This window comes from Pelodiscus sinensis, chromosome 33 (assembly GCF_049634645.1).
Source record: "Pelodiscus sinensis isolate JC-2024 chromosome 33, ASM4963464v1, whole genome shotgun sequence".
Classification (NCBI taxonomy): domain Eukaryota; kingdom Metazoa; phylum Chordata; order Testudines; family Trionychidae; genus Pelodiscus; species Pelodiscus sinensis.
This window is the reverse complement of record NC_134743.1, coordinates 5,844,011-5,914,518: the sequence shown is the minus strand read 5'-3', so window position 1 is coordinate 5,914,518 and position 70,508 is coordinate 5,844,011. Positions and strand designations below refer to the sequence as shown.

General features: G+C 53.8%; 1 protein-coding gene across 1 annotated transcript; it reads right to left on the bottom strand.

Moving 5' to 3' along the window:
- Positions 1-19,038: 19,038 nt before the first annotated feature.
- On the bottom strand, positions 19,039-37,914 carry LOC142823345 (maestro heat-like repeat-containing protein family member 7). Its single transcript, XM_075914281.1, has 8 exons — positions 37,698-37,914; positions 30,024-30,127; positions 29,586-29,708; positions 28,984-29,051; positions 28,756-28,861; positions 28,387-28,482; positions 28,117-28,221; positions 19,039-19,065 (listed from the first exon to the last, which is right to left on the bottom strand). The coding sequence occupies exons 1-8, from the start codon at positions 37,912-37,914 to the stop codon at positions 19,039-19,041; spliced, it is 846 nt and encodes a 281-aa protein (XP_075770396.1).
- Positions 37,915-70,508: the final 32,594 nt, after the last annotated feature.

Here is a 70,508-nt window from a genome sequence, read left to right as displayed (position 1 = left end):
TAATATCCAGTGCCCGTAAAGGCCTACACACCAGCCAAGCTAATCAATTGATCCTAAATAGTTTGAAGGATCTGTCCAGCTCTGTAGACCTAACCTGATGTTTGGACCAGAAGCTAATTGGATTGGAAGTAAAATAAAGAAATTAGAAGGCCAGTATTGAAGAATAAGGTAAGCTTTAGCCACTACCATTTAGTTCTTATGGTGGTGAGTCCCCAATCTCCCCTGTGCCTACCCATGGGAGTAGGGAAAGAGAGAATCCATGAGGACCCAAAGGCCCACCTGGACAGGGCATAGTACAACCATTTGTTTTTGGTCCCTCTGAGGATTCCTCACTCAGATCAGATCAGAATGGTAACCTCCCTGCTTGTACCAAAGCAAGGGCATATAGATAGAATAGAAGGCATTGCTTATTCTGAAGGTGTGGGAGCCTCCCTATACCCAGGGATTGTTGCACCCACTTTGATAAGGAAATTTTATGTACCTGCCCATTTAACATCATGACGAATCTGCCTAGGCTTGATGTGGTTGTCATAGAAAAACAAATGAACATCGAGCTGGTCCAAATGAACGGTACCTACTGGTGTTTGACTACCCAGACAGATCACTCCATCCTGCCCCTCTGTATATCCGTCTGTGTGCATAACGGTCCCTCATCAAGCGGCCTAACCGTCAATAGAATGTGGAGATATCGCACTTTGGTAGTGGAGATAACTACACATGAGATGCTGAGTGGCATGGCGGAAGTAAGTACCAAGAGGAGGGTTTACTGGCCCTGCAGGCAAAGATCAAGAAGTTGGTGGCCAATGCCCAAAGATATATTGGGGCTAGCCGTCTGAGGTACACACAGATAGGGAAACACCGTGGACCATGCCAACCACCTATCTCTGCAGCACTCAACCAGGCAGTAGAGGTCAAACCTATAATCATGGGCAGTGCCAGTAAGGCGACGAAATATCTTGGGGATGGATTTGAATAGTGTTTGCCAAATTATGTAGAGAGTTTAAATATTAACATTTATAATAATGATAGTGCTGTACCAGCACTTCCAGAGTAAATTAAAATCCCTTAAATTGTTGTATTTAACCTAGTAGATTAAGAAGAACCCCAAAGTCAAGAGGAAAGAACTATAGGAGTAAACTGAGGCAGTCCATGGTATCTTGCTAAGGACTGACAAACTCAAATAATTAAGTCAGCCCGAGAAGCGTATGCTACAGCAGTAACTGCGACCCTGGTTCCCCTGGCAACCACATGCCAAAAAGGCCTCACTTTATAAGGCCGGTATCAAGCAACCGCGTGGGATTGGTTTTATGGTTTGCTTTATTCCTAGGAAATAACCTTGGTTCCAAAAGAGCTAGCTGGCTTTTGGCTCAGAGAATAAAGACTCTTATGTCCATCAGCGCTGTGAAGTGCCAAGAACTGACTGTTAGCCAATGCTTCCCATTGCAAAATGATCCTACCCCGACTGCTGATAAGCCTCTCTCTTCTGGTCCTGCTTTCCCACCTGTTGGACACCAGAAGAATCGAAATATTACAGGGTGATGTGCTAGTAACCTCTCCCCTGCATGATGCTGAACCACGACTGTTTCAAAGAAAAAGAGGAAAACTCTTGTTGTGCTATGTTGGTACACATTCCTGTTTAGTTTTGTTTTGTTGTGATTATATTATGCTTAATGCCCTGTTTTATACCTTGTATAATTGCCTCTATATGTCGCACTGTATTGACTACTGTCAACCGTGAAATGCTTGTACATTACCAAAGATTAGCCAAAGAAGAAACTGATGAGGTATAAGAAAGAGAAAGCCTCTTGAGGGGGGAATTGATGTGTAAAAGGGAAGTCAAATCCCCCGGAGCCATTGATTCCCCTATGAGGGGCACGTACAATATACATACATTGCTAATGCTTAGATATATTTGCTATTTGTATAGGAGTAAGACATGACAAAGGTCAAGGCCTGTCACAGGTAATAACTTATAATAAGGAGACGAGGGGAAGTGAAACCAGTCTTCTGTTAAGTGGAGATATGGATAGATTCCACATCCTTTAAACTTGTGACCGGCTCAAGCAGGAAAGGAAAAAGGGAAGTATGGCTTGCCCATTGTTCAGCAAGTAGGCACTGTATTTAACCTCATTTGGAAAATTAACCTGACCTATAGGAATGCTAAATGTCAAAGATGAAGTAACCTATCATGTTAAGGCACCTAAACCAGGAAAGATGTGAACCCTATAAAAACCCCTGCCTATGAGATGTTGGGGGTCGGCTCTGATCTGAACATTGAGTTCCTTAGCCGTACCTTGGTTGCAACCAATAAACTTGAGTTGGACCCAGCCTGAAAGTGTGACTCTCTTCTTGGGGTAAATCAGACTAGCCTCCAAGGGGACGAAACCTTGCAATTTATGCAACACTAGCACCTTGATCTGCATACCTACAATCAACATTAACATACTTTTCTTCTTCCTCTTAAAAGACAAACAGAATTCCTTCAACTTATTCAATTATTACAGTACAATTCATCTTTCTCCTACAGTATAATTCTTTCTACTTTCACAATCCCTCCTTTTGGTCAAGCCTCGCCTATGACCAACAATTACTGGGTTCCTTGCATTAACCGTTCTTTGTCTTTTTGTTCATTAGTGATATTTAAAAGCATCAGATTAGCACTCTGGTGAGGGGACATGTCTGTGACATGTCTTGCACAGTTTTGGATACAACAGGAGATTAACTGAAAACATACAAAAATTATTAAGATTCCAAATAGGATAGTCAGGGCTTCCTGAAACAACCAGTTTCCTATGCCAGAGAAATTGGACAAGTTACTTAGCCATTTTCACAGGGAACTTGGCTCTTCGTTGGAAAGGTATGCAATCTTTTTTAAGTAGCTAGCGCGATCTATTATATCATTGGTGTTGTCTGGTATATATACACAACATTCTTTGCCAATGAGAGCACAGGTCCCTCCTTTTGCTGCCAGCACTATATCCAATGCCTGACGGTTTTAGAGGGCCACTTGTCTGATCGCTCCTGTTTCTTTGGCCAGGGCCCTTAAACTTTTTCCAGTTTCATTTTCCATGATTTTAACTACTGTTTGTAACCTCAGAAGCCTTTTTGCATGATGTATTACTCCCCCAAGTGGGTCAAAGGAACCACCAATAGCCTCTTCCCAAGTTAAAGGGCTTATGTGATTCACATACCATTGGGCATCCGACAAGTCCCTTCTTTTTCGCCTAAAATTACGGAGGCGTTCTCATGGGAAGGACTCTAACACTCGGAATTGTGGGAAGAGTTGGGCGGGATAACAGATACCTGACCAGTTAACTGGTAATGTGGTATAGGCCTTTGTTCCACAGACCCAATGATGCCCTATCAAAGCCGGGAAGGGTCGGTTGCACCCCTTTGCCATATAGGTGTCTACAAAGGAGGAGTAATATCCCCCGAAGGGCACACGGTGATTCTCCTTACGGGGAGTGGTGTTATTTGCATGGCATTAAAGATTGTACTGATGTTACAATATGCTGGAGACAACTGCTCCTCCCCAGATTCAGCCCCGTCCCATTACACACCAAACACCAGTGACCTTTTTTCTCCTCCACACTTATCCGTTTAGATACATTTATTCCCACAATTATTCCCACTGCTTCCCAAGTGTCATTACTGTTCCATGTCTTGTTAAACGGGTGAGGCCTGGGGAATTAAGTGGGATTGCCAAGACAGGAACCAGCTTGTGAGTGGGATGGAATGTGGCTGCAGACCCAGCAATTAGAGATATTAAGGGTCTGAGCGATCCATACTTGCTGGTGGATAAAAGAATTGTCATTGTCATTGTGGATTCCCCAGATCTTAAGACACCAGTGGCCGAGGAACAGGCCCCACCAGAGGCACATGTTGGAGGCAAGACCCTTTTGGTTCTGACAACCTCCACTGAGGGACCCGCAGTTACGGTTTTATGTCCACCAGGCAGCAGGCGCTAGGCTCACTACTGCTTCTTCTTGGGCCTTGCTTTTGGTCCTCATCTGCTTCAGGCAATCCTTACGCGAACGTAGGTTGTAAGGTATTGCAGGCTGTTCCTCTACGTCTTCTTCTGGAGTCAAAATTGACTCTGCATGGTCCTGAGGTGATGATTGGTCCGCTGGGGATGGTGCCTTCTTACACTGCGAAGCCTGTATCCATGCTGCGATGCCGGATAACTTAACAGCCGTCTGGGCAGTGAGCAGCACCTGATGCAGGCCCTTCCACCGGGGTTCCATGGCGTGTTTTCGTTGGTGGTGTCGTACGTAGACCCAATCACCTGTCTCGAGAGTGTGGCAGGCATCCGAGGTGGGTTCCGTCAGCCAGGCGGCTCGAACCTGTGAATGGAAGTGACTTACAGCTTGCATTAGTCCCTTGCAGTACTGAAGGAGTGTACTGTGAGTCAAGTTCAAGTCTGAGACTGGAGTAATGGTAGCCATTGTTCACATAAACAATTTCAAAAGGACTTAATTTATGTCTTTGGGATGGTAGGGACAGTGCAGCAGGTGTGTGACATGTAACACACGATCCAGTGCTGAACAAGTTGTTCAGTAAAACGTGTACCCCGGTCACTGGACAGAGTGGCAGGAGTTTCTTTGGCAGGCATAATATGATTTAACAAACATTTGGCAACAGACAGCAAATCAGCTTTGCGACAAGGAAAGACTTCAATCCAACCCGAAAATAAGCATACCATAACCAAAATAAATTCATATAGTTGACACACAGGCATTTGTACAAAATCAAGCTGCCAATGCAAGAACAGTGCTTGGGGCAGGCCCCAGAACCCTTGAGCTACCTTTACAGGTTTGCCAACATTGTAGCTTTGGCAAGTGGTACAGGCGGCACAGTGGTGAGCTGCAAAAGAGCTGAAATGGGGGGCCCACCATTCTGCCTTAGTTACAGCAGAGATCATACCCTTCTTTCCGACATGCGAAATGCCGTGTAGCAGGGCGGCCAGAGCTGGGTAGAGCGAAAAGGGGGCCACAAAGGCACCAATAAGGGGGCGCCAAAGGGAATCAGGGTGTAGAGAGCAACCCCGGGCGACCCAGGAGTCTTTTTCTGTTTCTGAGGCAGAGTCTTGGAGCAGGGTGACTTTAGAAAGGGACTGCGGTGGTACAGAAACAGAAAGGGAACCGAGAAACGCACCTGGGGAAGGTTCTATGGCACAATTACCCTTAGCAACATCAGTATCTGCTGTGGAGTGACCAGGGCACTTAACAATAGCTAATGCAGATGGGAGTGCATACAGGAGAGCAGCAATGTAGGGGCCATTCTTGATAGGGGTACCAGCAGAGGTAAGGAAACCCCGAGCTTGCCAGAGGGTGCCAAAGTCATGTACAACCCCAAAAGCATATCGAGAATCAGTATAAATGGTGGCGGAGCGTCCCTCAGTCAGAAAGCAAGCGCGGGTTAGGGCAACTAGTTCAGCGACTTGTGCTGAGGTCACAGAAGGTAAAGGCGCAGCTCCTAGGGTTTCAGAGAGTGATACCACAGCGTATCCTGCGAGGAGACGACCTTGGCTATCTCTAAAGCAGGAACCTTCAGTGAATAACACAAGGTCGGAGTTAGAGAGAGGGACATCAGAAAGGTCGGGGCATGAGACGGTGACAGCAGAGACACTTGCAAGGCAGTCGAGGGGTTCACCGTCATTAGCCAGAGGAAGGAGAGTGGCAGGGTTCAACTGAGAACAGCACTTTATGGTGATATGCGAAGCCGAAAGCAGTAAAAGTGAGGCGGGCGGAGGAAAGGTGAGCTGTATTACATTGTAGCAGGAGAGTATCTATAGAGTGAGGGACCATGAGAGAAACAGGAGAGCGGAGGACAAGGGACTCAGACATTTCAATTAGGCGTGCCGCGGCAGCCACAGCACGCAGACAGGGGGGTAGACCTTGGGCAACAGGATCCAAGGTGGCAGAGAAATAAGCTACTGGACGATTTTTGCCACCATGCTCCTGAGTAAGAACCCCAAGTGCACAACCAGATTGCTCGTGGCAGAAAAGGGTAAAGGCTTACAGTAGTCAGGTAACCCTAAGGTGGGGGGGGGGGGGGGGGCAGTGAGAAGCACTAAAGAGTCAGTTTCTGAGGCAGATAATGAAGGGGAACAGAGGAGTAGATCATTTACACATTGGACCAATGTGGACCCAGAGGGGAAGACCAGGTTAACAAGGTCTTTGGCTAATGCTTGGGAAAAGTAAGACGGGCTTTCTGTGTACCCCTTGGGAAGCATACTGCTGCTCCTTGTAAGAAAAGGCAAAAAGATACTGGAACTTAGGGTGAACCGGGACAGAAAAGAAAGCAGAACACAAATCAACAACAGTAAAATGAGTTGCATCTGGCAGGATAGAAGCCAGATTGGTTGCTGGGTTAGGGATTACAGGAAAGGTGGGTACAACAATGCAGTTAATAGCTTGAAGATCCTGAACAAACCGCCATGATTTACCATCAGCTTTTCGAACTGGGAGGATAGGGGTGTTACAGGGGCTGGAACAGGGGACAATAATGCCTTGTTCCCACAGGGTGGATATGACCGGAGCTGAAACCTCTAAATCCCAAAAACCCGGTGCCACAACCCCTTCTCCGACCTTATCCCCATTCTTGGTACCCTCCCCGTTCCCAGTACTGTCTGCCCTGCCCTGAATAATGCTGTATTTGCAGAGCTATCAACTTTTGTGAGGACTGCTTCTCTTTCCTTTTAGAGTGCAGTGGCAATGCTCTGCCACTGCTTGCAATTTGTCCATGGTCTTGGCCTCCCATCCAACACTTATTTGCTTTAACATACTGCTAATAGCAGATAAGAGGCTATTAACAAACGCATGCGCCAGGGCGCCCTGTCCATTTTTACCTGGTTGCTGTACCCCAAAAAACCCCCAAAAAAACCCAAACAAACAAAAAAAACCATCAGTCAGTCTGTGTGATAGTTGCCCGGGTTTTTTTTTTTTCTTTGTTGCTGTTTACGGGGTTATAAGTAGCTTACACAGTTGCAGGAGGTCTGCTTCAGAGGGTTCATAGGCATTGCACACTAGCAAAATTTCTCTGCAAATTTGGTAGGGTTTTCCTGGGGCTTTGGAAAACCTTTTAAAATCGAGTGGAGCTCCGTGTGGGCCAAGGGTTTATAGCTTCAAGTAGGACCGGTCTGAGTCTTCTTGGAGGACGGGGTAAAGGGAAGCGCTTGATCTGGTGGTGGGAGAGGAGGTTTCCAATAAAGCTTTTTCTTATAATTAGAATTTTTAAGGGAGGCGAGCTTCGATTCAGTTCATTTAAGATTTGCCTCGTCCCACCACTGCATGAAGCTATCTACCTCTCCTCTAGCCAATTTAGTTTTGGGAAGGCCAAGTTTGTCTTTTAAGACGTCCACTTGGTCTTTGTTCCAAGATCCTAACAGTGGCCACTGAGTTTTGGGATCCCCCCAGAGTCAATCTAGATCATTTTTCCAGAAATTTACAGGAGTCCGGACCCTTTCTAAAATATATAAACTGAGCCAGGGTCCCTTTAGGGAACTATCCCTGCTTAGACGTCTAGTTACCCATAGAGGAGGACTTCATACACCAATCACACAAGGAGGAAATTCGGGTTCGTCAGAGCGGTGCCCAGTGCAACACACAAAAGAAGCCCACAGGCTACTGCCTCAATCGCCCTTGCGTTCACTCCAAGGATTTTATCCAAGGTGCGGTGCGGCTGCGATTGTGCAGATTCCAGTCACACAGACCGTGGGGACAGGAGCCCCTTGGTCGGCCAGTCCCTGGACAGGGATGGCTCCCAGACTCACTCACACCACAGGGAAGACGGATAGACACAGAGACAAGACAGTCCTCAGTCCGGACAAAATAATTACCTGACCAGAGTCCTGATGTTAGATCCCGGGATCCCTACCAGAACAGAGCAGGAACCAACAGGTTCGATGGCGTAGACTTCGCTGTGGTTGTGCACCTTTCCGTTCTGGTGGAGGACCGCTCGGGCCAAATGCCCAGGTGCCGGCTACCACGGTCATCCTGCAAAACAGTCAGGGATCACACAGCCTCAGCGAAGACGGTTGCCATCTCAGTGGGACCTCCAAATTGTCAAAGTCAGACAGGACTCACAGATTTGGCAGACTGCTCTGTTTATTTCAGCAAAGCTTTGCTAAAATGCATGGAGAAAATGTGAGTACCATACAAGGTTCAAACCCCTGGATTTTATACAGTCAAAAGGCCAAGTTAACAAGATCAAAGGGTGTGGCAAAACTTCACATTATTAGTGTGGTTAAGTATCTTCATTTCAATATTAAGCACACAGCAATCTCCTGGCTATATCTCCCTGATTATCTGGAATTGTTTCCTGTCTAACACTTAATGTTCCTTTTCCTGTTAAACTCAGGCCCAAATTGGCTAGCACCTTGATCTGCATACCTACAATCAACATTAACATACTTTTCTTCTTTCTCTTAAAAAGACAAACAGAATTCCTTCAACTTATTCAGTTATTACAGCACAATTCATCTTTTTCTTACAGTATAATTCTTTCTACTTTCACAACTTTGACCACCAGGGTCTGAAGCCCCACAGACAGGGGCCACGGATGGGGAGGGGGAGAGGCAAAGGGGGCAGTTGTCTCGGGAGCTGATGATTTAAAAGGGTCCAGGCCTCTGGGTCACTGTATCGACTATTATGGCAGCCGCCACTGCCAGAGACCCGGGCAAATGAAATCAGTCCTAGAGCTCTGTCTGGTGCAAGGTGGGTGGCGCTAAGGCCTGAATGGCCCTCGCCTTGCCCCTCCTACCTTTAGCTTTGCCCCTTTGAGGGGGTCTAGAGCCTTGCCCCTTTGAGGGGGTCTTGAGCCGACCCCCTCCCATACATTACCCAGGGCCCGACAACGTCTGTCACCAGCCCCGTTGACATGAATGTGCCCCAAATCCCTCAGACCCAGTACAGTCCCCCCCTCCTCCCCCCCCCGGATCCTTAATTCTTCTCTTGTCATCTGATTGCTTCAAGCATTGTTACAGGCTGGGGACCGACTGGCTAAGCAGCAGTTCAGCAGAAAAGGACCTGGGGATTCCAGTGGATGAGAAGCCGGAGATGAGTCAACAGGGTGGCCTTGTAGCCAAGAAGGCTAATGGCATATTAGGGGGCATTAGGAGGAGCATTGCCTGCAGATCCAAAGAAGTGATTATTCCCCTTTATTCGGCTCTGGTGAGGCCACATCTGGAGTATTGTGTCCAGTTCTGGGCCCCCAACTACAGGAAGGATGGGGACGCATTGGAGGGGGTCCAGGGGAGCTTGACCAAAATGATTCGGGGTCTGGAGCACATGACCTATGAGGAGAAACTGGGGGATTTGGGTTTGTTTAGCCTGCAGAAGCAAAGAGTGAGGGGGGATTTGATAGCAGCCTTCAACTTCCTGAAGGGAGGTTCCAAAGAGGATGGAGAGAGGCTGTTCTCAGTAGTGAGGGATGGCAGAACACGGAACAGTGGTCTCAGGTTACAGCGGGGGAGGTGTAGGTTGGACATTAGGAAAAACTATTTCCCTAGGAGGGTGGGGAAGCACTGGGCTGGGTTCCCTAGGGAGGTGGTGGAATCTCCATCCCTAGAGGTTTTTAAGTCTCGGTTTGACAAAGCCCTGGCTGGGATGATTGAGTTGGGGTTGGTCCTGCCTTGGGCAGGGGGCTGGACTTGATGACTCCTGAGGTCTTTTCCAACTCTAGGATTCTATGATTCATCCGTGCGATGTCACTGGAGTCGCAGGGAGGTACACTGTGGGCGAAAGCCCCGATCTTGCTTCTGGTTTTGTACAGGCGGCTGTGAAAGTAACTTTACAGTTTCTCACAGGTACTGTCCTGTTGCAGCCCAGGTCTTTGCAGTTCTTGCTGGAGCTGCGCACCAGGGCACTTTCACCTCTGTGTTCAGGATTCAGAGTTATCTCTTTTCCCAAAGATCTTCCCTGGAGCTGTTCAGAGAGAGCTTGCTCCCTCTCGCCACAGTCTCTCTTAAGGCAACCATGTTCTTCAGAGCCTCTGGCCTGACGTGGAACTGGACGGGGGACACCACAGAAGAGGCCAAATTCGCCGGGGGAAACACTCCAAGGAAATGGATGCTAAAGAGGGTCCATTCGCCAAGACTCATGTGCAGGGCCTCTTTGATTTCAGTGTTGTCACTATAGACCAGCGCGCGCCCGTTGAGATTATGGTCCCTGAGCCTCTGTTTGTACAGCGGGACGTTTTCCTCCTTCAAGCCGATTGTGTCCATCTGGAAGAGAAGTGGGAGCACCCGTTAGTGCCGTGCATCTACTGAACAGGTCGCCAAACACGTTTTTAGGAAGGGTCCGCTATAGCTCCCGAGAGGAACCTGTCTGGGCTTGCTCAGATTCTAGCAAACAAGGCGGGCCGGCCGGCTGTGGGGCCAGGTATGGTACCCTGCACACCCCACTGCCGTGTGCTTGGATTCTGCTAGGGGCACCGCTGAGCAAGCTGGCACGGCAGGGGAAATAGCATGCTCTCTGCAGGCAAAAGCTAGCAATGCAGGGACCACTGGAGGGGTGTGTTGAAATGAAGAGGGACGGTTTCCTGACCCTGCTTGTAGGCTGGAGGGAAGCATGCAGTCAGCCTGACGGGGGTGGAGTTGGGCCTCTCGACCTAAGGCTATATCTACACTGCGGGCCTTTGCAGGCAGAGAGTATGCTAATGAAGCACTCGTTAGCAACTTCTTGTGCTTCATTAGGGGTGTGTCTGGACTACATGCCTCCGTCGACAGAGGCATGTAGATTAGACAGATCGGCAGAGGGAAATGAAGCCACGATTAAAATAATCGCGGCTTCATTTAAATTTAAATGGCTGCCCTGCTCTGCCGATCAGCTGTTTGTCGGCAGATCGGGGCAGTCTGGATGTTCCCCTGACGACAGAAAACCCTTTTGTCGACCGCCCCGGTAAACCTCATCCCACGATTATTTTAATCGCGGCTTCATTTCCCTCTGCCGATCTGTCTAATCTACATGCCTCCGTCGACGGAGGCATGTAGTCTAGACACACCCTAGCATGCTCTCTGCAGACAAAAGCTAGCAGTGTAGACATAGCCTCAGGGTTCTTGTGTGTTATTCTGGATAAGGGGTATTACACTGCAGGCCTCCAGCAAGAGTATTTATGTTTTTGCCTCTCTTCTCTCTGGAGTGCATAACAGACAGCTACGGGTCTCCCAGTCTTAAAACCGACCAAAGTCATTTCAGAGCGTAAAGGATGAACCCGGGGAGAGCCAGCCAATGGCTTCGGGGTTGGAGGAAAGAGCTGCAAGGAACCGAGTTGTTCCAAGAAGAAATGTTTTGTGCAAACCAAGAGTCAGGAGCAGCAGAAAGTGGGGGAACTAGCAGAGCCCGGACTGTGGCCTTGCCCCCTACATCACCCTTTCCCCCTCATCCTCACTCTGCCCATTCCCTCTCATGTGCCCCCCCTACTCCTGAGGCCTCAAACCCACACTGTGCCTTCCCCGAAAGCCCCCATCCCACACCGCCTGTTCCCCTCAACATCCTACCCCCACTAGTTCTCGCTCCTCTCCCTCCAGTTATGCACCAGTTATGTGGGACAGTTTTCTCCCAGCTCTGGGGCCCGTAGTCAGGGCTGTCCCTAGGCCCATGGGAAATATGTAGCTGCATAGGGCACCGGAAAATTTGGGCACCAAATTTTTGAGTTCCCCAATGCAGCAGCCATGTGTTCTTGTATGTCTGAGGATATGCCTCTGCCGGTTCGTCTCTGGGGACGCTCTGTCCTGTCTGCTGCAGGGCTTTTCCCTTCGCCCTCCCCCACGTGCTCCTCTCAGCTGGCAGTGTAATCCACACACCTAGTGTGTGTGGTTCACTGTCCCTTCGTGTGGCAATTGGACCTCTTACAGCCAGAGATAAGAACAAGGGAGCTCTACATCCTAAGCTGGGAGCCAGCTGCCTTCATGGCTCCAGCTGTCGAGGCCTCTAGGGGTGTGTCTAAACTACATGGCTCCATCGATGGAGCCATGTAGATGAGGCTGATCGGCAGAGGGAAATGAAGCCGCGATTTAAATAATCGCGGCTTCATTTAAATTTAAATGGCTGCCGCGCTCTGCCGACCAGCTGATGATCAGCTGTTTGTCGGCAGATCGGGGCAGTGTGGACGCTCCCGTCGACATGAAAGCCCTTTGTCGACCTCCCCCTGATGCCTCGTGGGATGAGGTTTACCGGGGAGGTCGACAAAGGGCTTTCACGTCGACGGGGAAGCGTCCAGACTGCCCCGATCTGCCGACAAACAGCTGATCATCAGCTGGTCGGCAGAGCGCGGCAGCCATTTAAATTTAAATGAAGCCACGATTATTTAAATCGCAGCTTCATTTCCCTCGGCCAATCAGCCTCATCTACATGGCTCCGTCGACGGAGCCATGTAGTTTAGACACACTCCTAGAGGGCCTAGGTTCAAATCTGCTACGGGGTTCAAATCAGCAGCAGCAGCAAGCTAGCAAGCAGAGAGGATCTGCAACTCTGCTCTAGTTCCTGAGCCCTGCTTGGGGTAGGGAGGTAGTAGGAACGACCAGACCTCCAGCAGAAGCTGCATGAGGGGAAAAGGCCCAGGCATTCCTGCAGAAGGGCCCTCAATTATTCAGGGCCCCACGATTTGCAAAGATGGCTCTGCCTGTAGCCATCATCTGTGGGCAGCTGCTGTCACATGAATGACATGCTTCTTGCGATGAAGAGGCATGGACATTCTATCGACAGCTGGCCCTGCTCGAAGGAAGGAAACCCAAGGGTGACCCACCTCTTGGCAGACATCCTCCACCGTCATACCCAGCAGAGTGCAGGTGCTGAGCTTGTCGAATTTCTTTGTCCGTTTCAGTCTGTGGCTGCCACGTTGCAGCTCCATCTGTCTTTTCAGGGATGGGTCCAAATTGACCGTGAAGGGGAGGTAGAAGAGGGCCTCCTCCACCCGAAACCTGCCGCACAGGAAAGTGTGGAACAGCTCGGGATCCTGGTCCAGTTCCAGCAGCTTTTCCATCTGGCCTTTCAGCATGTCCAGCTCTTCCATGTACTTCTCGTAGACCTCCCACAGAGACATGTCGGGGCGGAGCGGGCTTCCATGGCAGCTGCCCATTCGACTCCTCTGCTCCTCATCCTCGATGCACTGCAAGAGCCAGCTCAGACGGCACGGCCACTGGTTGGCAAGGAGCACCCATTCCACCACCTTCTTCGGACACACTTCATCCTTGGGGATGTTACTCGCCAGCAGCCTGATGGTGATGGTGACGGTGTTCACGATGCGCCGCATCTGCACCACGTTGTCTGTCATGAATTCCTTCAAGGCGTCATCCAGGAGGTAGTCGAAAGCATCTTGAATGAGGTCTTTGGCTCGGATACCTTTCCCGCAGCTGCCGGTTCCCAGCGCTGGGGTTCCAACCATGAGAGGTATCTGGCTGTCCTCTGCAACTGGATTCTGGGCATCGTGGTTGGCCGAATGGTAGCGAGAGATGTTGAGGAAGTCAGAGCTGGCTTCCATCTTGCCATCCTGCCGGAAGCCGACCTCTGCCTCTAGCTGCTCCTTGCGCGCGATGATATTCCTGATCAGCCTCCGCTTGGTGTCGCAGTCCATCCGAGGGACAGAGAAGGGCAGGGTGACGATGCGGTTTAAGAACTCGTAGCCGTTGTTGGCCATACCTCTCATATACTTGGAGCTTTCCACGCAGTCGACAATGATGCTGGAGTCAACAACCAGGATGGAGATGAAAGGGGCGTCATCGTCTGAGAGGAGGATGTTCATGGCATCAAGGACGCCCACCACCTTGTCAGGGCTGCATGTATCCAAGTGGGTGATCTCCAGCACCACCCGCAGCTTCCGCCGCTGGAAGATCTCCATGTACTGCAGGAACCCAGTGATTGTCCTGACTTCGCTTTTCACGCAGCTCATGAAGCCCAGCTGTGCGCTGAGAGCCGTCTGGTTCATCTGTCTCTCCAGCTGGCTCTTCTGGGTGACGATAATGTTTCGTACCACTGTGATAGTGAGCCGTATGGCAGCTGCTGCAGAGACGCTGACAGCCGTCACCCCAATGCCTTCCACGACAGCTATGGCGTCTCCCGAGGCATCCCCGATGGGGATCCCAAACACTAGGAGGAGACCACCCACCCCAATAGCTACCATGATCAAAAGGATCACAGCCACCCACAGCGGGAGGAAGAGGAACTTCTTGCTAACCCATTCCTGATCCCCTGGTCTTTCGATGATGCTACATTTCCTGTTTATGGTCCTGTAAATGCTCATGGGTAGGAGACCAAAGTGGCTTTCGATGCCGTCGCACAGTGTGGTAATGAGGCCTGCCCAGAGCTGGTCGCAGCCCGCGTACTCCCAGGCGCTGAAATGGATGAAGACGTGTTTCACGTTCCTTCTCCACTTCTGCTGCTCCGTCAGGACCGGCCGGTAGAAGATCATGAGTAACAGGAGCTTGAGTAGATCCCGGCCAGTGTTGTCACGCTGCATCTTCTGCGTCCGCTGAAATTCCTCCTGGTCTTTCTTCTTCGATTCGTTTTCCATGTTCTCTGAGATAAAAGAGGAAGATATGTTAGGTACCTGGCAGTGCCTTAAATCTCTCCTCCTGAAGGGTCTTCCAGCTTCACAATCCCTCCCTTCTGGGAAGCAATCAAGAATGGATAGCTCTTGGCAAAGCCATCCTTAGGATTGATGGGATCCTACGCCGTACTATTAAACTGGTGCCCATCTGCCCAACAGCAGCCCAGATGGATGTTGAATTTTTAGCGATGTGATTTTATAATCCTCATCCACACACTAATAAACAAACACATTTTAAACTAAGGTCCTGTCGACTCTCACAGTAAATTCAGCAAACATTTAGCAGAGGTTGGCAAATGCCTGTTAAATGGCTTCATTACCATGTCGTTGATGTTCTGCCAGTAGCTCGAGCAGACTTTGTCACTTGTAAATTAACTAGATCTTCTAGAACTTCTGCTGCTGGAGGAAGCAGAGCCACAGACCATGGATAGGAAGAGGCAGGTGGGTGGAGTGGACATGAAAACCCAGTGCTGCTCCAAATTTTCAGGTCCCCTATGCGATTGCATAATCGGCAAATGAGTACGGGTGGCTCTGGCTCTTTGGAGATAGTTGTCATCCACTAATCCCCATCCCCACAAGGTTCCTTCCCCGTCTTACGTTCCCCGGGGCAGTACTCACCCTTGATTTTGTGTAAGAGCAGGTTTTTGCAATGTCCCCATGGTGCATAAAACCCAGCAGTCACTGGCGTGGGCACAGTGTACAGGGCCTTCGCTAAAGCGAGGCAGTAGATATCCTCCTTGGTCTGGAACCCTGCAACGGGGATGAGGTAAAACACGAAGATTAGCCTCACCGAGCGCATCCGCAGTGGATGCTCAACAGTGTCTCTTCTAATATTTTTCGGTTCAAGGTACTAGGTACAAGGGGAGGGAGCAAACAAATGTCCGAAACCAGACAAGTTTATTTTAGGCTATAAATATTGGGGTGCCTGGCCTTACCCCCTTTGCATGGCCGAAGGGACAACAGAGACTTACTGACTGAATTGCTCCTCATCCTGGAGCACTTGAGTTGGTGCACGCGTAACCGCAAATCCAGGGCACTAGATCTGTGACTACACGGCTATAAACCTGGCCAAGTGCCTCTGTCACCAGACGGTGTCTGTGGTCGGTCTTTGTGCATAACAGCGAGATCTGCAGCAGGAGCAGGCTGCATTACCTGCACTGACCACTGATAACACCAGAGCTCCAAGAACAGAAGCACTGAGCCACGCTGCTGAGGCAACCACATCACAGCTCTTAACACTAGGAGCCCGTAAGTACTCCTGTAGACCCTGCTTTCGCTGGCATTAAGCCAAACAGCGTCCACAGAGCCCCCTGGCACTCCTGCGCCCTGCTGTGCAATGCAGAGGGAGAGATGGAGAAGAGAAAGGCCCACGTGTTCCTTTGCCCTGGCCCAGGCTAGCCTATGCCACTTCCCATGGTTCTGTGGGCCAGACTTGCAGGGCGGGGAAAAGAGATGTAGAGGTCATGGTGGGTAATCAGCAGAACATGAGCTCCCATTGTGGCGTTGGGGCTTAAAAAGCTATTGTAATTCTGGGATGTATAAACAGGAAACGCTTGAGCAGGAGTAAAGAGGCTGTCTCGCTTCTGTGATGGATGGGAGGCTCACTGTTCTTTTCTGAACATCCCAGTATTCAGTGACTAAAGGGTTAAACCTAGCTAGCTAGAAAGTGTTGGCAGGGAGCCAGGAGCACCAGTGAGAAGAAAGAGTTCAGATCTGCATTAAAAGGGAATCTGTCTGCTGTTTTTCTTTGTGAGTTTAATCCTGGAGCTGCGGAAGGGGATGAGGGGGGGGGGGGGATGAATTGAACTGGGCAGGGACATCATGCCTAAAAAAAATAATACCTGGGCCTAGAATTGGACTGGACCTTGGAAGTGTGGATACTTGAGTAGATAGAGAATGTTTATTTAGATGCGATCAGGTTATTTTTTTGTTTTGTTGTTTGGTTAAACTCCTCTGTGCTAAATCCATATCCCCTCCTCTCCCCACTATAACTTTAAACTGAATCCCAGGGATGCAATTGTCTGTGTTTTAATCTGTTCTTTTCTCAGTTGCGCTATAACTCCTAGCAGCCAAGTCAGCTTTACAAATGAATACCTTTTTGTTTTCTTAATATAATCACCTATTTTAAGGCTATGATCTGATTTTGTATCCCGGAAAGTAATAGGAGGTCTGTGTATACCTGCCTAAGACTAAGAGGACAGCTATCAGAAATTACAGTTTGTTTTCATTTTTCTTTTTTTCTTTCCAAGTGCTAAATAAAAGGGAATAATGACATCTCTGGATCTGCTGGCAATGCTCCTCCTAATGCAACCTAATATGCCATTAGCCTTCTTGGCTACAAGGGCACACTGTTGACTCATATCCAGCTTCTCATCCACTGTAACCCCCAGGTCCTTTTCTGCAGAACTACTACTTAGCTGGTTGGTCCCAGGCCTGTAACAATGCTTGGGATTCTTCTGTCCCAAGTGCAGGACTCCGCACTTGTCCTTGTTGAACCTCATCAGATTTCTTTTGGCTCTTGTGTAAAAGAGTTTGGGGTACCCTTCTGGAATACGTTCCCAAGTGACTTCTTCCTGCGTTCAAGAAGAAAAAGTTTTTTTCCACTTGGGTAGAGGCAGCAACCCTCCTAAGCTCAGGGAATCTGTGACCTTGGGGAGTTTTGAAGCAGAAGCCCATAGAGACACGGTATTTTAAGGTCTCTTTTGGGCCCACACCTTCTGCACTCCAAGTGCCAGAGTGGGGAACCGACTTAGCCTCTTTATTCGGCACTTGAACTTCTGCTGCTGGAGTTCTGTGCCCAGCTCTGGTGACCAGAATTCCAGATGGATGTTGATAAATTGGAGAGGGGTCATGTCAAGGCTGTTTCCCACTCTGGCACTCCAAGTGCAGAAGGTGGGGGCCCACAAGAGACTTTAAAATACCCTGCCACTGGAGGCTTGTGTTGGTGTTGCTGCCACCATCCAAATGCACAAACCCCTTTGAGAACCAGACAGGCGCATTTCAGAATTCCCTCCTGTGGGGTACCTTCCTTGTCCTTGACACTCCCTCCAGAGAGAGCTTGAAAACCTGTAATTTCTCCTAGAAGTATGGCTTGCTGTCTTAGGCACGTGCATACAGAACCTTCCGCCCTCTAGGATGCAGGAATCAGATCATGGTTTTAAAAAAGTGACGTCTATTAACAAAACAAATACACTTGGTGAAACATTACTTAGAATCATAGAACCATAGAGCTGGAAGAGACCTCAGGAGTCATCAAGTCCAGCCCCTGCCCAAGGCAGGACCTATCCCAACTAAATCAATCCATCCAGGGCTTTGTCAAGCCAAGACTTAAAAACCTCTAGGGATGCAGATTTCACCCCCTCCCTAGGGAACCCATCTCAGTGTTTCCCCACCCTCCTAGTGAAATAGTTTTTCCTAATATCCAACCTAGACCTTCCCCATTGTAACTTGAGACCATTTCTCCTTGTTCTGCCATCCGTCACTACTGTGAACAGCCTCTCTCCATCCTCTTTGGAACCTCCCTTCAGGAAGTTGAAGGCTGCTATCAAATCCCCCCTCGCTCTTCTCTTCTGCAGACTAAACAAACCCAAATCCCTCAGTCTCTCCTCATAGGTCATGCGCTCCAGCCCCCTAATCATTTTGGTCGCCCTCCGCTGGACCCTCTCCAATGCGTCCACATCCTTTCTATAGTGGGGGCCCCAGAACTGGACACAATACGCCAGATGTGGCCTCACCAGAGTCGAATGTAGGGGAATAATCACGTATCTGGATCTGCTGGCAATGCTCCTCCTAATGCACCCTAATATGCCATTAGGTTTCTTGGCTACAAGGGCACACTGTTGACTCATATCCAGCTTCTCATCCACTGTAACCCCCAGGTCCTTTTCTGCTGAACTGCTGCTTAGCCAGTCGGTCCCCAGCCTGTAACAATGCTCGGGATTCTTCCGTTCCAAGTGCAGGACTCTACACTTGTCCTTGTTGAACCTCATCGATTTCTTTTGGCCCAATCCTCTAATCTGTCTAGGTCACTCTGGACCCCATCCCTGCCCTCCAGCATATCTACTGCCCTCCAGCGTATCTACTTGGTTGCTAGGTGTTACAAAGAAACTGAAAAAAGAAAGATTAAAACACAGAAAATCGCTTCCCTGGGATTCAGTTTGAAGAGTTCCAGGATAAAGGGGGATAGTTACATGTGCTTAGCAAAAAGAAGTCCAACAAACTAAAAAAATAAAGAAAATAACCTAGTAGCGTCTGACTAAAAATTCCCTGTTCTACTCACATCTCTCTTGTTCCAAGATTTAGTCTTTCCCTAGCCAAGAAAGTCGCTGGATTCTGCTTGCCCAGGTTCCTGGCTTAATTCACATCTTCCAGGCATGATCACACAACAGGCACATCACTGCTTCCAATTCAAAACCCCAAATTCTGCTTCCATTTTCTTTCCTGGCCTCCTGTCAACTCGCTTCCTGCTTCTCTAGCATTCCTGGAGACTTTCTAGGACCTTTTGTCTATGGTTTTAACCTTTCCAGGGAAGAGAGTTAGGGTTAAGTCCCAAGACTTTCAGGCAACCGTCTGCTTTTGACACGACCTGTCTGTTTCTCTTCAGCTAACTCTTGCTTACTTTGGTTCAGGCCTCAGGCCTTACACCAGGCCCATGCTTCAGGCCCATCATTTCTAGTACAGGATGTAGCCGGGTAACAAAGCCCTGACTGTGGTATCAGGAAACCTGGGTTCTATTCCTGCCTCTCCCACAGGGTGCTCTTTGGAGAGGTTATTCCCTGTCTGTAAAATAAGACTAATGATACTAACCTTCCCTTTTTAGACCTACACACAGCAACTAGGGATTTTTATTAACTACTCAAATATCGGTGAGCCTGGCTTGCTAGATGAACCATCCGGTTCCTCTTGGAATCATGTTAAATGCTTGATCCCCATGACCAAAGTCTCAGATACCGGGAGAAGTGACACGGGGGAATAAAAGCTGCTGTCTGAGGTAAACTACCTGGCAGGAATCCCCTGGAATGGGAGCCATCGCTACCAGGAGCCCAGGAATAACAAGACTCCAAAAGTCCAGCTGCCAGGCAGTTTGACCATCTCCTTCAGGCCAGTGGCCCAGAATTCCAGGACATCTTTGGGCCTGGGTTTAAAAAGAGGCAGTACCGTGTGCTCAGCCCCTTTTTATCCATCCCCTTTCCCTCCATTGGCACGCAACCCTCAAATGGCCAAAGGTTTCCCTTTCCCTCCCTCCTTGGTTAAACAAGCTGGTTAAACAGCTCGAGGTGATGGAGTGATAAGCACCCACTGACAGAGTCGCTCGGGTTGCAGGGCCAGCGTAAGTCCGCTTTTAAAACTGCCGGCCATAGCTGCAGCTACGGGAGGGGACTCTAGCAAGGGCCTGGAACAAGGAACAGGGCTCCACTCCTGCATGGGATTCGGGCTTCCCCCAGGCAGATGCTCTGTTGCTGCTTTCCTGTCTCTCCCTTCTCCAGGTGGAAGGGGACGGTTAGCCAGTGTTCCCTGCAAGCTGAGCTCTTGGGCGGCCAGCCAGGAGACATTCAAATGCTGCCCAGTTTGCTAGCCGGTAGCATGTGTTTCTAGTGGTGGTGCATGTGGTGTACTGGGTGTAGACATAGATCTTGTTGTTATAGTAACTGCGTTAGGTCACTGGGGGTCAGCCCAGCTGGTTTGGGTTTTTTCTAGCTAGCTCCGTGCTATGCAATAAAATGGACACTTGCAACTACTCAAGCTCTCTGTATTTCCACTGATTTCTTCCCATGCTGTGAAACTCCACGTGACGTAACAGTGCACATCCGTGCATGCCTTGGGGCACATAACAAAATGTATTCCGCACAGGAGTGGGGGAAAAAGTAGAGGCATTATTGCCGCTAGCTCCTTACTGAAACTCAGTGAAAGGCAGGGGAAATGAGAGATCAAGATCCTGAGACTGACAGTCCCCAGGAACAACGGGGAGAGGCTAAAGTCCCAGTTCAGCCTGACTGGCAGAGCAGGGAGCCAGGAGGGAGCCAGGGTCGGCAGAGTGGGACTGAGCTAAGGAGAGAGCAGGGGCCCGCACTGAGCTGGGGAGCAGGGCTGGCCTCGGGGAGGGAGAAGGGGAAGCCGGGGTCAGGATCGGGGGCAGTGCGACTGGCCTCAGGGAGGAAGGGGGTCAGAGGCAGCATGACTGGCCTCGGGGAGGGAGAAGGGGAGGCCGGAGTCAGGATCGGGGGCAGTGCGACTGGCCTCAGGGAGGAAGGGGGGGTCAGGGGCAGCATGACTGGCCTCGGGGAGGGAGAAGGGGGGGCCAGGGTCAGGATCTGGCCCTTCCCCCCCAGAGCTGCTTCCCATCCCCTCTTCCTTCCAGCCAGTTCCTGACCCCCCCCCCAGCCAGTCCCTCTTCCTCCCTCCCCCCTGCCCAGGATCAAGTGTGTCCGTTTTTTGGGGGGAGGGTCTACCTCGCAACCCTACGAGTCAGACCCGGCGCAGGCACCAAGTGATGGGGACTGCCAGAACTTTGGGAACCTGAGACTGCGGGGTGGGGGTTTGTGGCCCAAAAGGGGGCTGAGAAACCTAAGACAGACAGAGTAGGGGGAGCACCAGAAGGGTGACACAGTCAGGGCGACCCTATAACTCTGTTACAGACCAGCTGGCGGCTGCTGGAAGAGGAGGGAAAAATAGGGGGTAAGGGTCAGAGAGGAAAGGGCGTGTGCTGAGGGGAGGGGGGCAGGTCAGGAGATGAAAGGGGAAGGCACCAAGGGTCAGGGTGTAGGAGAGAGACAAATGCCCGGGGGCCAAGTGGAGACAATGAGGAAAAGGGCAGGAGGGGAGGTGTCAGTGAGGGAGGGGACAGGATGATGCTAGGAGAGGAGAGGGGAAGGGCTTTGGGGGCTAGAGGGGAGAAGAGGAGGTGCTGGGAAAAGGCTTGAAAGAAGGGGTGGGCATGAGGAAGGCGGAGATGGAGCAAGGCACGTGTAAAGGCACAGGGGCATGAGGGGAACGGGGGCAGAGGGTGGTGAGGGAGTGGGCAAAGTGGGTAGGGGCAGTGAGGGAAGGGGGAGGCACCAAGAGGGTGCAAGGGTAAGGGAAGGTGCAGGTGCCAGGGGAGTCCGGGGGGTGAAGCAGAAGGGCAGACACCTGCAGGGGAGGGACCAGCAGCAGAGGAGAGAGGCAGGACAGGTGTGTAGAGGGAGGTGTTAGAAGAGGGGATGAGGAGGGGTAGCTCACATGGTCAGAGTGGGGCTACTGGAGGAGTGGGCACAGGGGGAGAGAGAAAGGCTGCTGGAGGGGGCAGGTCTCGGGAAGGCCGAGGGCAGTGAGAAGGGCAGGAGTCAGGACAGCAGAGGTGGGTGAGGGGTTGGGGGGGCAGTAGGCACCAGGGGAGCTGATGGAGGAAGGGAAGGAGACAGGGCAGCAGAGGGGAAAGGTAAGTGGTTCATAAGATATTTATGAATAACTTGGGTGCCACCATGGCACATCCAAACAAGCCACAAACTCAGTACTGGTGCACAACACAAAATGTATTGTGCTCATGGGAGGAAACTCTTAGAGGGAACACTTCCCCCAGCCTCTCCACCCCCCAAGTTAATGTCACACACATTGGGTTAATGCAATTGCAGGATCGTTGCATGAGGGGGGTTTGGTGAGGGCCAAACTAATCCCTATTGGTAAGTGGATGGTGGGAAAAGTCCTTGGGGGGGGGAGGGGGTCACATGACACCTTTTATTTCTGGTCATGTGTCCATATTGCCCTGAAAGTGTTACCTCCAGAGGCGTGGCTAATGGGGGTCAAAGAGTACATTTAAAAACATTCTTTGGGTGCACACCCTAATGAAATGTGCTGCGCACGCCAATGGGCAGAGAGCAGATCCAGTCCTGGGAGCAGGGCTGCAGCCACAGAGTTGTAGACGCCACCCAGAAAACAGATCCGCATGCTGGGAGCAGGGCTGCAGCCACAGAGTTATAGACGCCGCCCAGAGAGCAGATCCGCATGCTGGGAGCAGGCCTGCAGCTGTAACCCACCCACCTGATGTGGGTCACTATCCTATGGAGTGGCACTGAGACCACGTCCAGCAAGCAATTATTACAAGGGAGCTCTTCAGCCTACACTGAGAGGCAACTGACTTATAACTCAAGCTGTAGCAGCTCCTGCCCTAAGCTCCAACAGTCCCAGGTTCTAATCCACCTGGTGGTAGTTGCACAGCCATGGAAGCAGAGGGGCATAGGGAACCCTCTGTACAGGACCCCCCCCCCCACACACACACACCCTTGCTTCCTGGAATCAGCCACCTAGGTGAATAAAGCTGGAAACTACATGCCTATAGCTGTGCGCCTTTGCTTTCAATTGCTACAGCCATTCTAAAGTGCCCAGATCTCACAACTAAAAAGAAGACGTCCCAATGAGCTGCTATGCTGTGCTGCCTGCCTCGGACAAGTAGCTCCAAGAAGAGTGAGTGCTGTAACTCTGGAGCCTAATGATGGTGGTGTCCTCCAGCCATTTTCAGATTAGTACAGCTGCCTCCCTGTGAACCAGGTGCCAGCTGGCCATGGGGTCCCATAGACCTGGCTTGTGCAGCCTAACCTGATAACCAAGCAGCCCATCCATTACTAGCCAGCCGATTACCTTGGGCATGGGAGACCATCGCACTCGTAATTCCTGGGGCCTTCACGCACTGACAGGGTTTGACTCGATCGGCCAGCTAGGGAGAAAGAAATACACAGAAGTCAGAGGAGTCACCAAGAGATCAGAAGACCAGCACGATGCCTTATAGGCCGTTCAGCTGTGAAGAGTCACCAAGACAGGGCAGGTGATGCTAACCTGAGTTAGTCCATTAGCTGCGGCTAGGCTGGGCCACGAGAGGAGAGACAGGCAGTAAAACTGCAGCTGTCAGACCACAAGGAGGACACGGAGGTTTCGAAACCAGCTCAGAAAAAAGGGCTGGGTAAGATGCAACCCACCTAACACTGTGATCTGGCCACTTTGTGTTTAGATCCTGCTGCCCATGCCGCCGAATTCTAAGTGGTGACTCAGGCAGCAGGATCCAATTTTAAATGATTCACGGCTCATGGTTACAGCAGGGGCAGGAGCCACGAGCCCTTTAAAAAGCTGTAGCCACGCTGGACAGCTGCCAGTAGTGGCAAATATGTAAGCTCTTTTCTGTGCTTTTAATTGAAAGCCTCAGCCGCGGAGAACTCTGAGGGTGGGCTAGTCCACAACACCGCCCCTTCTGCCTCAGGCTCCGCCCCTTCTGTGGGTGGAGCCGGCCTATGACCCCATACCAAAATCCATTAAGTGGCCCCCTTCTGAAAATTATCGCCCAGCCCTGTCACAAAATCATAGAAAAGTCTGAGTGGAAGGGACCATGATAGGTCCAGTGTTTCGCAAACTTTTTTTATAATGTACCCCCTTTAAAAAAAAATGTGTAAGTACCCCCAGTACCTACAGTTTTCAGACACACACAATTTTTTTCTACCGTTGCAACACATTTGTTTAAACAACTGCATCGTAGCCGGGCGGGCGATGGCATTTTTGGGTGTAAAAGGTACAAAAAGAATAAAGCGCTGTCAAACTGAAAACTAAAATTCAGTTTTCTCCAAATTTCAGTTGTGTTGACGTGTCCCCCAGACATCTCTTGAGTACCTTTAAGGGGACTCGTACCACTGGTCGAGAAGCACTGATCTAGTCCACCCCTGCACCGAGACAGGACCAAGCATGTTTGTCTCACCTCTTGGCTCCTAGGACACGGCTTGAACTAACGCACTTGGAAAGACATTATCGTATATACGCCCAAAGTGCTTCGTCTCAGTGTATTACCATAAAATCTAACTGACCAAACTCTGACCTTTCATTTCCCTGTCACTTGGCCAGCCACAGCCTCACAAGCCTTCGGCATCGATCTCAAAGCCTTCGTCACGCTTTTACACACCTGTGCTGACACTCTTGTGAGCCAGGCACACTTGTGCGACATGTCCCAAAGCACTTGCTCCAGGGCATTACATCGCACTTGCCTGCCTTTGATGGACAGGGAAAGGGAGACCTGAAAGGCCTCTCCAAGGTCACCAGCGCGAGAGTGAGCGCAGAATTGCAGAGCAAGGGGTCTAGCACACAACTCTGTGCCTTAGTCACTAGGTGGCATTAGATTAGAACCCGGGAGTTCTTACACCCAACCCCCTGCCCCCTCCACTAGGCCATGCTGCTGGCCTCCCGCCTCTCCCCCAGGGCTTGGAGACAGACGGGAGGCTGGAGCCAGCCTGCGCAGAAGGGGCTGTAACGCTTACAGCTCGTTCATGACACTGCCCCTGCGCAGCCCCTCTCAGATCCACACTCGGAACCCACAAGAAACACCCCAAGAGCAGAGATGAAACCGCCACTCACCTGCAGCCCAGCTTCCAGGAAGGGCAAAGCAAAAGCGGCGCTCGCGGATTCCAGCCCAGCCTGGCACCTGCTTCCTGAACTTTGGCCCCTTTCCTCCAAGATAGCAGGAGGCTGCTCTGGGCCTTTTGTGCCCACGACGGGGCAGAAAAGCAAACTCAGCTGTTGGTTCCATCTTGCGGGCAGAGCCCCGGCAGACAGTGGCAGGCGGGGGTATCGACTGACCCTCCAACCCAGGATATTCCCCCCACACCTGGATTCGCTTCCTAGTCATCCCCATCTCCCTGCACGATCCTTGTTTCTCATCCCGCCGGTCCGAGAAATTGTCAGAGCAGGTTGATCCCGACCTTGCCAAGGGCTTAGGTTACATCACAAGGCTTTGCCGCCACAGCTGGCTTGGCTTGGGTGTGTGGCAAAAGCCCCCCCCCCCCCCCCCCCGCTGGCACAGCTATTCTGGCAAAGCCGCCAGGGCAAATGGCAACTCTGCCGAAAAGCATCTGCTGGCTTTAAGCTCCCTGCGAGCTGTTCTCATCGCTCAGCCATCACCACCACTGCCCTGCCTCTGTCCTGCTCCTCATCCCCGCCCCCACTCCTATCCCCTGCTCTCCTCCATCTCCTCCCCCTTCCCTTCTCCTGCCCCTCCCCATTTCCACCTGCCCTGCCCATCCCCGTCCTCTCCCTCCCCCCGTCTGTCCCCCTCTTATGTGAGGGCTTTGCTGGAAACGCCCCCCCCCCCAAGCCAGGGAGATCTCCCCTCTGGGAACAATTCAGCCCCCCCATCTCGCTCCCTCCACTCCACAGTATTTCCTCCATTCCCCACAGTTGAAAATTGAGCTCCCCCATCCCCTCAGGTGACAGTCGGGCTCCCCCATACGCAGCTGCCTAGGTAGGCACCTCCGCAGCCAGAGCCTGCCCCTGGCGCCCACGTCCCCTCCCCGACTGCCTGTCCCAGGCGACCACCTGAACCTGCGTCCCCCATTCCCTCAGATCACAGCTCCCTCCCTGACCCTGCACCCCCCGACACCCCTCCCCCAGGCCAGACTCCTCTCTGGCACCCGCACCCCCTCCCCCAAACCCTCTGCTCCCCCTTCACCCAGGTCACAGCTCCCTCCCTGACCCTGCACCCCCCCGACACCCCTCCCCCAGGCCAGACTCCTCTCTGGCACCCGTACCCCCTCCCCCAAACCTTCTGCTCCCCCTTCACCCAGGTCACAGCTCCCTCCCTGACCCTGCACCCCTCTAGAGCCCCTCCCCCAGGCCAGAGTCCTCTCCTGCGCCCATACCCCCTCCTGGACCCTGCACCCCTATCCACCGCCCCAGATCATACCCCCCCCCCCTGCACCCAGGCTCCACCCCTAAGCTCCCTTCTGCACCCAACCACCCCGTCCCAGACCCCAAAGCCCTCGGTAGAAATGTGGCCCTTGAACAGTTGCCAAAATGGCCCCCCCATTACAAATTATTGACCAAGCCTGATCCAAATGTTTTTTGAAACATTGTTTAATGAGAATGTAAATACAATTCAATACAATTGGGAGGGTTGGGGGGAGGGGGACGCAGCTGCTGGCTCCTCAGCTCTTGCTGCTCTCACTGGGTGTCTTCCTGCTGCAAGGGAAGCAGAATCCGTCACATTCATCCCTGGGGACTCAGGGGAACTGGCCCCCCCAGCATTTCCACCCTCCTCCCCCCTGCTCTCTGGTCACCCCCCATCAGGCCCGCAGGGTGAGCTCCTGACCCCCCCCCCCAGAGCTCCTGACACCTCGGCCCCCTCCCGCCTCCTAGGACAGTTTCTGTGTTCAGAGCCTCCCCCACCCCCAGGGACGCTCGCAGGGGCAGGAGGGATTCTGCCAGCAGGGACGTGGGGTGGGGGCAGCCTGAGGAAAGGGGCGGGGGACTCCCTGAGGGGATGGGAAGGAGACCCTGGCCCTGCCCCACTCTCCTGATCTGCTCCGGCTGCTCACCATGTATTCCAGGAGCTGATGGGCCTGCCCATGCAGGGCGTGGGCCAGGACCAGCCCGGCCTGGCTGGGGCGCCGCAGGAGGGAGCGGGCAGCGAGCAGAGCCTTGTCCAAAAAGCAATTCTCCTGCTCTGCTGTGAAGAGCTGCCCAAAGACCTGGAATCAAGAGCACAGGAGGTTTCAGCTGACGGCCCAGAGCCCGGCCCCAACTCCTGGGGCTAAAACAGCTTCCTCCTCCCCCAAACTCCCTTCCAGACCCTGCACCCAGACGCTCTCCTCACCCGGCACCCCAACCCCTGCCCCAGGTCACAGCTTCCTCCTGCCCCCAAGACCCTCCTACCCCCACGAGGGCCCCAGCCAGCCCCACCCCCGAGCCCTGCCCTGCCCTGGCAGCGCGTCCTTACCTCTCCCACCCTCACGCTGTTGCTGTGAGCCAGGACCCATCTTTCTTTGTAGTAGTGTCTGCACCACAGGTCCTCTGCCTGGTGGATGTTGAGGCCTGCAAGAGACACAACAGGGTCATTCTGCTGGCAGGTCTGAGCCCTTCCCCTCCCACGGGTCCCTGCAGGCATCCCTGGGCAAATGGAGGGGCACAGGGGGCAGAAGGGGAACACAGAGGGACGCATCCCCCCTTGGGCCAGTCTGGGGGAAAAGGGCTGGGTCCCCTCCCCCCGCCGCCGGCACCCTCAGGGTGTCCCTGGGGCCCAGGTCCCGGCTGGGTTCCTTACCCCTGTGGTGCAGGAGGAGTTGATACAGGCTGTGCACCCCCTCCCGGGCCAGCCGGCTGACGTCTTCGGATGGGTCCGAAATAAAAAGGCCCAGCTGGGCCACGTGGTGACCCATCCTCGGCCAGTCGGCGGAGTTCTGAGGGGAGAGAAGAGGGGGGGTCCCTCAGCATCCTGGGGCTGCACGTCCCATGCAAACGGCCGCCGAGGCGGGTCTGAGCTCGGGGGACGGACAGAGACACCTCCCGGGGCGGGGCGGGGCCGGCCTTGCGAGGAGACAACCCTGAGCAATGGCCCCGACTGAAGGGTCACTCCGGGGGTGGAACAAGGGGATCCACTGACGGCCACTCCCCAGTCTGGGGTCCAGTCCCTCAAGAGCCCCCCTGAAGGGCCCAGGGTCGCCCCTCCCCGGGGAAAGGGGAACGCGGCCCATTCCCGGCCCATTCCCGGCCCTGCCTCTGCCTCCCGGGGACGCTCCCAGCCCCGCGCCCTGCAGCCCCAGACCCCCCGGCTCCGAGGTCACTTACGTCAAACCCCGGGAGGGTGGTGGCGACTCCCAGCAGGGCCGTGGTGCTGCCAAGGGCCCTGGCTCGCTCCTGGGGCAGGCGGGACTCCAGCCACGGGCTCAGGTGCTGGGGGGGAAAGAGGCAGGTCAGGACCCGTAGGGAGGTGCCGGTTCTGGGCAGAGCCTGGGGCTCCTCTTGGACTGTGCCCCCCCCAGCCACTGACACTGCTCCTCTCTCGGCCCCCCCCCGAGGAAGCAGGGACAATGGCCCCGTCCCCCCCACGGGGCTCACCTCCATTATGAGCTGCAGCCGGGCGGTGTCTGGGGACTCGGCGAGGAGGCTCGCCAGTAGGGCCTGGAGGTCGTAGGGAAGGGCCCGGATGAACTGCTGCAAGACAAGGGGGAGCCCTGGGTCAGAGGGGGGTTGGGGTTGGGGAATCCAGGCCACCCGCTGGCTCCGGGGTACAGCCTTGAGCAGGGTCTGAGCCGCCTCGCAGAGCAGGGAGGAGCCCAGGCTGGGCATGGAAGGGACGGGCCCCCCGGGAGAGCAACGGGAACCCTGGAGGGAAGGATCCAAACCTGCAGCTTCTTCCCTCCCTCTGCCCCCCCCTCCTCTCTGGAGCTCCAGCCCAGCCCGGGAGCAGGGCCCGGAGGGACGTACCTGAGTGTGGATGGGCTCCTGCTGCCAGTCCCCAGACACTGTCTGTCCCACGGCCGCCGTCAGCAGGGGGCTCAGGAGCTGGGCCCGCAGGGGAGGCTGCAAGGTGCTGGCAGGAGAGAGGGGCAGAGACTGTTAATTCAGCAGCAGGAGACAGAGACTTTCCCACTCCCTGGCCAGGGGATCTGCTCTGGGGGGAGTCGGCGGGGGGGGGGGGGGGGGGGTCGGTACCTGAGGCTGCAGGCGGCGTTGAGGCAGTCGGCCAAGACCAGCGGGGGGGGCGAGTCCTCCATGACCTCCTGGGAGACCCAAGGAGACAAAGGGGCGTGTGAGGCTGGGCCCCCAAGAGACGCTCACGCGGCCAGCGCCCCCACCCAGCAGGATCCAACCCCACTGCCTCCCGCTGCCCTGTAGCCCCCCTGCCCGACACAGGGCCCCTCCCAGCACCCCCCTCCCAAACCGGGACCAGCTCAATCCTTGTCCCCAGGCCGTCTCCTGCCCCTCACTGCCCTGGTGACCAGCCTCTGAACCTCCTCATCCCTGCTCCCCAGGCGCATCCCCAGCAGCCCGCTCGGCTCCCTTCCAGCCCCCCATGGCCCGGGGAGACCCCTCCCTGTCCCGAATCCCCCTTCCTGTCCGGCACCCCAGACCTGCCCCATTTCTGTGTCCCTCCCTCCTCCAGCATCCCCACCCACCCTCCCCATGTCCACCTCCAGCCCTCCTGGCTCCACCCATCCCGTTTCCAGCACCCCCACCCGCCGCCATGGCCCAGGCAGACCCCTGTCCACCCCACGTATCCCCTTCCCTCCTCCCGGCTGCCGCGACTCGCTTACAACGATCCTGGCCATCATGGTGTCCTTGCAGCAGCGTGGCGCCAGGGTGTCCTCGCCCCTTTGGAGGGCGGCGAGGCAGGCGAGGGGGATGGCCAAGAGGAACCGCTGCAGAGCGGCTGGGCTCTGCACCCCAGAGAGAGTCTGTGAGCCTGGGGCCTGCCTGCCCCCCACGGACAGCTGCAGGGCTCAGGTCTCCCAGGAGTGGAGGTGGGAGCTGCCGGTTGTCCAAGCACCCACACTCCCCCCCCAACTGCTGCCTCAGGCTTGTGGGGGCCCAGCTGGTGCATGACAAGAGCCCCTAGCTTGGGGGGTCCAGGTCATGCAGGAGAAGGGGCCCCAGGGGGATCCCCAGGGACAAGCCCCTCCCGGAGGGGGGGGGGACGTGCTGGGAAGGGGCCGGACAATCTCCGGTCCCCCCCGTGTGGAGAAGGTTCCTACCGTGTCCCGGGTGTGGAGCTGCTCTTCGATGTCATAGATGGCCCCTTCCTCCACCCGGGAGTCCACCCGCTCCTGGCAGAGCTCCGCCGAGGCACAGGGGGGCTCTGTGCGGGAGGGAAGGGACCAGGGTGACTCCAGCGGCCAGCAGGGGTCACGCGCCCCCATGTCAGGGACCCAGGGCAGGTTGGGCCCCACACGCCCCTCGCAGGGACACATCCCCCTTCCACCCTCACATCTGCCAACGCCCTCAGCAGAGCCCCCACCAGGAACAAGAGAGCCAAGCAGCCCCCCCCCATCCATTGCCCTGGCTGCGGGGCAGACACTGGGGCTGCCCCTCCCCGCCCCCCCCCCCCCCCCGGGTACTGGGTGAGCCCCTGGGCCCAGCGTGTTCACGGCCCCTCACCTGGGTCTGAGCGGCTGCAGGAGGTGGCCCGGCTGCAGCTGGAGGCCCAGGCGCTGCTGCTGACGGACCTGGACCCACAGCTGCAGGGGCTGGTGCGGGGAGCGACGGGCTGGGGGCTCCCGGAGACTGGCAGGTCCCCGGGGGCCGGGCAGGGCGATGCCCCCTGGTGGTAATGGGGGCTGGGCTCCTGGGGCAGGTGTTTCTCTCCACAGAGGAGGCCCCGGAGCCACCCTACCCGGCTCCCCCGCTGGGCTGGGTCCCGCCTGCCCAGCCGCCTCTGGAGCCAGGTCCGGGGGGGCCTGGCCGGTGGGCGAGTCGCCCCGAGCTGGTGGGATCCAGCTTCCCCGCCCGCGGGGACGGAGAAGCTGCTCCCCACCGGCCCTGGGGCCATCTTCAGGGCTTTCTTGAACCACAGCCGAAAACGTTTGGCCATGCTGGAAATGAGGGGAGCAAAGGGGAGCTTGGGGCGCAGCCTGATGAACGAAATCCAGGGGTTCCAGCTCCCCAGAGCGACTGCCCCCAGCCCCCAAATGGCCCCTTGCTTATCGGTTCGGTCTTGCACAGGCACTGCAAGGACCTGAGGGTATGTCTACACTACCCCGCTAGTTCGAACTAGGAGGGTAATGTAGGCATACCGCACTTGCAAATGAAGCCCGGGATTTGAATTTCCCGGGCTTCATTTGCATAAGCGGGGAGCCGCCATTTTTAAAACCCCGCTCGTTCGAACCCCGTGCAGCGCGGCTACACGGGGCACGAACTAGGTAGTTCGAACTAGGCTTCCTAGTTCAAACTACCGTTACTCCTCATTCCACGAGTCTCCTGCCCATCAACAGCCCCTTCTTGGCCAATCAGGGGAGAATCTAAGGTGTGGGGGGTGGAGCGTTCTCCCCAAAGACACCGGCATAGACTTGTTCCAGCCCCACCTCCCCAGTCCCCACAATGGGGGCTGCATCCCCCACCCCACGGCTCCTGCAAACCACCCCCCGTCCTTCAGCTAGTCTGTTGGGTCCCAAGCTGGGGGAGGCAGCAAGGGAAGGTCACAGAGGAGGCAAGAACAGAGCAGAAATGTGGGGGGATGGAGGAAAAGGGAAACCAACCAGGAGAAAGCCCCAGTGGCGCTAAGGACGCAGCCCAGGTGAGGAATCACCTTCTGGCCCTTGACCGAGGGCTGGGCCTGCCTGGAACCCAGCCGGCCCCGGGCGGGATCCAACCCCTGGGGGCTCTTACCTTCGTCACAAAGGTGTCGGAATGTGGAACTCACAGAACGCGAACGAACCGTGAGGAGGAGACGCACCAGAGCTAAAGCAACCGGGGGTCTCCAAAGTTCCCTGGGCCCGCCCCCCGCTTTTATCAGCCTGAGATGTGGGTCCCTCTGTGAGGTCATCACCTCCCCACCTGCCCTTTGCCTTATATGCTGAGGGCTGCCCAAAGCCCCTGTGAGGTCACCGCCCCCCCCCTCACCCTGCCAGGCAAATGTCCTGCCTCTGGCCACCCCCCTGGGAAGTTTGAGCCATTACTAGGGGTCCCTCCCCCTCCCTCATAGGCTGCTCCCTGCCCTACACTGCAGGCTTCTTGCACGAGAGCTGTTTCACGCCGGAGTTCTTGCGCAAAAGGTCTCGTGTAAGAGTGACTCCACCCTGCCATGGGCTTTTGCACAAGAGCGTCCATGGCAGTGTGAACGCTCTCTTGTGCAAGAAAGCTCTGATGGTCATTTTAGCCATAAAAGTGTCTTGCTCAAGAAGCCCCTGGTGCCCGTCCACGCTGCCTTCTTGCACAACAGCTCTTGCACAAAGGGGGCTTAGTCATCGTCGGGAGAGGAATAACTCCTGTGCAAGGAGCCCTGTTCTCTGATGCTTTACTGCAAATTTACTTCTGCAAGAACACACGTAGAGTGTAGACGCGCCACAAGTTTTTTCGCAAGAACACACAAAAACAAGCCATGTGGATGTTTTCTTTTTAGGCAAAAGCCCCTTTTTGCACAAGATCGGTCGGCCTTTTTGCAGAAATAGGGATCTTGTGGGAAAAGGGGGTTTTTTGCACAAAAAGTAAACATCCACACGGCTTGGTTTTGCGCACAAACCCCGAGCACAAAAACGGATCGGCAGAAAATATGCAAATGACATTGCGTGTCATAGAGTCCCTCGTTAGCATATTTGTTGCCAAAAAAACTCGTTGTGTAGACGTAGCCTAGGAGAGAAGCGATCTCAGACACAAAGCCCTTCAGTAAGAGGGCATAGCCCTGGGGCATGGTAGGAGACGTACGGCAGACATGGGAGGTCACTCTCCCGGCCATCCTTAAGCCCTGTTCAGAGTCCACTCAATGTGGACTTGCTAGTTCGAATTAGCAAAACTAGTTTTTAGTTCTAGACGCGTTAGTTCGAATTAGCTTAGTTCGAACTAGCGCTGTAGTGTAGACATACCCGAAGAGAGGAGCCAGCAGGGGTAGAATGAATTGTGTACCAGGTCCTGGAAACAAGAGCATCTCCTCCAGATCACCCATCCACACCTGAACTGTTTAAAAGCTTGGCTGCCAATAAAGACACCTTAGCTCAGCAAATGCCAAGCCAGGCACCTGTGTTTGGACACGAGGGGGCCCTGTGAGGAAAGGCTGCAGGGCAGAGCTGTGCACAGAGTTGTTAGGGTCTGATGCAGGAAAGCCTTAGTGACCTGCGTGTTGATAGTCCATCCACCTGGCTGAGTCGTAGTTTGTGACCATCTATGGGGCAGAGACTCTCCCCTTCATTGCTGATCTGTGCAACTCTGGATACAGGGGGTCCTGATTCCAGACTGGGGCTCCCGGGCACGACAGTAACGTACCTAATAAATATTGTACAGCACCTAGCACAGTGGGGCTCTCACCCCTGATTGGGGCTCCAGGGTGCTACTGCAACACAAATTACTAATCACAAGGACAATCTCTTTCATCGTCTCTTTGATCTGTGCATCCACCCAGCCTCCCCAAACCAAAGATCATTTCACTGGGTCTATCTCATCTCTCTCCCCCCATCCCAGGCACGCTGGGGACAGGGGATCTCAGGGGTGTCTCTGCCATGTCTGACTGTACATTTGCTAACACGGCTCGGCCTCACTCTCATACCCACCTTTCTTCCTCAGCAAACAAAGCGCCACAGCCAGCACCAGGACAGCAGGGACTGCAATTCCCAACAGGAGCTTTAGATCCAGCCCTGGGAAAGAACCTCGCTGTGAATGGCCCCTCCAAGCAGCCACCAGCCAGTTCCCACCGGCTGGACCTGGCTGAGTCCTGTGGTAAGTGACCCCTGACGTTTCCATGAGTATACCTGGAAGCTCACCTCACGGTTACCTGCAGGTCAACATTATCTGCTGTTCTTTGGGAGTAAAAGTTCACTGAAGATTTTCAACCAATTTTTCTTCCCAAAGTTTGTTTTTATCCAAACATCGATTACAGGAAAACAAAATTTTCCCCCAAGCAATTCATGTGCTAGGACCTTCTTAGTCTTTCCTACAATAATTTGGATACGGAAGACACCGTTTTGCTTGGTTTAGAACCAACAGGCTTGTTCCATTTTAGATTTCCAAATGCAGAAACAGAAGACAAACGTCGCTTGGAAAGGAAACAAAGCCAAACCCTCTGTGTATCCAGCTGACATTTTAGGTCATGTTCTGAACAAGGAAACTGCTAAGTCAAAGTAAGACCAAAGGAAAACGTTTGTTCAGTTTCATGATTTTTTTCCCCCATCAAAACAGTGACATTATCCATGGCACGTTTTGTTCATAATTTTTTCTAGAAATAAATCTGGTTCTACCATCCCGCCAGGGCAAGTTCCTCAAGCAGGAAACATTCCTGTGGGAACTGCCCTGCTTCCAGGAAGCATCACAATTCAGCGCAGCACAAATAACTTTCCACAGGTGCTTAAAATGAAGCACATACCTAGGGCTATGTCTAGACTGCAGGCTTCTTTCGAAAGAGGCTCTTTCGAAAGCATCTTTCGAAAGAGCCTCTTTCGAAAGATCGCGTCTAGACTGCAGGCGGATCTTTCGAAAGAGCAATCCGCTTTTTCGAAAGAGAGCACCCAGCGAGTCTGGATGCTCTCTTTCAAGGAAGCCCTATTTACATTGAAGAACGCCATCTTTCGAAAGAGGAACTTTTGAAAGAAGGCGTTCTTCCTCGTGAAATGAGGTTTACCGCCATCGAAAGAAAAGCCGCGTTCTTTCGAAATAATTTCGAAAGAACGCGGCTTGAGTCTGGACGCAGGGGAAGTTTTTTCGGGAAAAGGCTACTTTTCCCGAAAAAACCCTTAAGTCTGGACACAGCCTAAGTGCTGTCCTGGATAGGGCTGGACTTGAGCTCATACTTGAGAGCTTCCTGGGCATCCAGCAGACACATGTGTGGGGCTGATCTACCTGAAAGCCACCTACTGGGTGTGGGTCCCTATCCCATATAGTGGCACTTAGACACTTACAGAGATACCATGAGTCTGCTCCACAACTGACTTTTAGCTCAAGCTGTAGAGCTGGGGTGGGGAACCTCAGACCCGGGGGCCGCATCCAGCTACTGGTTTGATTGAATCTGGCCCCAAGGCTCAGGCTCCACACTGACCCACCCCACAGCCCCTACTAGGAGCACACAAAATCTACTAGGCTGCTCCTCCCCCTAGACTCTGGAGTATGAAGAGTAAATGGGCAGTGTCTGTCTCCTCATTTGGGGGCCAGGAACTTTTGTCTGGGTGTCTGGCTGGTGAGTCTTGCCCACATGCTCCGGGTTCAGCTGATCGCCATATTTGGGGTCAGGAAGGAATTTTCCTCCAGGGTAGATTGGCAGAGGCCCTGGAGGTTTTTTGCCCTCCTCTGTAGCATGGGGCATGGATCACTTGCTGGAGGATTCTCTTCATTTTGGGGTCTTTGAACCATCGTTTCAAGGACTTCAATATCTGAGATATAGGTGAGAGGATTATTCTAGCAGTGGGTGGGTGAGAGTCTGTGGCCTGCACTGTGCAGGGGTCAGACTAGATGATCAAAATGGTCCCTTCTGATCTTAAATTCTATGAATCTATGAGGAATGTTTTTTTTTTTTTTTTGCTTGCCACTTGTGTGTGGCCCCCAACTGATTTTCCTGCGGGTCAGTGGCTGCAACCCAAAAAAGGTTCCCCCGCCCTGCTGTAGAGTCTCATGCACTAAGCTCCAGCGCTCTCAGGTTTGGTTCCACCTGTCGGCGCTACATACCCAGCGGAGCAGTTTTCTGTGGAAAACGCTGTTTCTTCAAAATAAAAACTTTTCAACGAGGTCACTTCAGTGTTGCTAAATTTCTGTTCCATGGAAAAATCTGAATGTTTGACTATTTCCCCTGATTCAGGATGAAAATACAATCGAGGAAGGTCAGAATTTGTTTGCTGATGTGGACACTTTGCAGGGAGTTGGGGCAAACAGCCAGGTTTGGGCTCTGATCAGTTCAGTTCCTGGGGCTCGGTTGCTCCCTGGGAACCAGACACTGGTGCTGGGCTGAGGTTCCTGGCAGAGGGGTTTGCCCACATGCCGGGTGTGACACTCTGGGCCAGGCATGGAGCACAGAGCATAACTAGCTAATGACACGGAGACAGAACCTGGGAGCCCAGGTGGGATGATGCGTCTGGTGCCTCCTGCCAGAGCAACCCCCCACCCAGTGAATGCAGAGAGGGGCAATAACTCACTGGCTGCTGGGTTAGCAGAGGGGGCAGGGAACTCCAGAGGAAACTTGCCCATCCCATGAATTTAGATTCCCCCTCTAGAAGAGCCATTTTCCTTCCCTGTGAAGATGTTGCCTGGCTCAGCCATGCTGGATAAAGTCTAGGAAAGGGGCAGGGAGAATGTTCTGTGTTGGAAGATCCCGTCACCCTGTTACATGTGGCGTATTTCCTACATCCATCGTCATGGTGATCACACTAAGACTCGGGCTGCCCAGGCCAGGACCTACTTTGCCCTAAATAAAGACCCCACAACACAGAAACACTTCAGAAGCATTTACCTGGGGGGAATGAACCAACGTCACTGCCTCTGCTGGAGCCATCACCTGGGCAATAAACACACAAGAGCCATTGTCATGGCAATTACACTCAGACTGGGGGGTTATCAGCTGAGGACCCACCTTTCCCTACATAAGGACCCAGAAGGAAAAATGCTCCAGAAGCATTTACCAGAGGTGGGAGGGGGAGAGAAGATCTCCCAGCATCCCCACCGCTGGGTCCATCCCCTCTAGGCAATAAACACAGCAGAGATCAGAGCAGGCCCAGTCCAGGCCTCTACGCTGCTCTAGCACAGCTAGCCACTGGCAGCCACTGGCTGGGGGTAGGGCTGCTGGGCTCAGGGTGAGTCACAAATTGGATCTGAGTCAGCAATGGGAGTGTGTGTAAGACAGGGGAGGTGTCAGCTGACAGCCCAGTGCAGCATCAGAAGCAGCCCATGGTGTGGGGGCCGCTCCAAGCCAGCCATGGAGAGAAAGGGGAGGGAGGTGCTGCAGCCCGGCCTTCTTTAACTGGTTAAACTTAATGTTTCGGCAGGTAACTAATTAAACAGGATTTTACATCCTTAGCAGGTTTAGTCTTGAGAGAAGAAGCCGGGGAACATGGTAACAGTCTCTAAATCTGCTCAGGGCTGTTACACAGGGGCCTGGATCAGTGGTTCTAAGGGCCCACGGAGGGCAGGGCTAGAGGCGATGGGGCTAATCTGCAGCAAGGGAGGGTTCGGTTCAGTAGCAGGGAGGAGAAGCTCTGGAACCGGGCTCCAGGGCAGGGTCTGGAGTCCCTGTTGTCAGAGCTTAGTAACAGGCTGCACAAGCCCCGTGTCAGGGCTGGTCTAGGTTCACTCTGTCCTGCAGGCCTTGGCGGCATCTCAAGGTCCCTTCCAGCCTGACGTTTCTATGATGATCCCGTCACCCTGGTGCCAGGGCTGGGCCAGCCAAGCTGAGCTGTGTGAAACATGGGACGGGGTGAAACACACAGCAGGGGTGAGGGTGAAATACGGGACAGGGTGAAACACACAGGAAGGGGTGAGGGTGAAACACGGGATGGGGTGAAACACACAGGAAGGGGGGGGGGGGTTGCCTGGGACACACTTTGCACAAAGACGTTTTATGAGATATTTTGTTTCAGATTTTGGAAATTGATGAATGTCAGTTTGGATGGGGAGGGGGGTGTCATTTAATTGCTGTTCTCACACTGTCATTAACCCCATTCCCAGGATGCTGAGTTTCTGCTGGGCAGGGCTACAATAGGATATGTCACCCACAGACACGCACGGACGCACAGCTCACACCTTACCAATTACACTGATGTGTTGTGTGTGGCTGAGCTGGGATCTCGTCACCTGATTGTCGCTGTCCTTGATCTCATACCCGCAGGAGAAATTCCCAGAACTGCCCCCGGACACCACATGCTCATAGTCGTAGGTGGCCTTCTCCTTTGAGCCCGTCTGGACTGAAACCTCCTCCCCGTCCTTGCAGAAGACGATGCGGGTGGCCAGGTGCCAGGAGGACATGAAGCACCTGACCTGCACGGAGTCCCCTGGCCGGGCCAATGTCTGGTTCAGGTAGAGGGTGGGGGCAGGGAGAGCACCTGGGGAGGGGAAGGGGGCAGAGCTGTCAGTGGGGTGTTGCTGGTGCCTGGTGCTGTTAGTGGGGCAGGAGGTAAGTAGAAGAGGGTCTGGGCCGTGTCTCAGATGGAGGCTCTGACCCGACCGGAGGCTTTATCCCAGGGGCTAATGGGCTGTGTACAGGCCTCAGGGCTTGGTCGGGCTGGGTGCCAATGCCTGGTGCTGTGCACTGTGCTAGAGCAGGCCCTGCTGAGGTCACTGACGGATGCAGCTGGGGCAGGACGGTTGGGAGTGAGGCCAAGGGCTGGGAGCTGGTGCTGTGGGAAGGTAAATCCTTGGGTCAGAGCTGGGAGGCAGCAGGGCAGGGAGAGGTCAGTTGGGAGGCATCTGCACCCTGCTCAGGCCCTCACCCAGGCCTGCCCCTCTTCCCAACCCATTGCTGTTGGCACCGCATTCAGCAGCGAGCAGCCAAAGGGGTGGTGGCTGGAGTGCCCGGTGGGGGAGAGGTAAAGGCCCTGGGTGCATTGAGGACAGACAGACTGGACTCACCGGGAGCTGAGCAGATCTCCTGGCTGCTGCGGCTCAGTGCTGGGAAAAGAAAGGGGACGTGGGGTCAGTGCCAGTCTGGAATCTCCCCTGCGGTGAGATACCAGGGACAGCTTCTGGGGCCTCTGTTCCCCACACTGATTACAGGCTCCATTTTATGCCCTGCCTGTCCCACCAGGAGCACCCCTGCCTGTTCCATGAGGCTGTGCCAGGCACCGTGCAGAGCCCTGACCCCCAGGTTCCCTCCTGAAAAGAGCTGAAGTGACTTGGGCCCAGCCCTATAATGAGTCTGACCCCAAGACCCAGAACCCCTGAATTCTGGGTGAACTCATAACTGGAGCCCAGCCTCGAACCCATCTCAGTGTCTCTGGCCTGTCAGTAACAGGGAACTCTGGAGCCAGATGCTGATAACCCCCTGTGGTGAATAGGAGGAGTTCTGGCCAGCATTTGGTGACTAAAGGGTGAAAGTCAGATAGCTATGGGGGTGTTGGCAGGGAGCCAGAAGAGCCAACAACAGAGGGTGTTGAAATTTGAATTGAATAGATCTACCTGCCTGCTGATCTCTTTGTGTGAGTTTAAGGCTGCGTCCACACTACACCCTAAACTAGAAATAAGAAATGCATTTCTTATTTCAATGTTATTTTGAAATAGCTTATTTTGAAATTTGGCGCACCTACATGGTGCCAAATTTTTTTAAATGAAGTGCTATTTTGAGCCATCCCTGATCCCTCGTGCAATGAGGTTTACCAAGATGGCAAAATAGCGCGCCCGTTATTTAAAAAAATATTTTGAAATGACTGGCAGCTTGTGTAGACACAGGGTAGCTGTTTTGGGCTCTCTCCAGTATCCCAAAATAGCCTTGCAGTGTAGACATACCCTAAGGTAGGAGCTGGGGGAAGCAAGATGAATTGAACCTACAAAGAGTACTGGGCATGGAAATGGACTGGGCTTCAAAGTATGGATCACCACAGATCATGAGTAGATTGAAAAATGTATATTCAGTTGCGATTAGGTTATTTTTCTTTGTTTTGTTGTTTGGTTAAACTCTGTGCTAAGCCCATGTGCCTCCCTCCTCCCCCTCCCCCTGACACACACACACACACACACACACACACACACACACACACACGCTATATCTAAGCTGCACCCAGAGATATTATTATTCTCTATGTTATATTTTGTTTTTCTCAGTTGCTCTGTAACATCTAGCAATCAAGTAGTCTTTATTAGTATATCTGGGTATGTCTACACTACAACGCTAGTTCGAACTAACTTAGTTCGAATTAGTTAATTCGAACTAAGCTAATTCGAACTAACGCGTCTAGAACTAAAAACTAGTTCGAATTAGCGTTTTGCTAATTCGAACTAGCAAGTCCACATTGAGTGGACTCTGAACAGGGCTTAAGGATGGCCGGAAGCAGTGCCGGCAGGGCATCAGAAGAGGACTTAGAGCGTAGAGATGCTGTCTCAGGCTAGCCGAGGGCTGCGCTTAAAGGGTCCCGACCCCCACCCCGGACAGACAGTTCTAAGGGGTGCCCTGCTTGAAAACCAGTCCTGGCTTGAATTGCCCGGAGTACCCACACTGGGCACATCACACCACTCGGCCATCAGCCCGGCTGCACTTGCCGCAGGCTGCCATCTGGAGAGAGGGGGCAATCGGGGGGCTGCAGGAGAGCTTCCACCCCCAGAAGCCCGCAGAGCCAGCCCAGTCCTCCCCCTCGGGGGCTCGTACCCCATTCCTCCCTCACCTTCTTCCCTAGCCCCCCTTCTTATTGATGTACAAAATAAAGATAACGTTTCTTCCAACATTGACTCTGTCTTTATTGAACAAAAGTGGGGGAGACTGGGAAAAGGAGGTGGGAGAGGGGAAGAGAAAGGCTGGGAGAGGGGAGGGCAACTAACATGATCAGGGGTTGGGAACAGGTCCCAGATGAAGAGAGGCTACAGAGACTGGGACTGTTCAGCTTAGACAAGAGGAGACGGAGGGGGGACAGGATAGAGGTCTCTAAAAGCAGGGGTTGGGTGGAGAGGGTGCATTCCGAAAAGTTCTTCCTGAGTTCCCATAAAGAAGGACTAGAGGACACCAAAGGAAAGGAATGGGTAGCAGGCTTGAAACTAGTAAGAGAAAGTTGTTGTTGTTGTTGTTGTTGCCGCCAAAGCAAAGAGTTAACCTGTGGAACTCCTTGCTGCAGGAGGCTGTGAAGGCTACAACTAGAACAGAGTTTAAAGGGAAGGGAGATCAAGTCATGGAGGTTGGGTCCATGGAGTAGTCTTATCCAGGGGGTAGGAGTGGTGTCCCTGCCCAAAGTTTGTGGAAGGCTGGAGAGGGATGGCACGAGACAAATGGCTTGGTCACTGGCTTCGGTCCATCCCCTCCAGGGTCCCTAGTGTTGGCCGCTGTCGGCAGACATGCTACTGGGCTAGATGGACCTTTGGTCTGACCCAGGACGGCCATTGTAAGCTCAGGGCTCAGGGTCGGGGGGTCTCAGTGGACCCCCTTGATTTTCATGCACACCTGCTCCTGGGTGGCCAGGCTGGCAGCTCTCCTGCCCTAGACGGCCACTTTCCGGTGCCTAGTGCGGAGATCGTGGACAAGGTCCACGATGTCCGCACTAGCCCAGGAAGGTGCCCGCCTCTTGCGGTCCTGGGCAAGCTCCCGGGAGCCGCCAGCCTGGTCCCGGGAAGAGGGGGTGGGCTGGGGGGCATCGGGTGGGTGGGGTCCGGGGCCGGGAGGGGGGCATAGAGTTTCCCTGGTGTTGGCTAGAGTGGCCACCAGGGAAACCTGGGGAGAGCTAGCCTCCCACTAGTTCGAATTAAGGGGCTACACACCCCTTAATTAGAACTAGTAAGTTCGAACTAGGCTTAATCCTCGTAAAATGAGGTTTTCCTAGTTCGAACTAAGCGCTCCGCTAGTTCGATTCAAATTCGAACTAGCGGAGTGCTAGTGTAGTGGCTATGAATGTTAGTTCGAACTAACGTCCGTTAGTTCAAACTAACATTGTAGTGTAGACATACCCTCTTTTAGTTTTGTTAATAAAAACAACTTTTTTAAGGCGACGCTATGATTCTTGTATCCTAGAAAGCAGCAGGAGGTCTGTGTACGCAAGCCTAGACTGAGAGGCCATCTAGCAGAGATTACAATTTGTTTTCTGTTTTTCTTTTCCAAGCTCTCTTGGCAGAAAAGAGTTTGGGGATACCCCCTTGGAAGACCTCAAAGCCTAAGAAGAAAGGTGGGTTTTTTATTCACTTGGCAGAGGCAGCTACCTCCCAAGGTGAAGGGATCTGTGACCTCAAGGAAGCTGGTTTTTATTTTTAAGCAGAATGCTGTTAAGGCAAGGTCTTTAAGGTCTCTGGCAGGTCTGTACCTTCTGCACTCTGAATGCCAGAGTGGGGAACAGAGTTGACCACCCTCCCCCTCCAGTGGCAACAGCCTCCCTGCTCTCTGCCTCCAGGCTGCGCTGACACCCCAGAAGCATCTGAGCCCCGCCCGGCCTGACCCCATGGGCCTGGCGTGGGGAGCTGGGCCCAGTGACACCCCAGGGGTGGGATCCAGCTGAGTGCCAGGTCCCAGCTCCCCAGGGAACGCCGCCGCCCTGCAGCCTGGGTCTGGGTGGGGAAGCAGGGACCCGGGGAAGGATTTAGGCCCCGGGGACAGTAACTGGCCATGAGCTCCCAGGGCACCGCGGGGCAGCTGGGCCGATGGGCCCCTGGGCTGTGTAACGAGGGGGCAGGGAGCAGGCACCGGGGGGGGGGGGGATTTCCCCAGCCTGAGGCCTTGGGGAGGCCGATCCTGGATCATGCGCCCGGCTCTGGCCCCGTTTCAAAGGCTGCTGGCAAAGTGCAGCGGGGGCAGGGCAGGGCCCTCTGCTGCTAGAGGGGATTTGCCGACTCCCTGGGCTTCCTTGGTTCCATTTTCTCCCACCCCCTGCGAGTTAGCCCAGGCTCTCACACACTCACCGAGCAGCAAGAGGAACAGAGACAGGAGCATCGGGGCTGCGGCAGGAACCGAGAGGGTGGAAATGGCCAAACGACGTCGGCTTCTGACGAGACCAGGAAGGGACAATCTGCAGTCGCTGTCTGCTCCGACCTGCCCCCCGCTGCCCCTCTGGGCTCACAGCAGAAAGCCCCCCTCCCCGTGCAGAGTCTCTGCCAGCCCCTCAGGGCTGGGCTGGGAACCCAGATGCTGTCGCTGCTCTGATCCTCGTCAGGGCGTACGGTGAGGGAGCAGAGATGCCGCGGCCCTTCTGCTCTGCCCCGTCCTCTCCTCGTGTCTGATCGTCACTGTTCTTCATTTCCTGTCCTCTACATACCCCACCACCACCCACATCTTTATTTAGCGCCGGAAACCTGAGAATCAAACACGTGTAGTTACAGGACTCAGCGAAAGCTACCATGTTACATGTAGTCCTGGCCTCGCTGGAAGGTTTAACATGAACTACACTGAACTCATACATAGAGCTCAAAGTGCTGTATCAGGGAAACAGGTGGGGAAACTGAGGCACGGGAAGGTGGGAATGGGAGTGTCCTGAAGTCACCCAGCAGGACAGAGCCAAGAATAGAAGTCAAGTCTTTGTCTATACATTCAACATTAAAACACTGAGCGCACGGGGTGATTTTTTACACCTCTAAGCAATGTTCCTCTAATTATTTTCATTTGTGTGCGCCATAAATATTGTTATGTGCACTGAGGTATGTGTGGATATGCATCACCAGTGGCAACACCTATTCCTGGCTATGGGCACTGTGCTTCTCAGCTGGGCTGCATATAAATGAAGGGTAGCGGTGGTTGGAGACTCTCTTCTAAGGGGGACGGAGGTGCCCATCTGTCGCCCTGACATTTCATCCCAGGAGGTATGCTGTCTGCCGGGGGCCGTATCCAAGATTTTACGGAGGCATTGTCAAGGATTATCCGGCCCTCTGACTACTACCCCATGCTACTCATCCACGTGGGCACAAATGATACTGAGAGGTGTGACACTGAGCGGATCAAGAGTAACTACAGGACACTGGGGGTATGTCTAGACTACAGGCTTTTGTCGACAGAAGTTTTGCCAACAGATACTGTGGACAAAGCTTCTGTCAACAAAGAGCGTCCAGACTACTTACAGTTCTGTTGACAAAGCAGGCTGCAATAACGCCTTCTATTGACAGAACTCTGTTGACAAAAGGTGTTATTCCCTGTAGAATGAGACCGCCTTGGCTTAACCACGAGATCTTGCATGATCTAAAAATAAAAAAGGAGTCATATAAAAATGGAAAGTAGGACAAATTACAAAGGATGAATATAGGCAAACAACACAGGAATGCAAGGGCAAGATTAGAAAGGCAAAGGCACAAAATGAGCTCAAACTAGCTACGGGAATAAAGGGAAACAAGATGACTTTTTATAAATACATTAGGATGAAGAGGAAGCCTAAGGACAGGATAGGCCCACTGGTCAGTGAGGAGAAACATAACAGGAATGGCAGAGATGCTTAATGACTGCTTTGTTTCGGTCTTCACTGAGAAGTCTGAAGGAATGCCTAACATAGTGAATGCTAGTGGGAAGGTATTTAGAAGATAAAATAAAAAAAGAACAAGTTAAAAATCACCTAGAAAAGTTAGTTGACTGCAAGTCACCAGGGCCTGATGAAATGCATCCTAGAATACTCAAGGAGCTGATAGAGCTGAGCCTCTAGCTATCATCTTTGGAAAATCATGGGAGACAGGAGAGATTCCAGAAGACTGGAAACGGGCAAATCTAGTGTCCATTTATAAAAAGGGAAATAAGAACAACCCAGGAAACTACAGACCAGTTAGCTTAACTTCTGTGCCATGGAAGATAGTGGAGCAAGTAATTAAGGAAATCATCTGTAGACACTTGGAAGGTGGCAAGGTGATAGGGAACAGCCAGCATGGATTTGTAAAGAACAAATCATGTCAAATCAATCTGATAGCTTTCTTTGATAGGAGGCAGAGGCAGGCCGGGAATGGGCCGGGACTGAGCCGCGTTCTCCTTTCCCCGGGGAGGGGTGACCCTGGGCCTTTCAGGGGGGCTCTTGTGTGACTGCACCTGGGCCCCAGACTGGGGAGTGGCCGTTAGTGGATCCCCTTGTTCCATCCTCCGGAGTGACCCTTCAGTCGGGGCCATTGCTCAGGGTTGTCTCCTCACAAGACCGGCCCTGCCCCCGCCCCCGCCCCCGCCCCCACCCCCACGCCCGCCCCCGCCCCAGGAGCTGTCTCTGTCCGTCCACTTAGCTTAAAACCACCTCGGCAGCCGTTTGCATGGGACGTGCAGCCCCAGGATGCTCAGGGACCACCCCCTCCCTCTTCTCTCCCCTCAGAACTCAGCCGACTGGGCGAGGATGGGTCACCACGTGGCCCAGCTGGGCCTTTTCATTTTGGACCCTTCTGAGGACGTCAGCCAGCTGGCCCGGGAGGGGGTGCACTGCCTCTGCTAACTCCTCCTGCATCACAGGGGTAAGGAACCCAGCTGGGACCTGGGCCCCAGGGACACCCTGAGGGTGCCGGCGGCGGGGGGAGGGGACCCAGACCTTTTCCCCAGACTGGCCCAAGGGGGGATGCGTCCCTCTGTGTTCCCCTTCTGCCCCCTGTGCCCCTCCATTTGCCCAGGGATGCCTGCAGGGACCCGTGCGAGGGGAAGGGCTCAGACCTGCCAGCAGAATGACCCTGTTGTGTCTCTTGCAGGCCTCAACATCCACGAGACAGAGGACCTGTGGTGCAGGCACTGGTATAAGGAGAGGTGGGTCCTGGCTCACAGCAACACAGTCAGGGTGGGAGAGGTAAGGACGCGCTGCCAGGGCAGGGCAGGGCTCAGGGGTGGGCTGCCCCTTTGTGATGCTGTCCCTGCGTTTCAAGGGGGCGGCTCTTCCTAGGGGCAGTGACGCACGGAGCCCTGGATCTCCCGTAGAGGGGGAGCCAGGGCGGGGGGGGAGGTAACACTTTCTGATGTTGGCCAGTGGTCTAGGGCTGCTCTGTTCTGTGAAGGGGGGTGAGGTCTGGGAGGATCTTGGGGGCAGGAGGAAGGTGTGACCTGGGGCAGGGCTTGGGGTGCAGGGTCAGGAGAGCGTCCAGGTGCAGCGTCTGGAAGGGAGTTTGGGGAAGGAGGAAGCTGTTTTAGCCTCAGGAGTTGGGGCTGGGCTCTGGGCCATTAACTGAAGCCTCGTGTCCTCTTGATTTCAGGTCTTTGGGCAGCTCTTCTCCCAGGAGCAGGAAAACTCCTTTCTGGAGACGGCTCTGCTCGCTGCCCGCTCCCCTCTGCAGCGCCCCAGCAAGGCCGGGCTGGTCCTGGCCCACGCCCTGCAGGGGCAGGCCCAGCACGTCCTCGGCTACATGGTGAGCAGCCAGAGCGGATGCAGGAGAGTGGGGAGGGGCAGGGTCTCCTTCCCATCCCCTCAGGGAGTCCACCCCGCCCCTTTCCTCAGGCTGACAGAATCCCTCCTGCCCCTGCGAGCGTCCTTGGGGTTGGGGGAGGCTCTGCACACACATGCCGTGTCCTGGGAGATGGGAGGGGGGAGAGGTGTCAAGAGCCCTGGGAGGGGGGTCAGGAGCTCACCCTACGGGCTGCTGGCCTGACAGGGGGGTGAGCAGGGAGCAGAACAAGTCTCAGCACTGGGGGCAGGAGGGTGGAAATGCTGGGGGGGGGGCCCAGTACCCCTGACTTCCTGGGGATGGATCTTTGTCTGACAGATTCTGCTTCCCTTGCAGCAGGAAGACAGCCAGTGAGCGCACCAGGAGCTGAGGAGGCAGCAGCTGCGTCCCCACTTCCAACCCTGCAAATTGTATATAATTGTATTTTAATTATGATTAAACAACATTTGAAAGAACTTTTGGAGCAGGCTTGGTCAATCATTGTTAATCCCTCAGTCTCTCCATACGCAGCCAACAGTGGACAGCAGTTTTATATTCTGGAATGCAACATTAAAACATTAGACGGAAAGTCACTTTAAAAAGGAAAATCGAGAGGTTCCCTTTCAATCTGATGGCAACAACTCATTTACCTTTTTTTTTTTCATTACCCAGATTTTTGTCAAAATTGACAAGTTTCTTTGAGGTGTTTCAATTTTGATGAAACTGCATTTTCCAGTGGAAAAGCATTGCGCTGGAAAAATTCCAGCCAGCTCTAGGAAATAGGTAATACACCAACCAATGGCTCTCAGGAATATGTAGCATAGCTCACGAGTGTACTAGAACGAATAAAACGGCCTTGTCATGCACTGCAAGAGGCTTTTTGTGTTCAGTTATTTCCTTTTTTTAAAAGCCCTTCACCCCAGACAGTTGCAGCTTCCATCCGTGCAGGACTCTGCTGGAGAACACACAGCACGCTGGCTGCCCAAGTTTATCGTCCACATGATGCCCCCTCTGGGAAAGGTGAGAAGGTTGCTCTGTGGTTGTTTGGTCCTCTGGTCTCAGCTCCTCACTGGTTCCCCTGCACAGACATCCCTCTCTGAAGAGCTACACAGCACTTGAGTTGCAACCTTTTCTGTCACTTCACATAGCACCATGATCTGATATATGTTGATTTTCGTCTGGCTTTTGGCATTGTCCCTCATGGCATTCACACCGGAAGACTGGGGAAATGTGGCCTAGATGAAATTAGTATAAAGTGAGTGAACAACGGCTTCTACATTTTGTAGATTACTCCAAACTGGGATGGGTTGCAAACACATTGTAGAATGGGATTACAATTCAAACAGATCTTGAGAAACTGGAGAATCGGGCTGGTATCCCGGATTCTGACTGCACCTTTATACAGCCACAGCCTCCTACCCCGGCACCAACATTGACAGCGGATGGTGATGGCTTCCCCCATGGCAACCACCCCACCGGGGCTGATGGAGATGGAGGGTCCGGGCGCAGGGAGCTCTGCATTTACACACAGACAGGAGTGAGCTGGGGAGGCACAAACTCCTCCCCGTGTGTTAGCACCCACCCCCAGGGACAGTGCCGGGGCTCACAGACACCTCTCTGCACCCACAGGGGCCCTGCGGGCTGGGGACTGATCTCTGCCCCCCTTAGAACAATCTGGAGTCACCCCCGACTGCCCTGAGAGTAGGGCCTGGTTCAGATCTAAGGCCCCCAGTGTCGATCCGCAGTCACCCCCCAACTGCCCTGAGGACCCGTCCGGATTCTGATCTAAGCCCCCCAGTGTCAAAACAAGGAGGTGGAACTCAGCTTTGGGGTGAACATTCAGGTATCAACAGCTCTTCTCTGTCCCCACCTGTCCCAAAGAGAGATACTCATGTCCCAACACCCTGAATTGCTCCGCCAGCCAGCATCCTGGAGAGGAGACAGCTCATTAGGGACCAGAACTCAGAGCGATTGGATCCCACACCCTGGTCTCGGATCTCCCACACACACACGCACGTGCACCAGCTGTCTCTGATACTCACCGAGGAAGAGGACGGTGATAGCAGATGCCATGATGGGGCTGTGAGGGGCCCCTTAGCACCACCACCAACGCCCCGGTGCCCAGTTCTACCCAGTCCCATATAAGGAGCTCAGATGCTAGCTGCAGCTACAGGAAGATGTCGATGTCTTGTCACTTCCTGCGTCCGTCACACCTTGTCTCTGATCTTCAGGTGAAATCTAGTGCAGTGACAGTTAGCAGCAAAGGTCCCTGCACAAATCAGGAAACCCTGCAGCCAAGTGTCACGTAGCTCGCAGCTGGCCTGTTTGTTTTGGGGAGGGGGAAACTGGTCACCATCAAAGTACTCTGTGTCCTGGGCTAACGTGCATCTGAGCGAGATCTAGGAAGCCGCAGTCTCATCTTCCATCTTTAATCGACGACTATTTCCTGCAGATTACACACACCCCTTTTTTACAAATGATCCAAAGGAAGGCATCACAAGCCACGTGACTGAGGGGGCAGAGTTAAGGGCATTTGGGGGACAGTCACTGTGTCATTTCCAGTTGCTGGAAAGTTTGATTCTGCAGCCTCCCCTCCTAGCCTGCAAACCTGCCGCCATGTGACATGGGCCCTGGTGCCATGCATGGAGAGGACGCAATGGGGGGCACCTGGGTTTGCTGCCTCTTATGCCATAGTTCAGCGGTGATGATGGCTTAATGCCTGGAGCTAAGCGTGTTTTCTCTGTGTGTGAATTAAATCAACCAAGTTCAAAAGGAAACGGAAACAAGATAAATTCGATCCTGTGCCCCCAGTAGGTTACCAATGAGGAGAGACCCAGGGACTTACTCATGCCCCACAGATACCCTGCCCCCAAGTGGCCAGTGGGTGAGTGGCCAGGTCCCTAGCAAGGGATGGGACACGGGCTGTGTTTGTGCTACCGCTGGCTAGAGAGCAGGAGAAAGCTGGGGGCCAGGAAGGTTTGATTCTGATCCTGGCTCTGGGAGGCGAGTGGGGACTAGTGGTTAGAGTCGAGGGCCTGGCAGGCAGGAAACAAGTTAATGTTGAGCCAGGTGGTTTGGGGCCAAAAAGCTTGAGAGCCGTTGCTCTGGGATGTGCCCTGCAGCCTCCTGGGGGAGGGGAGGTCACCTCCTCTGAAGCTGGGTTGGGGGGAGAGGGAAGAGGTTTCTGCTGTAGGGCTCCCTAAAGCTGGCCCTGGCCTCTGTCACGTGGTGGGGGGGGGGGGTGTCTCTGTGTTTCCGATGTGACTTGAGGTATCGCCCCTTCCTGACAGCACGTCCCTGCCCCCAAAAGTGGGAGCTGGAAAAAAAACTGTAAAGAGTCTCTGAGGAGCAGGGTTATGTGCATTTGGGGGAGACCCCCAGATACCTGGGCACAGAAAGGGCAGCTCCCCTGGGCCCTGACTGGGCTCTCATCGCCCAGCCATCCTCACCACTGCCCTACTTCTGTCCTGCTCCTCATCCCCCACCCTCCGCTGTTCCCATCCCCTGTTCTCCTCCATCTTCTCCCCCTTCCCTTCTCCTTCCCCTCCCCATTTCTACCTGCCCAGCTCTCTGCCCATCCCCATCCTCTCCCTCCTCCCCATCTGTCCCCCTCTTATGTGAGGGGCTTTGCTGGAAATGTCCCTTCCCCCCCCAGCCAGGGAGATCTCCCCTCCGGGAACAATTCACCCCCCCATCTCGCTCCCTCCCCTCCACATTGTTTCCTCCATTCCCCACAGTTGAAAATTGAGTTCCCCCGTCCCCTCAGGTGACAGTCGGGCTCCTCCATCCCCTCAGGTGACAGTTGGGCTCCCCCATATGCAGCTGCCTAGGTAAGCGCCCCCCAGCCAGAGCCTGCCCCGGCACCCACATCCCCTCCCCCACTGCCTGTCCCAGGCGACCACCTGAACCTGCGTCCCCCTTTCCCCAGGTCACAGCTCCCTCCCTGACCCTGCACCCCCCGACACCCCTCCCCCAGGCCAGACTCCTCTCTGGCACCCTGTGACGGCGCGTTGGGGTCCCCCGCCTCCTGTACCCCCGTAATGGCACGAACAGACTCCACCAGCCGGTGGAATAGAGGTGGTTTATTGCTTCTTCAGGATACAGCACAGCACAGATGTCATCAGGCTACAGGGCAGGTCTAGGATGCCTCAGCCCCCCTTGATATAGGGAAGTGGGTCTCGGCTTCTAAACCCCCCAGCCTGTAGCTGAGGCTGCTTCCTCCATGCTCCCAGACAGAAACTAACTAACTCTCCTTCAGCCCTGCCCCCCAGCCAGGGCAGACTTCCACCCCCTCCCTGCACCCAGGCTCCTACCCTAAACTCCCTTCTGCACCCAACCACCCCGTCCCAGACCCCAAACCCCTCGGTAGAAATGTGGCCCTTGATCAGTTACCAAAATGCCCCCCCCCACATTAAAAATTATTGACCAAGCCTGATACAAATGTTTTTTCAAATGTTGTTTAATCAGAGTTTAAATCCAGTTCTATACAATTAGGAGGCTTGGGGAGAGGGGGACGCAGCTGCTGGCTCCTCAGCTCCCTCACTGGCTGTCTTCCTGCTGCCAGGGAAGCAGAATCCGTCAGCGGTTCATCCCCCAAGGACTCAGGGGTACTGGGCCCCCCGGGATTTCCACCCCCCTCCCCCCTGCGCTGAGACTTGTTCTGCTCTCTGGTCACGCCTGTCAGGCCTGCAGCCCGTAGGGTGAGCTCCTGACCCCCCCAGGGCTCCTGACACCTCTGCCCCCTCCCGCCTCCTAGGACACGGTTTCTCCCCCAACCATGCGGGTAGGACATGGGGTGGGGGCAGCCTGAGGAAAGGGGTGGGGGGGACTCACTGAGGGGAAGAGAAGGAGACCCTGCCCCTGTCCCATTCTCCTGCATTTGCTCCTGCTGCTCACCATGTATTCCAGGAGCTGATGGGCCTGCCCCTGCAGAGCGTGGGCCAGGACCAGCCCGGCCTTGCTGTGGCGCCGCAGGGGGGAGCGGGCAGCGTGCAGAGCCGTCTCCAGAAAGGCATTCTCCTGCTCTGGTGTGAAGAGCTGCCCAAAGACCTGAAATCAAGAGCACAGGAGGTTTCAGCTGACGGCCCAGAGCCCGGCCCCAACTCCTGGGGCTAAAACAGCTTCCTCCTTCCCCAAACTCCCTTCCAGACCCTGCACCCAGACACTCTCCTCACCCTGCACCCCAACCCCTGCCCCAGGTCACCCCTTCCTCCTGCCCCCAAGGCCCTCCCAGACCTCACCCCCCTCCGCACAACAGAGCAGCCCTAGGCCACTGGCCAACATCTTGGAGCGGCCTCCATCGAAAAGTGTTGCCCCCCATCCCGCCCTGGTTCCCCTCCTACGGGAGATCCGGGCTCCGTGCGTCACTGCCCCTAGGAAGCGCCGCCCCTTTGAAACGCCGGGACAGCGTCACAAAGGGGCAGCGCCGCCCTGTCCACGGCTCGAATAGCCGAGGGAAAATGCATCGACCATTCGATCAGCGACTCACTCCCCGCTTCCCCCCCGCGTCCTACCCGCACGAGGGCCCCAGCCAGCCCCACCCCCGAGCCCTGCCCTGCCCTGGCAGCGCGTCCTTACCTCTCCCACCCTGACGGTGTTGCTGTGAGCCAGGACCCACCTCTCCTTGTACCAGTGCCTGCACCACAGGTCCTCTGCCTGGTGGATGTTGAGGCCTGGAAGAGACACAACAGGGTCATTCTGCTGGCAGGTCTGAGCCCTTCCCCTCCCACGGGCCCCTGCAGGCATCCCTGGGCAAATGGAGGGGCACAGGGGGCAGAAGGGGAACACAGAGGGACGCATCCCCCCTTGGACCAGTCTAGGGAAAAGGGCTGGGTCCCCTCCCCCCGCCGCCGGCACCCTCAGGGTGTCCCTGGGGCCCAGGTCCCGGCTGGGTTACTTACCCCTGTGGTGCAGGACTAGTTGGAAGAGGCGGTGCACCCCCTCCCGGGCCAGCCGGCTGACGTCCTCGGAAGGGTCCGAAATGAAAAGGCCCAGCTGGGCCACGTGGTGACCCATCCTCGGCCAGTCGGCTGAGTTCTGAGGGGAGAGAGAAGAGGGGGGGTCCCTCAGCATCCTGTCCCACGCAAACGGCCGCTCCCTGAAAGGCCCAGGGTCGCCCCTCCCCAGGGAAAGGGGAACGCGGATCACTCCCGGCCCATTCCCGGCCCTGCCTCTGCCTCCCGGGGACGCTCCCAGCCCCGCGCCCTGCAGCCCCAGACCCCCCGGCTCCGAGGTCACTTACGTCAAACCCCGGGAGGGTGGTGGCGACTCCCAGCAGGGCCGTGGTGCTGCCAAGGGCCCTGGCTCGCTCCTGGGGCAGGCGGGACTCCAGCCACGGGCTCAGGTGCTGGGGGGGAAAGAGGCAGGTCAGGACCCGTAGGGAGGCGCCGGTTCTGGGCAGAGCCTGGGGCTCCTCTCAGACTGTGCCCCCCCCCCAGGCACTGACACAGCCCCTCCCTCGACCCCCCGGGGAAGCAGGGACAATGGCCCCGTCCCCCCCACGGGGCTCACCTCCAGAATCAGCTGGAGCCGGGCGGTGTCTGGGGACGCGGCGAGGACATTGCCCAATAGGACATCGAGGATGTCAGCAAGGCCCCGGCTGAACTCCTGCAAGACAAGGGGGAGCCCTGGGTCAGAGGGGGGGCTGGGGTTGGGGGATCCAGGCCGCCAGAGGCTGCTCCTGCTCCTGGCTGGGGGGGGGGGTGAGGGAGGGGACGTACCTGATTGTGGGTGGGCTCCTGCTGCCAGTCCCCAGACACTGTCTGTCCCACGGCCGCCCTCAGCAGGGGGCTCAGGAGCTGGGCCGGCAGGGGAGGCTTCAGGGTGCTGGCAGGAGAGAGGGGCAGAGACTGTTAATTCAGCAGCAGGAGACTTTCCCACTCCCTGGTCAGGGGATCTGCTCTTGGGGGGGCGGGTCGGGGGGGTCGGTACCTGAGGCTGCAGGCGGCGCTGAGGCAATTGGCCAAGACCAGCGGTGGGGAGGAGGCCTCCATGATCTCCTGGGAGACCCAAGGAGACAAAGGGGCGTGTGAGACTGGGGCCCCCAAGAGACGCTCACGCGGCCAGCGCCCCCACCCAGCAGGATCCAACCCCACTGCCTCCCGCTGCCCTGTAGCCCCCCTGCCCGGCACAGGGCCCCTCCCAGCACCCCCCTCCCAAACCAGGACCAGCTCAGTCCTTGTCCCCAGGCCGTCTCCTGCCCCTCACTGCCCTGGTGACCAGCCTCTGAACCTCCTCAACCCTGCTCCCCAGGCGCATCCCCAGCAGCCCACTCCACTGTCTTCCAGCCCCCCCCTTCATGGCCCGGGGAGACCCCTCCCTGTCCCGAATCCCCCTTCCTGTCCAGCACCCCAGACCTGCCCCATTTCTCTGTCCCTCCCTCCTCCACCAACCCCACCCACCCACCCCCTCCAGCTCTCCTGGCCCCACCATTTCCAGGTCCCCCATCCACACCCATTGCCCAGGCAGACCCCTGTCCACCCCTCGTATCCCATCCCCTCCTCCCGGCCACCGCGACTCGCTCACCACAATCCTGGCCACCACGGTGTCCCTGCTGCAGCGCGTCGCCAGGGTGTCCTCGCCCCTTTGGAGGGCGGCGAGGCAGGCGGTGGAGATGGCCAGGAGGAACCGCTGGAGGGCGGCTGGGCTCTGCACCCCAGAGAGAGTCTGTGAGCCTGGGGCCTGCCCCCCCCCCCCGGGCAGCGGCAGGGCTCAGGTCTCCCAGGAGTGGAGGTGGGAGCTGCTGGTTGTCCAAGCACCCACACTCCCCCCCCAACTGCTGCCCCAGGCTTGTGGGGGCCCAGCTGGTGCATGACAAGAGACCCCAGCTTGGGGGGCCCAGGTCATGCAGGAGAAGGAGCCTCAGGGGGATCCCCAGGGACAAGCCCCTCCCGGGGGGGGGGACGTGCTGGGAAAGGACACACTCGGGTCCCCCCCGTGTGGAGAAGGTTCCTACCGTGTCCCGGGTGTGGAGCTGCTCTTCGATGTCAAAAATGGACACGTCATCCACCCAGGAGTCCACCCGCTCCCGGCAGCGCTCCGGTGAGGCGCAGGGGGGCTCTGTGCGGGAGGGAAGGGAACAGGGTGACTCCAGCGCACAGCAGGGGTCACGCACCCCCTATGTCAGGGACCCAGGGCAGGTTGGGCCCCACACGCCCCTCGCAGGGACCCATCCCCCTTTCACCCTCACGTCTGCCAACGCTCTCAGCAGAGCCCCCGCCAGGAACAAGAGAGCCAAGCAGCCTCCCGCCCCCATCCATTGCCCTGGCTGCGGGGCAGACACTAGGGCTGCCCCTCCCCGCCCTCCCCCCCCCGGGTACTGGGTGAGCCCCTGGGCCCAGCGTGTTCACAGCCCCTCACCTGGGTCTGAGCGGCTGCGGGAGGTGGCCCGGCTGCAGCTGGGGGCCCAGGCGCTGCTGCTGACGGACCTGGACCCACAGCTACAGGGGCTGGTGCGGGGAGCGACGGGCTGGGGGCTCCCGGAGACTGGCAGGTCCCCGGGGGCCGGGCAGGGCGATGCCCCCTGGTGGTAATGGGGGCTGGGCTCCCGGGGCAGATGTTTCTCTCCACAGAGGAGGAGGCCCCAGAGCCACCCTACCCAGCTGCCCCGCTGGGCTGGGTCCCGCCTTCCCAGCCGCCCCTGGAGCCAGGTCCGGGTGGGCCTGGCCGATGGGCGAGTCGCCCCGAGCTGGTGGGATTCAGCTTCCCCGCCCGCGGAGACGGAGGAGCTGCTCCCCACCGGCCCTGGGGCCATCTTCAGGGTGTTCTTGAAGAATTGTCTGAAGCGTTTGGCCATTCTGCAAATGAGAGGAGCAAAGGGGAGCTGGGGGCGCAGCCTGAAGAGCGAAATCCAGGGGTTCCAACTCCCCAGAGCGACTGCCCCCAGGCCCCAAATGGCCCCTTGCTTATCGGCTCGGTCTTGCACAGGCACTGCAAGGACCTGAGGGTATGTCTACACTACAATGTTAGTTCGAACTGACGGACGTGAGTTCGAACTAACATTCCTAGGCGCTACACTAGCGCTCCGCTAGTTTGAATTTAAATCGAACTAGCGGAGCACTTAGTTCGAAATAGGAAAACCTCATTTTACGAGGATTAAGCCTAGTTCAAACTTACTAGTTCGAATTAAGGGGTGTGTAGCCCCTTAATTCGAACGAGTGGGAGGCTAGCCCTCCCCAGGTTTCCCTGGTGGCCACTCTGGCCAACACCAGAGAAACTCTATTGCCCCCCTCCAGGCCCCAGACCCCTTAAAGGGGCACGGGCTGGCTACGGTGCCCATGCCAGGTGCAAGCCTGCCAGCACCCAGCTAGCAGACCCTGCACCTGGCACGGCACAGAGCCACCCACCCGATGTTCCCCAGCCCACCCCCTCTTCCCGGGACCAAGCAGGCGGCTCCCGGGAGCTTGCCCGGGACCGCAAGAGGCGGGTACATTCCTGGGCTAGTGCGGACATCGTGGACCTCGTCCACGACCTCCGCACTAGGTCACAGGAAAGTGGCCGGCTAGGGCAGGAGAGCTGCCAGCCTGGCCACCCAGGAGCAGGTGTGCAAGAGAATCAAGGGGGTCCACTGAGACCCCCGACCCTGAGCCCTGAGCTTACAATGGCCGTCCTGGGTCAGACCAAAGGTCCATCTAGCCCAGTAGCCTGTCTGCCAACAGTGGCCAACCCTAGGGACCCTGGAGGGGATGGACCGAAGCCAGTGACCAAGCCATTTGTCTCGTGCCATCCCTCTCCAGCCTTCCACAAACCTTGGGCAGGGACACCACTCCTACCCTCTGGCTACGATTACTCCATGGACCCAACCTCCATGACTTGATCTCCCTTCCCTTTAAACTCTGTTACAGTTGTAGCCTTCACAGCCTCCTGCAGCAAGGAGTTCCACAGGTTAACTCTTTGCTTTGGCGGCAACAACAACAACAACAACAACTTTCTCTTACTAGTTTCAAGCCTGCTACCCATTCCTTTTCTCTGGTGTCCTCTAGTCCTTCTTCATGGGAACTCATGAAGAACTTTTCTGAATGCACCCTCTCCACCCAACCCCTGCTTTTAGAGACCTCTATCCTGTCCCTGCTCCATCTCCTCTTTTCTAAGCTGAACAGTCCCAGTCTCTGTAGCCTCTCTCCATCTGGGACCTGTTCCCAACCCCTGATCATGTTAGTTGCCCTCCCCTCTCCCAGCCTTAATCTTCCCCTCTCCCACCTCCTTTTCCCAGTCTCCCCCAGTTTTGTTCAATAAAGACAGAGTCAATGTTGGAAGAAACGTTATCTTTATTTTGTACATCAGGAAGGGGGGCTAGGGAATGGTAAGTGGAAGGAGGTGAGGGAGGAATGGGGTACGAGCCCCCGATGGGGAGGACTGGGCTGGCTCTGCGGGCTTCTGTGGGTGGAAGCTCTCCTGCAGCCCCCCAATTACCCCCTCTCCCCAGATGGCAGCCTGCGGCAAGTGCAGCCGGGCTGATGGCCGAGTGCTGTGATGTGCCCAGTGTGGGCACTCCGGGCACTCCAAGCCAGGACTGCTTTGCAAGCGGGGCACCCCTGAGAACTGTCTGTCCGGGATGGGGCTCGGGACCCTTTAAGCGCAGCCCTCGGCTAGCCTGAGACTGCATCTCCACGCTCTAAGTCCTCCTCTGATGCCCTGCCGGCACTGCTTCCGGCCATCCTTAAGCCCTGTTCAGGGTCCACTCAATGTGGACATGCTAGTTCGAATTAGCAAAACGCTCATTCGAACTAGTTTTTAGTTCTAGACCCATTAGTTCGAATTCGCTTAGTTCGAATTAACTAATTTGAACTAAGTTAGTTCGAACTAACTCTGTAGTGTAGACATACCCTGAGTCTCCTACCCATCAACAGCCCCTGCTCAGCCAATCAGGGGCGATTCTAAGCTGTGGGGGGTGGAGCTTTCTTCTGAAAGACACCAGCATAGACCTGTTCCAGCCCCACCTCCCCAGTCCCCACAACGGGGGCTGCATCCCCCGCCCCACGGGCTCCTGCAAATCTCACCCCATCCCTCAGCTTGTCTGTTGTGTCACAAGCTGGGTGGGAGGGCAGCAGGGGAAGGGCACAGAAGAGGTAAGAACAGAGCAGAAATGCGGCGGGATGGAGGAACCCAGCCGGCCCCGGGCGGGATCCAAACCCCTGGGGGCTCTTACCTTTTGCACAAAGGTGTCGGGATGTGGAACTCACAGAGCACAAAGGAACCGTGAGGAGGAGACGCACCAGAGCTAAAGCAACCGGGGGTCTCCAAAGTCCCCTGGGCCCGCCCCCCCCTTTATCAGCCTGAGATGTGGGTCCCTCTGTGAGGTCACCACCTCCCCACCTGCCCTTTGCCTCATATGCTGAGGGCTGCCCAAAGCCACTGTGAGGTCACCGCCCCCCCCTCACCCTGCCAGGCAAATGTCCTGCCTCTTGCCACCCCTCTGGGAAGTTTGAGCCATTCCTAGGGGTGCCCCCCACTCCCTGACTGGGCATCCTGCGGCCAGCAGCTCCAGTAGCCCCACAGGCTGCTCCCTGCCCTACACTGCAGGCTTCTTGCACGAGAACTGTTTCACGCAGGAGTTCTTGCGCAAAAGGTCTCCTGCAAGACCGTCTCCACCCTGCCATGTGCTTTTGTACAAGAGTGTCCATGGCAGTTGAATGCTCTCTTGCGCAAGAAAGCTCTGATGGCCATATTAGCCATAAAACTGTCTTGCTCAAGAAGCCCCTGGAGCCTGTCCACGCTGCCTTCTTGCACAACAGCTCTTGCACAAAAGGGGCTGATTCCTCGTGGGGAGAGGAATAACTCTTGTGCAAGAAGCCCTCTTTTCTGATGCTTCACTGCAAATTTACTTGCGCAAAAATTCATGTGCAGTGTAGACGTGCCACAAGTTTTTGCACAAGAACAGTTGTTCTTGAGCAAAATGCCCGCACTGCAGCCGCAATGTGTACGTTAGGCATGTCCACTGGGAGCAGAGGAGAGGGTAGAGGAGCGGGGTCCTGGGATGGGCATGTTAATGTGGGGTGCACCCTTGGCTCACTCTGCACCTTTTGGGTGACCCTGCCTTGTTCTGTGCCTCAGTTTCCCCCCACTGCACCATGGGACCAGGGACTCTGCCCCACCTCGGTGTGCTTGGATGCAGTCAGGCCAGTCTGTGACAATTATAAAATTGTCAGACATATGGATGAACATAATTTGTTGGGGAAAGTCAACATGGTGTCTGTAAAGGGAAATCATGCCTTACTAATAGCCAGAGTTCTTTGAGGGAATCAACTATCATGTGGTCAAGGGGGATCCAGTGGAGATAGTGCATTCAGATTTCCAGAAAGCCTCTGACAAGGTCCCTCACCCAAGGTTCTTAAGTAAAGCAAGTTGTCATGGGAGAATAGGCTCGGCTTATGGTCTCCCCATAACCCTCCTGCAGCTGGTTCTGCCGCATCCAGCCGCTCAGACCCATACCCTCCCCATTGGACACATGCCTCAGTTTCCCTCCAATGGGCACATGCCCTGGTCTCAGATCTCCCCACAGGCGCATGCCCCTGGCTCTCTGCAATACTCACCGAGGAAAAGGATGGTGAGAGCAGATCCCATAATGGGGCAGTGAAGGGTACCACCGATCCCCTAATGCGCAGCTCCACCCCTCCTCAAATAAGGTGCTCAGCTGGTGGTTGCAGCTACAGGAAGTCAATAATATTTCATCTCTTCTGGTATCCCTTGCCTTTTATCGGCAGGCGACATCTCGTGCAATCACAGTTAATTAGAGGTCTTTGCAAAACCGAGGAAATGATCAGCCTGGCTCAGTGTCCTGCAGCTCCAGCTTGTCCGTATCCCTGTGGGGAGAAAGGGAAGTCTCCTCTGTCTGTGGGGAGCCAGGAGACCACAGGTTCTGAAATTCAATCATTGACTGACCATTATTTCCATGACGATTCCCCTCCCCCTTTCTTTGTTTCTAGATCCAAGTGGTTGGTGACTCATGTAAATAAAATCAGGAAGTGATCATGCAATTAAAGGAAGCTGTTGTGAGGCCTGTTAGTGAAGGGACAGAGTTAAGGGTGTTTAGGGAACAGTAAGTGGCATTTCCTGGCTTTGGAGGCTTTGATTCTTTAAAGCCTCCTGCTCAGCTTGCAAACCTGCCCACGTGCAACACAAGCCCTGGCAGCATGCGAGGAATGGGCATGAAGGGGAACACCTGGGTTCACTGCCCCTTGCACCATAGCTGAGCGGTGTTGGCGGCTTTACGCTGTAACGCTTGGTTCTAAGGGTCTTTAGTCAGCCTGTGAATTAAATCAGCCAGGTTCAAAAGAAAATGGGAGCAAGAGAAATTCCATTCAACCCAATGGGTCACCAACCAGGAGAGACTCAGGAACTTTCCCATGTGCCACATAAACCTTGCCCACTGAGCTGCCAGTGGGTGTGTGGCTAGGCCCCTAGAGAGGGACATAAGCTGTGTTTGTGCAGCTGCTGGCTACCTGGCAGGAGTAAGCTAGTAGTCAGGCACATTTGGCCCTGGTCCCAGCTCTGGGAGGCGAGTGGGGACTAAGGGTTAGAGGAGGAGGTTGGGAACTAGGACTCCCATGTAACAGCTAAGAACCAAGCCCTTTCTGTTTGCAGATCCTGGTTGGGCCTGGGCAGCCCTTAGACCTGCTGTGGGGAGCCAGGCTCATAAGCCTCCCCCAGCAACACACAGACAGCCCCTTCCCTCCCCCTCTCCTCCCCCCTCCCCCCCGCCAGCTGCAGAATGATACAGATGCTGAGAGCATCTCTGGGCAGGCTCAGCTGAAGGGACTTGCCCCAGGCCAGGTGTTCCCCTCCCTTGGAGACCAACATCATTCCCCTTCTCATGGGCCCACAGGTCACATCCACACTTGGCCCGTTGGCCCTGGGGGAACCCGCTTCAGGGCGACAGCCCCTTCTCGTATGGTCCTTGGGGCCACACACTCCTGGGGGGGCACTAGAGCCCTTTATTTCCAACCTTCTACTGTGCTGCTTTCCATGGGAACCTCCCAACCAGCACACACAGGGACAAGGGCCGGCAATTCCTCCTGTGGCCGATAGGTGGCGCTGCAGCCTTGCACTGCCCCGTTCCCCAGAGAATCTGGATTTGTGCTGATCTGATCTGGCCCCTCTGCATTTGATGGGATAAATGAGGCCCTGTTGCACTCGCGGCTGGCTGAGTCAGGCTATGTCTGCACTCGCGGCTTCTTGCCTGAGAAATATGCAAATGAGGCTAAGCGTGGAATATCGCCTAATGAGCCACCATTTTTGCAGAAGAGTCTCTTGCGCCAGAAGGAGCTGTCTGCACTGCCCCTTTCTGTGCAAGAAAAACCCTCTTGCGCGATGCTGTTACGCCGATTATTTTCAGGAATAACGGCATTGCGCAAGAGTGTAAAGCTGCAAAGTTGCCATCCCCACTCAGCTATGCAGCAAAGAGCATCAAACCCATCACACCTGCTTTTCTCCCCATCACACCTGTTCTTCTCATGGTGCCAGGGCTCATGTTGCACATGGGCAGGATTGCAGGCTAAGCAGTAGGCTTTGAATAGTCAAACTCTCCGGAACCAAGAAATGCCACTTACTGTTTCCCAAACACCCTTAACTCTGCCCCCTCACGCACATGCCTTATGACACCTTCCTTTAAATGGTCAGTCAAAGACTGAATTTCAGATCCTGTACACATCTGTGTCAAGGCTGTCCCCAACTCTGGCATGATGAATACAGAAGTGGGTCCCTCAAAAGCACTCCAAAATCTTGCCTCTGCAGGCTCTGGTACAACTCCTCCCCCTAAAAAAATCCTAATACCCAGATTTTGGGGAATCTGCTGCCACCACCTAAGTAAATCCAAGAAAACCAGGGAAGAGATCACTTGGGAAACCTCCTACCTAAGGTAAAACTCTCCCCGTGCCCCAAGCTCTGTTTTACTTGGAGTTGGGAAAACAGGAGATTCACAGACAACAATGAACTCTGCCCTTGTAAGTAGGCACTGAGTCCTAAGGACACAACAATCAACCAATCCCGGTTAATTACAAGATACAACAATTCTTTATTATCAAAATAAAACTACAGTAGCAAGCACATTAAAGTGGTTAGATGGAAAGAGCCACCAAATTGATAAAGATACTCAGGGAAACCCCATGGGCTAAAACTTGGTTACAAAGAAAAAAGAAAAACACAATTAACAGCTTAGACATTATTTCCAAATCCCCAAACAAGGAAAACAACAAATCCTGACGGACTAGCTAAACTTTTCCCTACTTACACATTCTAAGAAATCCGTTCTTGGAGAGAGAATCATAGAATCATAGAATACTAGGACTGGAAGGGACCCCGAGAGGTCATCGAGTCCTGTCCCCTGCCCCCTTGGCAGGACCAAATACTGTCTAGACCATCCCTGATAGACATTTATCTAACCTACTCTTAAATATCTCCAGAGATGGGGATTCCACAACCTCCCTGGGCAATTTATTCCAGTGTTTGACAACCCTGACAGTTAGGAACTTTTTCCTAATGTCCAACCTAAACCTCCCTTGCTGCAGTTTAAGCCCATTGCTTCTTGTACTATCCCCAGAGGCCAAGATGAACAAGTTTTCTCCCTCCCCCTTATGACACACTTTTAGATACCTGAAAACGACTATCATGTCTCCTCTCAATCTTCTCTTTTCTAAACTAAACAAACCCAATTCTTTCAGCCTTCCTTCGTAGGTCCTGTTCTCTAGACCTTGAATGAGTCTTGTTGCTCTTCTCTGGACCCTCTCCAATTTCTTCACATCTTTCTTGAAATGCGGTGTCCAGAACAGGACACAATACTCAAACTGAGGCCTAACCAGCACAGAGTAGAGCAGAAGAATGATTTGTCATGTCTTGCTCACAACATACCTGTTAATGCATCTCAGAATCATGTTTGCTTTCTTTGCAACAGCATCACGCTGCTGACTCATATTCAGCTTGTGGTCCACTATAACCCCTAGATCCCTTTCTGCCGTACTCCTTCCTAGACAGTCGCTTCCCATTCTCCCATTTCCCTCAGTCTTGGAAGAGACTACTCTACCTCTCAAACACAGAAGAGAGAGAGAAAACCCCTGTTTTTCAGTTTGAATTTTCTACCTGCATTGTTATTGACTTACCATCTGATACTTGGCTAGCTACAGGGTTAACCCCTTAGTCACCAGACACTGGTCAGCACTCCTGATTATGACAACCCAGCTCCCAGCCTAGTGTACCCTCCCCAAAGAAGACGACCTCCCTCCCTCCCTCCCTCCCTCCCTCCCTCCCTCCCTCCCCACAGAGACATGGACAAGCTGGTGCTGCTGGACATTTGGCTAGGCTGATGATTTCAGGGTTTCCTCGGTTTTGCAGAGACCTCTGGTAACTGTGACCACATGAGATTTTGCCTGCAGATGAGAAACAAGGGGTGGTGGATGCAGTGGAACTCCTTATTTGAGGCTGGGTGGAGCTGGGAAAAGGGGTGTGGCTGGTGCCCCTCACTGGCCCATTATGGCATCTGCTCTCACCATCGTCTTCCTCAGTGAGTATTGCAGATAGACAGGAGGGGACAGGGTGGATCTGAGACCAGGGGGTGGGCCCATTGGGGTGGGTCTGAGACCAGGGGGTGGGCCCATTGGGGTGGGTCTGAGACCAGGGGGTGGGCCCATGGGGGTGGGTCTGAGACCAGGGTGTGTGCCCACAGGGAGAGGGGAGGGAATCTGAGACCAGCACATGTACCCATGGGACTGAGGGTGAGGCATGTGACTGGGTGGGGCAGTACCAGATGCAGGCGGGGGAAGGGATTCAGGAGAGACCATAAGCTGAGCCTGTTCTCTGGGGGGTGTCACTGCATCACTCTCTGGGGACCATCCTCCCTGCCCCATTGATCTAGTGACTTCCTCTATGGGGGCAGAGGACAGGTGCTGACTGCGGCATACAGGATGGGTTTGGGGACAGGGCCCCCCGCTTAGTCTGCAGCGCTGGGGGGTCCAGTTCGGCATAGGTGAGTCCCTCAGCGCTGGGGTTGGGCTCCTGGGGTAGGGAGGGAAGAGAGTCACTATGTGTATGAGTCAAAACCAGCACACAAACACACACAGCCACACACCAGACAGTCCTGATCCCAGACAGCAGGGGGTATTCATATGCAGTGAGGGGATGCATGGTGCATTGGTGTGGGGTGAGGCAAGGCACAGAGCTGGGGAGTTTTGGGGGGCACTTACAAAGACATCTTGCAGTTTCCCTTGGCCCACGAGGGCATCTGTTGAACAAAGACACTCAGGGGCAGGGAGGGTGTGAGAAAGCCGGAATCTGTGGCTAGTTATACAGGGTGTCTATACACCATGGGCTGAGCCAATTCCCTGGAGTGAGGATGGGACACAGGGACTGGGGCTGGATCAGTGTCCCTGGGATCGCAGGATGGGTCCCAGTGAGACCCTCAGCAAGATACGGCCCCTGCCTGGCTCCATGGAAACCACAATCCCTAATGACTCGTGCTAATCACCAGGAGCCCTGTCCTGGGTGTGAAAGTAGAAAGAATTATACTGTAAGAAAAAGATGAATTGTGCTGTAATAATTGAATAAGTTGAAGGAATTCTGTTTGTCTTTTTAAGAGGAAGAAGAAAAGTATGTTAATGTTGATTGTAGGTATGCAGATCAAGGTGCTAGCCAATTTGGGCCTGAGTTTAACAGGAAAAGAAACATTAGGTGTTAGACAGGAAACAATTCCAGATAATCAGGGAGATATAGCCAGGAGATTGCTGTGTGCTTAATATTGAAATGAAGAGTACTTGAGTAGCCTCACACTAATTATGTGAAGTTTTGCCCCCCTTTTAATCCTGTTAATTTTGGCTTTCTTTTGACTGTATAAATCAAGAGGTTTGAACCTTGTATGGCACTCACATTTTCTGAATGCATTTTAGCAAAGCTTTGCTGAAATAAACAGAGCAGTCTGCCAAATCTGTGAGTCCTGTCTGACTTTGACAATTTGGAGGTTCCACCGAGATGGCAACCGTCTTCGCTGAGGCTGTGTGATCCCTGACTGTTTTGCAGGATGACCGTGGTAGCTGGCACCTGGGCATTTGGCCCGAGCGGTCCTCCGCCAGAACGGAAAGGTGCACAACCACAGCGAAGTCTACGCCATCGAACCTGTTGGTTCCTGCTCTGTTCTGGTAGGGATCCCGGGATCTAACATCAGGACTCTGGTCAGGTAATTATTTTGTCCGGACTGAGGACTGTCTTGTCTCTGTGTCTATCCGTCTTCCCTGTGGTGTGAGTGAGTCTGGGAGCCATCCCTGTCCAGGGACTGGCCGACCAAGGGGCTCCTGTCCCCGCGGTCTGTGTGACTGGAATCTGCACAATCGCAGCCGCACCGCACCTTGGATAAAATCCTTGGAGTGAACGCAAGGGCGATTGAGGCAGTAGCCTGTGGGCTTCTTTTGTGTGTTGCACTGGGCACCGCTCTGACGAACCCGAATTTCCTCCTTGTGTGATTGGTGTATGAAGTCCTCCTCTATGGGTAACTAGACATCTAAGCAGGGATAGTTCCCTAAAGGGACCCTGGCTCAGTTTATATATTTTAGAAAGGGTCCGGACTCCTGTAAATTTCTGGAAAAATGATCTAGATTAACTCTGGGGGGATCCCAAAACTCAGTGGCCACTGTTAGGATCTTGGAACAAAGACCAAGTGGACGTCTTAAAAGACAAACTTGGCCTTCCCAAAACTAAATTGGCTAGAGGAGAGGTAGATAGCTTCATGCAGTGGTGGGACGAGGCAAATCTTAAATGAACTGAATCGAAGCTCGCCTCCCTTAAAAATTCTAATTATAAGAAAAAGCTTTATTGGAAACCTCCTCTCCCACCACCAGACCGAGCGCTTCCCTTTACCCCGTCCTCCAAGAAGACTCAGACCGGTCCCACTTGAAGCTATAAACCCTGGACCCACACGGAGCTCCACTCAATTTTAAAAGGTTTTCCAAAGCCCCAGGAAAACCCTACCAAATTTGCAGAGGAATTTTGCTAGTGTGCAATGCCTATGAACCCTCTGAAGCAGACCTCCTGCAACTGTGTAAACTACTTATAACCCCGTAAACAGCAACAAAGAAAAAAACCCGGGCAACTATCACACAGACTGACTGATGGTTTTTTTGTTTGTTTGGTTGGGTTTTTTTGGGTTTTTTGGGATACAGCAACCAGGTAAAAATGGACAGGGCGCCCTGGCGCATGCGTTTGTTAATAGCCTCTTATCTGCTATTAGCAGTATGTTAAAGCAAATAAGTGTTGGATGGGAGGCCAAGACCATGGACAAATTGCAAGCAGTGGCAGAGCATTGCCACTGCACTCTAAAAAGAAAGAGAAGCAGTCCTCACAAAAGTTGATAGCTCTGCAAATACAGCATTATTCAGGGCAGGGCAGACAGTACTGGGAATGGGGAGGGTACCAAGAATGGGGATAAGGTCAGAGAAGGGGTCGTGGCACCGGGTTTTTGGGATTTAAAGGTTTCAGCTCCGGTCAAATCCACCCTGTGGGAACAAGGCATTATTGTCCCCTGTTCCAGCCCCTGTAACACCCCTATCCTCCTCCCAGTTCGAAAAGCTGATGGTAAATCATGGTGGTTTGTTCAGGATCTTCAAGCTATTAACTGCATTGTTGTACCCACCTTTCCTGTAATCCCTAACCCAGCAACTAATCTGGCTTCTATCCTGCCAGATGCAACTCATTTTACTGATGTTGATCTGTGTTCTGCTTTCTTTTCTGTCCCGGTTCACCCTACGTCCCAGTATCTTTTTGCCTTTTCGTACAAGGAGCAGCAGTATGCTTCCCAAGGGGTACACAGAAAGCCCGTCTTACTTTTCCCAAGCATTAGCCAAAGACCTTGTTGACCTGGTCTTCCCCTCTGGGTCCACATTGGTCCAATGTGTAAATGATCTACTCCTCTGTTCCCCTTCATTATCTGCCTCAGAAACTGACTCTTTAGTGCTTCTCACTGCCCTCCCAGCCACCTTAGTGTTACCTGACTACTGTAAGCCTTTACCCTTTTCTGCCACGAGCAATCTGGTTGTGCACTTGGGGTTCTTACTCAGGAGCATGGTGGCAAAAATCGTCCAGTAGCTTATTTCTCTGCCACCTTGGATCCTGTTGCCCAAGGTCTACCCCCCTGTCTGCGTGCTGTGGCTGCCGCGGCACGCCTAATTGAAATGTCTGAGTCCCTTGTCCTCTGCTCTCCTGTTTCTCTCATGGTCCCTCACTCTGTAGAAACTCTCCTGCTACAATGTAATACAGCTCACCTTTCCTCTGCCCGCCTCACTAGGTACGAACTTTTACTGCTTTCGGCTTCACATATCACCATAAAGCGCTGTTCTCAACTGAACCCTGCCACTCTCCTTCCTCTGTCTAATGATGGTGAACCCCACGACTGCCTTGCAACTGTCTCTGCTGTCACCGTCCCGCGCCCTGACCTTTCTGATGTCCCTCTCTCTAACTCCGACCTTGTGTTATTCACTGACGGTTCCTGCTTTAGAGATAGCCAAGGTCGTCTCCTCGCAGGATACGCTGTGGTATCACTCTCTGAAACCCTAGAAGCTGCGCCTTTACCTTCTGTGACTTCAGCACAAGTCGCTGAACTAGTTGCCCTAGCCCGCGCTTGCTTTCTGACTGAGGGACGCTCCGCCACCATTTATACTGATTCTCGATATGCTTTTGGGGTTGTACATGACTTTGGCACCCTCTGGCAAGCTCGGGGTTTCCTTACCTCTGCTGGTACCCCTATCAAGAATGGCCCCTACATTGCTGCTCTCCTGTATGCACTCCCATCTGCATTAGCTATTGTTAAGTGCCCTGGTCACTCCACAGCAGATACTGATGTTGCTAAGGGTAATGCTGCCATAGAACCTTCCCCCGGTGCGTTTCTCGGTTCCCTTTCTGTTTCTGTACCACCGCCGTCCCTTTCTGACCTCACCCTGCTCCAAGACTCTGCCCCAGAAGCAGAAAAAGACTCCTGGGTCGCCCAGGGTTGCTCTCTACACCCTGATTCCCTTTGACGCTCGCCTAGTGGTGCCTTTGTGGCCCCCTTTTCGCTCTACCCAGCTCTGGCCGCCCTGCTACACGGCGTTTCTCATGTCGGAAAGGAGGGGATGGTCTCTGCTGTAACTAAGGCAGGATGGTGAGCCCCACATTTCAGCTCTTTTGCAGCTCACCACTGTGCCACCTGTACCACTTGCCAAAGCTACAATGTTGGCAAACCTGTAAAGGTAGCTCACGGGTTCTGGGGCCTGCCCCAAGCACCGTTCTTGCATTGGCAGCTTGATTTTGTACAAATGCCTAAGTGTCAACGCTATGAATTCATTCTGGTTATGGTATGCTTATTTTCGGGCTGGATTGAAGCCTTTCCTTGTCGCAAAGCTGATTCACTGTCTGTTGCCAAATGTTTGTTAAATCATATTATGCCTGCCAAAGGAATTCCTGCCACTTTGTCCAGTGACAAAGGAATTCCTGCCACTTTGTACACATTTTACTGGACAACTTGTTCAGCACCTGGATCGTGTATTACATGTCACGCACTTGCTGCACTGTCCCTACCACCCACAGAGCGCAGGTGCAGTTGAAAGACGAAATGGCATGCAAAAAAAAAATAAGCTTGCAAAAATTTGTGACTCTACAGGGTTAAGCTGGCCAGCGGCCTTACCATTGGCCCTTATGGAAATTCGATCCACTCCATCCCAAAGACATAAATTAAGTCCTTTTGAAATTGTTATGGGGCGCCCTATGCGAACAATGACTACCATTACTCCAGTCTCAGACTTGAACTTGACTCACAGTATACTCCTACAGTACTGCAAGGGACTAATGCAAGCTGTAAGTCACTTCCATTCACAGGTTTGAGCCGCCTGGCCAACTGAACCCACCTCTGACGCCTGCCACACCCTCGAGACAGGTGATTGGGTCTACATACGACACCACCAACGAAAACACGCCTTGGAACCCCGGTGGAAGAGCCCACATCAGGTGCTGCTCACTACCCAGACGGCTGTTAAGCTATCTGGCATAGCAGCATGGATACATGCTTCTCAGTGTAAGAAGGCAGCACCCCCAGCAGACCAGTCATCGCCTCAGGACCACGCAGAGTCAATTTTGACTCCAGAAGAAGACGTAGAGGAACAGCCTGCAATACCTTACAACCTACGTTCACGTAAGGGTTGCCTGAAGCAGACGACAACCAAAAGCAAGGCCCAAGAAGAAGCAGCAGTGAGCCTAGCGCCTGCTGCCTGGTGGACATAAAACCGTGACTGCGGTTCCCTCAGCTGAGGTTGTCAGAACCAAAAAGGGTCTTGCCTCCAGCATGTGCCTCTGGTGGGGCCTGTTCCTCGGCTACTGGTGTCTTAAGGTCTGGGGAATCCACAATGACAATGACAATTCTTTTATCCACCAGCAAGTATGGACCGCTCAGACCCTTAATATCTCTAATTGCTGGGTCTGCAGCCACATTCCATCCCACTCACAAGCTGGTTCCTGTCTTGGCAATCCCACTTAATTCCCCAGGCCTCACCCGTTTAACAAGACATGGAACAGTAATGACACTTGGGAAGCAGTGGGAATAATTGTGGGAATAAATGTATCTAAACGGATAAGTGTGGAGGAGAAAAAAGGTCACTGGTGTTTGGTGTGTAATGGGACGGGGCTGAATCTGGGGAGGAGCAGTTGTCTCCAGCATATTGTAACATCAGTACAATCTTTAATGCCATGCAAATAACACCACTCCCCGTAAGGAGAATCACCTTGTGCCCTTCGGGGGATATTACTCCTCCTTTGTAGACACCTATATGGCAAAGGGGTGCAACCGACCCTTCCCGGCTTTGATAGGGCATCATTGGGTCTGTGGGACAAAGGCCTATACCACATTACCAGTTAACTGGTCAGGTATCTGTTATCCCGCCCAACTCTTCCCACAATTCCGAGTGTTAGAGTCCTTCCCACGAGAACGCCTCCGTAATTTTAGGCAAAAAAGAAGGGACTTGTCGGATGCCCAATGGTATGTGAATCACATAAGCCCTTTAACTTGGGAAGAGGCTATTGGTGGTTCCTTTATCCCATTTGGGGGAGTAATACATCATGCAAAAAGGCTTCTGAGGTTACAAGCAGTAGTTGAAATCATGGCAAATGAAACTGGAGAAAGTTTAAGGGCCCTGGCCAAAGAAACGGGAGCGATCAGACAAGTGGTCCTCCAAAACCGTCAGGCATTGGATATAGTGCTGGCAGCAAAAGGAGGGACCTGTGCTCTCATTGGCAAAGAATGTTGTGTATATATATCAGACAACACCAATGATATAATAGATCGCGCTAGCTACTTAGAAAAGATTACATACCTTTCCAACAAAGAGCCAAGTTCCCTGTGAAAATGGCTAAGTAACTTGTCCAATTTCTCTGGCATAGGAAACTGGTTGTTTCAGGAAGCCCTGACTATCCTATTTGGGATCTTAATAATTTTTGTATGTTTTCAGTTAATCTCCTGTTGTATCCAAAACTGTGCAAGACATGTCACAGACATGTCCCCTCACCAGAGTGCTAATCTGATGATTTTAAATATCACTGATGAACAGAGAGACAAAGAACGGTTAATGCAAGGAACCCAGTAATTGTTGGTCATAGGCGAAGCTTGACCAAAAGGAGGGATTGTGAAAGTAGAAAGAATTATACTGTAAGAAAAAGATGAATTGTGCTGTAATAACTGAATAAGTTGAAGGAATTCTGTTTGTCTTTTTAAGAGAAAGAAGAAAAGTATGTTAATGTTGATTGTAGGTATGCAGATCAAGGTGCTAGCCAATTTGGGCCTGAGTTTAACAGGAAAAGGAACATTAAGTGTTAGACAGGAAACAATTCCAGATAATCAGGGAGATATAGCCAGGAGATTGCTGTGTGCTTAATATTGAAATGAAGATACTTAACCACACTAATAATGTGAAGTTTTGCCACACCCTTTGATCTTGTTAACTTGGCCTTTTGACTGTATAAAATCAAGGGGTTTGAACCTTGTATGGTACTCACATTTTCTCCATGCATTTTAGCAAAGCTTTGCTGAAATAAACAGAGCAGTCTGCCAAATCTGTGAGTCCTGTCTGACTTTGACAATTTGTTTTAGAAAGACATCCAATCTTTATGGCTTGTGTGTAGTTCAACGCATTAAATTCCAAGCAGGTTGCTGAAGTTTCTTTTTTTCATCATGATTGGCAATTTGACCAGCCTTATACAGTAATGGATCTTTACCATTCCTCTGATTTCTTTTGTTCCCGATATATTTAAACATTTCCTAATTATCCTTTATGTTACTGGTTATAGATTTTTTTTCCCCCAATTTTAGCTTCTCCTATCAACTGTTTGCTTTTTCATAACTCGCATCCTCCCTTTTTTCCCATTTGCTTTATATTTTTTTCTTGTGGTGTTTATGACAAAAACTAAAACATAGGACATAAACTTTGAGTGCTATTTATAGTACTTTAGGTTGGTTTAATGGAAAAATGGGTTGATACAGAGTAAATTGGAGTTCAAAATAACCCTTTCTCGGGCAATTTTTCTCTCGAAAGCCTCACCTTTTTCAGCCTCCTTCCACTAACTTCTGATTTTAAATGTCTGGATTGTTAGACATGTGCTCAGGAAACCTTACCTGTCACTAAACATAGATTTTGTTTGTGTTAATTATAGAT

Bases quoted from the DNA above. Each gene is read 5' to 3' on its own strand.
- LOC142823345 (XM_075914281.1), bottom strand. From the start codon at position 37,914: ATGTCCTCCTGGCACCTGGCCACCCGCATCGTCTTCTGCAAGGACGGG. The intron at 29,709-30,023 runs GTAGGAACCTTC...TCTGGGGTGCAG, and splicing joins AGCTCCACACCCGGGACACG to AGCCCAGCCGCTCTGCAGCG. The intron at 28,483-28,755 runs GTACGTCCCTCC...CTTGTCTTGCAG, and splicing joins AGGAGCCCATCCACACTCAG to CAGTTCATCCGGGCCCTTCC.